This window comes from Triticum aestivum, chromosome 3A (genome assembly GCF_018294505.1).
Source record: "Triticum aestivum cultivar Chinese Spring chromosome 3A, IWGSC CS RefSeq v2.1, whole genome shotgun sequence".
Classification (NCBI taxonomy): Eukaryota; Viridiplantae; Streptophyta; class Magnoliopsida; order Poales; family Poaceae; genus Triticum; species Triticum aestivum.
In genome coordinates this window covers 444,567,337-444,639,425 of record NC_057800.1, presented here as the reverse complement: position 1 = coordinate 444,639,425, position 72,089 = coordinate 444,567,337, and positions in this window count along the sequence as shown.

Below are 72,089 nucleotides of genomic sequence, written 5' to 3'. Positions count from 1 at the left end.
TCATAGAATATGTGGGAACCAATATGAGCATCCAGGTTCTACTGTTGGTTATTGACCGGAGAGGTGTCTCGGTCATGTCTACATAGTTCTCGAACTCGTAGGGTCCGCACACTTAATGTTCCATGACGATTTTGTATTATATGAGTTATGTGATTTGGTGACTGAATGTTGTTTGGAGTCCCGAATGAGATTACGGACATGACGGAGAGTCTCAAAATGGTCGAGAGGTAGAGATTCATATATAGGACGATGATATTCGGACAACAGAAGTGTTCTTGGGGTACCGGGTACATATCGGGTCATCGAAAGGGGTTCCGGGCATCCCCCCAGCAACTACATGTTGGAAATATGCCCTAGAGGCAATAATAAAAGTATTATTATTATATTTCCTTGTTCATGATAATTGTCTTTTATTCATGCTATAATTGTATTATCCAGAAATCGTAATACACGTGTGAATACATAGACCACAATATGTCCCTAGTGAGCCTCTAGTTGACTAGCTCGTTGTGATCAACAGATAGTCATGGTTTCCTGGCTATGGACATTGGATGTCGTTGATAACGGGATCACATCATTAGGAGAATGATGTGATGGACAAGACCCAATCCTAAGCATAGCACAAAGATCGTGTAGTTCGTTTGCTAGAGCTTTGCCAATGTCAAGTATCTCTTCCTTTGACCATGAGATCGTGTAACTCCTGGATACCGTAGGAGTGCTTTGGGTGTACCAAACGTCACAACGTAACTGGGTGACTATAAAGGTGCACTACGGGTATCTCCGAAAGTATCTATTGTTTTATGCGGATCGAGACTGGGATTTGTCACTCCGTGTAAACGGAGAGGTATCTCTGGGCCCACTCGGTAGGACATCATCATATGCGCAATGTGACCAAGGAGTTGATCACGGGATGATGTGTTACGGAACGAGTAAAGTGACTTGCCGGTAACGAGATTGAACAAGGTATTGGATACCGACAATCGAATCTCGGGCAAGTAAAATACCGCTAGACAAAGGGAATTGAATACGGGATTGATTAAGTCCTTGACATCGTGGTTCATCCGATGAGATCATCGTGGAACATGTGGGAGCCAACATGGGTATCCAGATCCCGCTGTTGGTTATTGACCGGAGAACGTCTCGGTCATGTCTGCATGTCTCCCGAACCCGTAGGGTCTACACACTTAAGGTTCGATGACGCTAGGGTTATAAAGGAAGCTTGTATGTGGTTACCGAATGTTGTTCGGAGTCCCGGATGAGATCCCGGACGTCACGAGGAGTTCCGGAATGGTCCGGAGGTAAAGATTTATATATGGGAAGTCCTGTTTTGGTCACCGGAAAAGTTTCGGGCGATATCGGTATTGTACCGGGACCACCGGGAGGGTCCCGGGGGTCCACCAAGTGGGGCCACCTGCCCCAGAAGGCTGTGTGGGCCATGTGTGGGAGGGGACCAGCCCCTAGGTGGGCTGGTGCGCCCCCCACAAGAGGCCAAGGTGCAAGGGAGAGTGGGAGGGGGCAAACCCTAGTCCAGATGGGCCTTAAGGCCCACCTAGTGGGCGCCTCCCCTCTCTCCCCCTCCTGGCCGCCGCCCCCTTTGCCATCTAGGGCTGGCCGCACCCCTTGGGGGTGGGAAACCCTAGAGGGGGGCGCAGCCCCCTCTCCCCCTATAAATAGTGAGGCATAGGGCTGCCCATAATACGCGATTTGATCTCTCGTTGGTGCAGCCCTGCCCCTCTCCCTCCTCCTCTTCTCCCATGGTGCTTGGCGAAGCCCTGCGGGATTGCCACGCTCCTCCACCACCACCACGCCGTTGTGCTGCTGTTGGATGGAGTCTTCCTCAACCTCTCCCTCTCTCCTTGCTGGATCAAGGCATGGGAGACGTCACCGGGCTGTACGTGTGTTGAACGCGGAGGTGCCGTCCGTTCGGCACTTGATCATCGGTGATCTGAATCACGACGAGTACGACTCCATCAACCCCGTTCACTTGAACGCTTCCGCTTAGCAATCTACAAGGGTATGTAGATGCACTCCCCTTTCTACTCGTTGCTGGTCTCTCCATAGATAGATCTTGGTGATACGCGTAAGAAAATTTTGAATTTCTGCTACGTTCCCCAACAGTGGCATCATGAGCTAGGTCTATTGCGTAGATTCTTTGCACGAGTAGAACACAAAGTAGTTGTGGGCGTTGATGTTGTTCAATATGCTTACCGTTACTAGTCCAATCTTGTTTCGACGGTATTGTGGGATGAAGCGGCCCGGACCGACCTTACACGTACTCTTACGTGAGACAGGTTCCACCGATTGACATGCACTTGGTGCATAAGGTGGCTAGCGGGTGCCAGTCTCTCCCACTTTAGTCGGAACGGATTCGATGAAAAGGGTCCTTATGAAGGGTAAATAGCAATTGGCATATCACGTTGTGGTCTTGCGTAGGTAAGAAACGTTCTTGCTAGAAACCCATAGCAGCCACGTAAAACATGCAACAACAATTAGAGGACGTCTAACTTGTTTTTGCAGGGTATGCTATGTGATGTGATATGGCCAAGAAGAATGTGATGAATGATATGTGATGTATGAGATTGATCGTGTTCTTGTAATAGGATTCACGACTTGCATGTCGATGAGTATGACAACCGGCAGGAGCCATAGGAGTTGTCTTTATTTATTGTATGACCTGCGTGTCATTGAAGAACGCCATGTAAACTACTTTACTTTATTGCTAAACGCGTTAGTCATAGAAGTAGAAGTAGTCGTTGGCGTGACAACTTCATGAAGACACGATGATGGAGATCATGATGATGGAGATCATGGTGTCGTGCCGGTGACGATGATGATCATGGAGCCCCGAAGATGAAGATCAAAAGGAGCAAAATGATATTGGCCATATCATGTCACTATTTGATTGCATGTGATGTTTATCATGTTTATGCATCTTGTTTGCTTAGGACGACGGTAGTAAATAAGATGATCCCTTACAAAATTTCAAGAAGTGTTCTCCCCTAACTGTGCACCGTTGCTACAGTTCGTCGCTTCTAAGCACCACGTGATGATCGGGTGTGATGGATTCTTACGTTCACATACAACGGGTGTAAGACAGTTTTACACAACGAAAACACTTAGGGTTAACTTGACGAGCCTAGCATGTGCAGACATGGCCTCGGAACACGGAGACCGAAAGGTCGAGCATGAGTCGTATGGTAGATACGATCAACATGAAGATGTTCACCGATGATGACTAGTCCGTCTCACGTGATGATCGGACACGGCCTAGTTGACTCGGATCATGTAATCACTTAGATGACCAGAGGGATGTCTATCTGAGTGGGAGTTCATAAGATGAACTTAATTATCCTGAACATAGTCAAAAGACCTTTTGCAAATTATGTCGTAAGCTCGCGCTTTAGTTCCACTGTTTAGATATGTTCCTAGAGAAAATATAGTTGAAAGTTGATAGTAGCGATTATGCGATCAGTAGAAAGCTTATGTCCTTAATGCACCGCTCAGTGTGCTGAACCCCAACGTCGTTTGTCGATGTTGCGAACATCGGACATACACGTTTTGATAACTACGTGATAGTTCAATTAAATGGTTTAAGTAGAGGCACCAAAGATGTTTTCGAAACGTCGCGGAACATATGAGATGTTTCGAGGGCTGAAATTGGGATTTCAGGCTCGTGCCCACGTCAAGAGGTATGAGACCTCCGACAATTTTCTTAGCCTGCAAACTAAGGGAGAAAAGCTCAATCGTTGAGCTTGTGCTCAGATTGTCTGAGTGCAACAATCACTTGAATCGAGTGGGAGTTGATCTTCCAGATGAGATAGTGATGTTTCCCCAAAGTCATTGCCACCAAGCTGCTAGAGCTTCGTGATGAACTATAACATATCAAGGATAGAGATGATGATCCTTGAGGTATTCGCGTTGTTTGACATCGCGAAAGTAGAAATCAAGAAGGAGCATCAATTGTTGATGGTTGATGAAACCACTAGTTTCAAGAAGGGCAAGGGAAAGAAGGGATACTTCATGAAACGGCAAATCAGCTGCTGCACCAATGAAGAAACCCAAGGTTGAACCCAAACCCGAGACTAAGTGCTTCTGTAATAAGGGGAACAACCACTGGAGCAGGATTACCCTAGATACTTGGTAGATGAGAAGGCTGGCAAGGTCGATAGAAGTATATTGGATATACATTATGTTAATGTGTACTTTACTAGTACTCCTAGTAGCACCAGGGTATTAGATACCGGTTCGGTTGCTAAGTGTTAGTAACTCGAAATAAAAGCTACGGAATAAAACGGAGACTAGCTAAAGGTGAGCTGACAATATGTGTTGGAAGTGTTTCCAAGTTTGATGTGATCTAACATCGCACGCTCCCTCTACCATCAAGATTAGTACTAAACCTGAATAAGTGCTCTTGCACCTAAAGGAATGGTTTATTGAATCTTGACCGTAGGGATACACATTTTCATGCCAAAAGATATAAGATAGTAATGATAGTACCACTTACTTGTGGCACTGCCATGTAAGTCATATTGGTATAAAACGCATGAAGAAGCTCCATGTTGATGGATCTTTGGACTCACTCATTTTTGAAAAGTTTGAGACATGCGAACCATGTCTATTGGTGTATATGCATGAAGAAACTCCATGCAAATGGATCGTTCGGACTCACTTGATTTTTGAATCACTTGAGATATGCAAATCATACCACATAGGCAAGATGACTGAAAAGCCTCGGTTTCAATAAGATGGAACAAGATAGCAACTTGTAGGAAGTAACACATTTTGATGTGTGCAGTCCAATGAGTGCTGAGGCATGCAGTGAATATCGTTATGTTCTTACTTCACAGATGATTCGAGTAGATGTTGAGAATATTTACTTGATGAAACACAAGTCTGAATTATTGAATGGTTCAAGTAATTTCAGAGTGAAGTAGAAGATCATTGTGACAAGAGGATAAAATGTCTATGATATGATCATAGAGATGAATATCTGAGTTACGAGTTTTGGCACACAATCAAGACATTGTGGAAATTGTTTCATAATTAATACCGCCTGGAACACCATAGTGTGATGGTGTGTCCGAACATCATAGTTGCACCCTATTGGATATGGTGCGTACCATGATGTCTCTTATCGAATTACCACTATCGTTCATGGGTTAGGCATTAGAGACAACCACATTCACTTTAAATAGGGCACCACGTAATTCCGATGAGATGACACCGTATGAATTATGGTTTAGAGAAACCTAAGTTGTCGTTTCTTAAAAGTTTGGGGCTGCGACGCTTATATGAAAAAGTTTTAGGTTGATAAGCTCGAACCCAAAGCGGATAAAATGCATCTTCATAGGAAACTCAAAACAGTTGGGTATACCTCCTAATTCAGATCCGAAAGCAATATGGATTGTTTCTAGAATCGGGTCCTTTCTCGAGGAAAAGATTCTCTCGAAAGAATTGAGTGGGAGGATGGTGGAGACTTGATGAGGTTATTGAACCGTCTCTTCAACTAGTGTGTGACAGGGCACAGGGAGTTGTTCCTGTGGCACCTACACCAATTGAAGTGGAAGCTTATGATATTGATCATGAAACTTCGGATCAAGTCACTACCGAACCTCGTAGGACGACAAGGACACGTACTACTTCGGAGTGGTAAGGTGATCCTGTCTTGAAGGTCATGTTGCTAGACAATAATGAACCTACGAGCTATGGAGAAGCGATGGTGGGCCCGAATTCTGACAAATGGTTAGAAGCCATGAAATCCGAGATAGTATCCATATATCAGAACAAAGCATGGACTTTGATGGACTTGCCCGATGATCGGCAATCCATTGAGATAAATGGATCTTTTAAGAAGAATACAGACGTGGATGGTAATGTCACCATCTATGAAGCTCGACTTGTGGCGAAGTGTTTTCCGACAAGTTCAAGGAGTTGACTACGATGAGATTTTCTCACTCGTAGCGATGCTTAAAGTCCGTCGGAATCATGTTAGCATTAGCTGCATTTATGAAATCTAGCAGATGGATGTCAAGACAAGTTTCCTTACTAGTTTTCGTAAGGAAAGGTTGTATGCAATACAATCAGAAAAGTTTTGTCGATCCTAAGGATGCTAAAAGGTATGCTAGCTCCAGCGATCCTTCTAAGGACTGGAGTGAGCATCTCGGAGTTGGAATGTATGCTTTGATGATGATCAAAGATTTAGGGTTTGTACAAAGTATATGAGAAACTTGTATTTCCAAAGAAGTGAGTGGGAGCACTATAGAATTTCTGATGAGTATATGTTGTTGACATATTGATGATCAGAGATGATGTAGAATTTCTAGAAAGCATATAGGGTTATTTTGAAAGTGTTTTTCAATGGAAAGCCTGGATTAAGCTACTTGAACATTGAGCATCAAGATCTATAAGGATAGATCAAAATGCTTAATAATACTTTCAAATGAGCACATACCTTGACATGATCTTGAAGGTGTTCAAGATGGACCAGTCAAAGAAGGAGTTCTTGCCTGAGTTGTAAGGTACGAAGTTAAGACTTAAAGCTCGACCACGGCAGAATAGAGAGAAAGGACGAAGGTCGTCCCCTATGCTTTAGACGTAGGCTCTACAGTATGCTATGCTGTGTACCGCACCGAAAGTGTGCCTTGCCATGAGTCAGTCAAGGGGTACAAGAGTGATCCAAGAATGGCTCACAGGACAGCAGTCAAAGTTATCCTTAGTAACTAGTGGACTAAGGAATTTTCTCGGTTATGGAGGTGGTAAAAGAGTTCGTCGTAAAGGGTTACGTCGATGCAAGCTTAACACCTATCCGGATAGCTCTAAGTAGAGATACCGGATACGTATTATGGGGCAACAATTTAGAATAGCTCCAAGTGGAACAGTTATTTGGAATAGCTCCAAATAGAGCGTGGTAGCTGCATCTAGGAGATGACATAGAGATTTGTAAAGCACACACGGATCTGAAAGGTTCAGACCCGTTGACTAAAACCTCTCTCACAAGCAACATGATCAAACATAAAACTCATTGAGTGTTAATCACATAGTGATGTGAACTAGACTACTGACTCTAGTAAACTCTTGGGTATTAGTCACATGGCGATGTGACATGTGAGTGTTAATCACATGGCGATGTGAACTAGATTATTGACTCTAGTGCAAGTGGGAGACTGTTGGAAATATGCCCTAGAGGCAATAATAAAAGTATTATTATTATATTTCCTTGTTCATGATAATTGTCTTTTATTCATGCTATAACTGTATTATCCGGAAATCGTAATACACGTGTGAATACATAGACCACAATATGTCCCTAGTGAGCCTCTAGTTGACTAGCTCATTGTGATCAACAGATAGTCATGGTTTCCTGGCTATGGACATTGGATGTCGTTGATAACGGGATCACATCATTAGGAGAATGATGTGATGGACAAGACCCAATCCTAAGCATAGCACAAAGATCGTGTAGTTCGTTTGCTAGAGCTTTGCCAATGTCAAGTACTCTTCCTTTGACCATGAGATCGTGTAACTCCTGGATACCGTAGGAGTGCTTTGGGTGTACCAAACGTCACAACGTAACTGGGTGACTATAAAGGTGCACTACGGGTATCTCCGAAAGTATCTATTGTTTTATGTGGATCGAGACTGGGATTTGTCACTCCGTGTAAACAGAGAGGTATCTCTGGGCCCACTCGGTAGGACATCATCATATGCGCAATGTGACCAAGGAGTTGATCACGGGATGATGTGTTACGGAACGAGTAAAGTGACTTGCCGGTAACGAGATTGAACAAGGTATTGGATACCGACGATCGAATCTCGGGCAAGTAAAATACCGCTAGACAAAGGGAATTGAATACGGGATTGATTAAGTCCTTGACATCGTGGTTCATCCGATGAGATCATCGTGGAACATGTGGGAGCCAACATGGGTATCCAGATCCCGCTGTTGGTTATTGACCGGAGAACGTCTCGGCCATGTCTGCATGTCTCCCGAACCCGTAGGGTCTACACACTTAAGGTTCGATGACGCTAGGGTTATAAAGGAAGCTTGTATGTGGTTACCGAATGTTGTTCGGAGTCCCGGATGAGATCCCGGACGTCACGAGGAGTTCCGGAATGGTCCGGAGGTAAAGATTTATATATGGGAAGTCCTGTTTTGGTCACCGGAAAAGTTTCGGGCGATATCGGTATTGTACCGGGACCACCGGGAGGGTCCCGGGGGTCCACCAAGTGGGGCCACCTGCCCCAGAAGGCTGCGTGGGCCATGTGTGGGAGGGGACCAGCCCCTAGGTGGGCTGGTGCGCCCCCCACAAGGGGCCAAGGCGCAAGGGAGAGTGGGAGGGGGCAAACCCTAGTCCAGATGGGCCTTAAGGCCCACCTAGTGGGCGCCTCCCCTCTCTCCCCCTCCTGGCCGCCGCCCCCTTTGCGATCTAGGGCTGGCCGCACCCCTTGGGGGTGGGAAACCCTAGAGGGGGGCGCAGCCCCCTCTCCCCCTATAAATAGTGAGGCATAGGGCTGCCCATAATACGCGATTTGATCTCTCGTTGGTGCAGCCCTGCCCCTCTCCCTCCTCCTCTTCTCCCATGGTGCTTGGCGAAGCCCTGCGGGATTGCCACGCTCCTCCACCACCACCACGCCGTTGTGCTGCTGTTGGATGGAGTCTTCCTCAACCTCTCCCTCTCTCCTTGCTGGATCAAGGCATGGGAGACGTCACCGGGCTGTACGTGTGTTGAACGCGGAGGTGCCGTCCGTTCGGCACTTGATCATCGGTGATCTGAATCACGACGAGTACGACTCCATCAACCCCGTTCACTTGAACGCTTCCGCTTAGCGATCTACAAGGGTATGTAGATGCACTCCCCTTTCTACTCGTTGCTGGTCTCTCCATAGATAGATCTTGGTGATACGCGTAAGAAAATTTTGAATTTCTGCTACGTTCCCCAACACTACATGGGCCTAATGGGCCAAGAAGGGGACAGACCAGCCCCTAGGGGGCTGGTGCGCCCCATGTAGGATGAATTAGGAGGGGAATCAAAGAGGAGAAGATGGAAAGGAAGGGGAGGGATTCGGCCTCCCCCTTCCTTCCCTCCTCCCTCCTCCTTCCTTCCCCCTCCGGAAGATATGGTAAGGGGGGAGGCCAAATTGGGAGGCGCCGAAGTAGGATTCCTCCTACTTGGCGTGCCCCCTTGGCTGCCTCTCCTCCCCTCCAACCTATATATATATATGGGGAGGCACTGCTAGAACACACATCAATAGTTGTTAGCCGTGTGCGTCACCCCTCTCCACAGTTTACGCCTCCCGTCATATTCATGTAGTGCTTAGGCAAAGCCCTGCGCAGATCACTTCGCTATCACCGTCACCACGCCATCGTGCTGACGGAACTCTCCACAAATACTTTGCTGGAGCAAGAGTTCGAGGGACGTCACCGATCGAGCTGAACGCATGCAGAACTCGGAGGTGTCGTGCGTTCGTTGCTTGATCGGTCGGAACGAGAAAAAGTTCGACTACATCAACAACGTTGTCAAACGCTTCCGCTTTCGGTCTACGAGGGTACGTGGACACACTCTCCCCCTCTCGTTGCTATGCATCTCCTAGATATATCTTGTGTGAGTGTAGGAATTTTTTTGAAATTGCGTGCTAAGTTTCCCATCAAAATGGAGGAGATGGAGGAGTATATATGGCCCTAGGGGATGGGGGTAAGCAGGGGTGTAATAGGAATTACATGGGCAAGCCCAACAACTGCACATAGGCAGCCCCGTGTGCACGGGGTATCCAGTGACCTGAAAAACTTAGCCCGTGCGTACGGGCTTGTACCGTGGGCATGGGGGTCTTGTGTGCACAGGGGTGCACGTCTTCACTCCCAGAAGGCTTCTGGGTGGCCCGTGGGCACGAGGTCGGGGAGGCCCGTGCGCACGGGGTTTCCTGGGAGTTGTTGCCTTCGTCTTGGTGGCTACCTCATTCTTCCTTGTGGCCTTGGGGTCCTTGTTGTTGGAATCCTTCCTCCATGCGTCCTCCTCACTGATGGTGTACATGTACTCTTGACCTTGGAGTCCTCCTCGATGAATGTGTAGCTTCACTCACACCTATGTATGCACGCGAGCGAGGGGTCGAGTAGTATACCATCCTCGAAGGATATAAATGGACACGTGTAAAGGAGATGATTCACCTTTATATATATGAAGTAGATGTGGCATGTGTCACTTGCCAAACTGACTCTTGACATGGTGATGTCCGTAGAATGCTCCGCATGAGCAAGCTTCTTCATCAAGTTCAAAACCAAGTGAGGAAGTGCCTGCACTCAAAGAGAAAAACGTGGACTCCAAGTTAAAGCATCACTCGTTTATGGAAGCATTTATGGAAGCATTAAAAGGGGGGGGGGGTAACTACTCGTAGACGTTTGGCAAACTTTTGTGAACATCACTCGTTTGTCTCTTGCGTTGAGCTCCTTAAGGTTGAAGATGCACTTGATGACTCGGATTGGGTTGATGCCATGCATGAAGAACTCAACAACCTCACCCGCAACAAAGTATAGACACTTGTGTAGAGACCCAAGGAGCACCATAATGTCACTGGAACAAAGTGGATCTTCAAGAACAAAAAAGATGAACATGGACAAGTGATAACACACAAGTATAGGGGATCGCAATAGTTTTCGAGGGTAGAGTATTCAACCCAAATGTATTGATTCGACACAAGGGGAGCCAAAGAATATTCTCAAGTATTAGCAGCTGAGTTGTCAATTCAACCACACCTGGAAACTTAATATCTGCAGCAAAGTGTTTAGTAGCAAGGTAATATGATAGTAGTGGTAACGGTAGCAATAGGTAATGATAGCAAAAGTAATATTTTTGGTATTTTGTTGTGATGATAGCAATAGCAATGGAAAAGTAAATAAGCGAAGAACAATATATGGAAAGCACGTAGGCAATGGATCGGTGATGGAGAATTATGCCGGATGCGGTTCATCATGTAACAGTCATAACCAAGGGTGACACAGAACTAGCTCCAGTTCATTGATATAATGTAGGCATGTATTCCGAACATAGTCATACGTGCTTATGGAAAAGAACTTGCATGACATCTTTTGTCCTACCCTCCCGTGGCAGCGGGGTCCTTACGGAAACTAAGGGATATTAAGGACTCCTTTTAATAGAGAATCGGAACAAAGCATTAACACATAATGAATACATGAACTCCTCAAACTACGGTCATCACCGGTAAGTATACCGATTGTTGTCACTTCGGGGTTAACGGATCATAACACATAATAGGTGACTATAGACTTGCAAGATAGGATCAAGAACACTCATATATTGATGAAAACATAATAGGTTCAGATCTGAAATCATGGCACTCGGGCCCTAGTGAGAAGCATTAAGAATAGCAACATCAATCTCAGAACATAGTGGACACTAGGGATCAAACCCTAACAAAACTAACTCGATTACATGATAGATCTCGTCCAACCCATCACCGTCCAGCAAGCCTATGATGAAATTACTCACGCACGGCGGTGAGCATCATGAAATTGGTGATGGAGGATGGTTGATGATGATGATGGCGACGGATTCCCCTCTCCGGAGCCCCGAACAGACTCCAGATCAGCCCTCCCGAGAGGTTTTAGGGCTTGGCGGCGGCTCTGTATCATAAAACGCGATGATTTCTTCTCTTCGATTTTTTTCTCCCCGAAACTCAATATATGGAGGTGGAGTTGGAGTCGGAGAGGCAACAGGGGGCCCACGAGGTAGGGGCGCGCCCCCCACCCTCGTGGAGAGACGGTGGGGCCCGTGTCCTTCATCTTTGGCAGGTATTTTTCTTATTTTCTGAAAAGTTTCTTCACGAAGTTTCAGGTTATTCCGAGAACGTTTGCTCCTGCACATAAATAACACCATGGTAATTCTGCTGAAAATAGCGTCAGTCCAGGTTAGTTCCATTCAAATCATACAAGTTAGAGTCCAAAACAAGGGCAAAAGTGTTTGGAAAAGTATATACGTTGGAGACGTAACAACTCCCCCAAGCTTAAACTTTTGCTTGTCCTCAAGCAATTCAGTTGACAAACTGAAAGTGATAAAGATAAACTTTTACAAACTCTGTTCGCTCTTGTTGTTGTAAATATGTAAAGTTAGCATTCAAGTTTTTAGCAAAGATTATAACTAACCACATCCGCAATAACGCATAGGTCTCAAGTTTACTCATATCAATAGCATAATCAAGTAGCGAGCCATAATAATAAATCTCGGATGACAACACTTTCTCAAAACAATCATAATATGATATAACAAGATGGTATCTTGCTAGCCCTTTCTAAGACCGCAAAACATAAATGCAGAGCACCTTTAAAGACCAAGGACTGACTAGACATTGTAATTCATGTAAAAGAGATCCAGTCAAGTCATACTCAATGTAAACTAATAGTAATGAATGCAAATGACAGTGGTGCTCTCCAACTAGTGCTTTTTAATAAGAGGATGATGACTCAGCATAAAAGTAAATAGATAGGCCCTTCACAGAGGGAAGCAGGAATTTGTAGAGGTGCCAGACCTTGGTTTTAAAATAGAGGTGAATAATATTTTGAGCGGTATACTTTCATTGTCAACATAAAAACCAAGAGATGGCGATATCTTCCATGCTACACACATTATAGGCGGTTCCCAAAAAGAATGGTAAAGTTTATACTCCCCCTTCCACCACAAGCATCAATCCATGGCTTTCTCGAAACAACGAGTGCCTCCAACTAACAAGAGTCCCAGGGGAAGTTTTGTTTGCAATTATTTTGATTTAGTTTGCATAAAGCATGGACTGGGCATCCCGGTGACCAGCCATTTATCTCGTGAGTGAGGAGTGGAGTCCACTCCTCTTGAGAATAACCCGCCTAACATGGAACATACAGACAACCCTAGTTGATACATGAGCTATTCGAGCATACAAAACAGGATATTTATTTGAAGGTTTAGAGTTTGGCACATACAAATTTACTTGGAACGGCAGGTAGATACCGTATATAGGTAGGTATAGTGGACTCATGTGGAATAACTTTGGGGTTTATGGATTTGGATGCACAAGTAGTATTCCCGCTTAGTACAGGTGAAGGCTAGCAAAAGACTGGGAAGCGACCAGCTAGAGAGCGACAACAATCATGAACATGCATTAAAATTAATCAACACTGAATGCAAGCATGAGTAGGATATAATCCACCATGAACATAAATATCGTGAAGGCTATGTTGATTTTGTTTCAACTACATACGTGAACATGCACCAAGTCAAGTCGCTTAAATCATTCAGAGGAGGATACCACCCTATCATACCACATCATAACCATTTTAATAGCATGTTGGCACGCAAGGTAAACCATTATAACTCATAGCTAATCAAGCATGGCACAAGAAACTATGATCTCTAGTTGTCATTGCAAACATGTTTATTCATAATAGGCTGAATCAGGAACGATGAACTAATCATATTTACAAAAACAAAAGAGGTCCAGTTCATACCAGCTTTTCTCATCTCAGCCAGTCCATCATATATCATCATAAATGTCTTTCACTTGTGTCGGATTTCGGGTTCCGGCAGACCCTTGAGGTTCGAACACTGGGGTGCGCGCGGAGATTTCGCCTCCTACCTACCTGCACCCCTCTGCCTCGCTAAGATCTAAACTATGGAAAGAACAACACAAGGGACATAGGGTTTATACTGGTTCGGGCCACCGTTGTGGTGTAATACCCTACTCCAGTGTGTGGTGTGGTGGATTGCCTCTTGGGCTGTTGATGACGAACAATACAAGGAAGAACAGCCTCGCGTGGGTCTGTTCTTGGCTGGGGTGATGAATTGCTGGGAGGAGCTCAATCACCCTTCTCTCTCTCTCTACCCGATCTTCTTTATCCTTCGATCCCTCTCTTTTCTTTCAACCCCCGAACCCCCTTTGCTCTGTGGGTGGCTGGTCCTATTTATAGAGGCCCTGGTCCTCTTCCCAAATATTGAGCGGGAAGGGAGCCAACAATGGCGGGCTAATTTGAAGGGCGACAGCTAGTATTAGCTATCCTGACAAAAGTAGTCTTCGCCTGCGCAAAGCTCTGGTGATGACGCCGTCTTGGGCTCCACGGTGACCTTCATATCGCAGTCCTCCTGGTCTTGGTCTCGTTGCATCGAAATGGCAACCTTTGCCTGATGCCTCGGTACTCCGCGGCTGCGCTTTCCCCTTTGCACCAAAGAGGAAAGGAGGACACTGCGCGGGCTGGCACCCCCCTGGCGCCCTTGGTCGTCATGGCTTGCGTCACGGGCACCTTGTGAGGTATCCTGCCTTGGTCTCTCCGCCTCCTCGTGAGCTAGCATGACGAGGCCGTGCCTGAGGAAGCTCCCCGTCGTCCGCCCGCGAGGCTTGGCCCCTCGCGAGGGTCTTGGGTTTGTGTTGGTGAAGATGGGCCGCGCTGGGCCCCCCTTTGAGCCACGCCGCAGGCCGCAGGCAGGCAAGTCTGGGGACCCCCGTTCCCAGAACGCCTACAGTAGCCCCAGGCCCAAGGCGCGCCTGGACTTGGCCGTGCAGGAAGGCGAAGGGCAAGAGCAAAGCGTCGCGGGCCCTAACAGCCTGCGTCCTTAGGCGCCACGTGGCGGTTGATTGGATGTGGGCGGCACTATTCCCCCACGCCCTCCTTATTTTGCGCCATGCTAGGTGGACCCATAGTCGTACACAGCCGTTCCCCTTTTTGGTTGCTCGAGCACCCTCTGTCCATCCTCCGCTCGAACTCTGGTTTCTGTTCTCAACTCAATCTTGAACCTCCCCCCCTTCCCATCGCCATGGCTCCGACGAAGAAGGGAAGAGGGAAGAAACCCGTGTCTCCGCCTTGCCCGCCGCCGTTGGCGGTCTCCGCCGAGGGCTTGGGCAAGGTCAGCTTGGCCTTGGCCACCATCTTCAATGAATGCGGGAGGACGACGGCCTGGCCCGCGTCCCACTTCTCCATCGACAGGATAGCCACCGAGGTCCCGTATTTTGCCGACGCCCTATGGGCGGGTCTGGTTCCTCCCTTTTCTAATTTCTTCAATGTCGTGCTTTCCCACTATCAGATCCACATGATGCATCTGGGTCCTGAATCCATCACTCTCCTTTTGGTCTTCGCCTTTGTTTGCAAGGCCATGATGGGCATCCTTCCTTCGGTCGCTGTGCTGCGTCACTTCTTCTCGCTGCGCCTTGTTGACCCTACCCAATGCTGGGCGTGTGTGAGCTTCGTCACCACGTCTGAGACGACGGCCTTTGGGATTGACTTCAAGCTCCCTCCGCTCGCAGCTGGGTTCCCCGAGCGGTGGCTGTATGTGGATGCTGGGGTGCCCAGCCCCCTGCTGTCGGAGCCAACTTCGCCTGCTGTCCCCAATTCGGGCTGGGGCCAGGAGATGCTTGAGAGCCCCCGGCTCGTCTTCGTCTGGCACTGCTTCGCGTTCTTGAGGTCGCTTGGCGCGACAGCGCCCAAGGTGGTGAAGGACTTCCTGCTACGCCATGTTGCTCCTCTCCAGCGCCACTCCCGCCGAATGTGGGCCTTCAGCGGGCGCGATGATCGTATGAGGCTCCAGGAAGAGGACCTGACGCCTGAAGTGCTGAGGACGGCGCTCTTGACCTTGACGGGGGACCCCAACCCTGGCAGTATCCAGCAGGGAGGGGCCTTGCTGTACCTCTACAGGAGCGGGGGCGATTTTGTGAGGCAGATGCCTATCTTCGATGAGTGGGGGCCGCGCCCCGCCGGCCTCCAGGGGCCTCACGAGAACCCAGTGGTGGTGACCGCCCTTCCAATCGGCCAAGGCGACTCTTCCTCAAGTGCGGAGCAGGGAGGCACGAGGCGCCAGAGGCCGAGGGGGCTCCCGGCGGGGTGACAGCGTCGGGCGAGGCTCATGAGGAAGCAGTTATCGGGGCTCGTGCCACCGAGGCTGAGGGTGTCAAGCAGCTGCCCTCTGCGCCTACGACCGAGGCCACTGAGGCTCCGACGGCTTCTCTTGGCGAGGCGATTGGCGGCGCATGTCAGGCAGGCGCCCCTTACGTAGATCACCTTGACGCTCCATCTTCGTCGCAGGTTGATCCCTGCGCCCAACTCTTAGGCCGCTTCCGCGTGGACTTTGAGGCCCTCCGGAAGAGAAGGGAGGCCCTGGGCGACGATTACCCTTGTCGCCTGCTGAAGCGCAGGAAGTACTTAGCCACTAACGAGTAAGCCTTCTCCTTTCCCAGCTCCCGATCCTTCTGTTGCTCTTACTGACCCTTGCTCTGCAGGCCCCTTCCAGCCGAGCTTGCGGAGAAGGCTGAGGAGCCGTCCCCCTTGGCTTCGCCCCCTCCATTGTCTTCAAGCGCTCCAAGCAGTGGAGTCCTTGTGGTGAGGGCGATCGGCGAGGCGAACCGTCCCGAGGCGTATCGTGGCCCCACGCACCTCGCGATCCCTTGCGGGCCTTCTCGTGGCATAGCCGGCCTACCATGGGCTTCTCGCCTGGTCGTGGACTGCGATTGGCTAAGGCGCTTCCTGCGCTCTTCACCTGGGGACGGGCTAGCCCCGGCCAGGCTTCTAACGCGGCGTGCCCGGCCGTCGCGCGGGTGCCAGCCCCCAGCCCCCAGCCCGGAGGGGGAGTGCTGACTCGCGGCCCCCGGCGCTTTCTTGGGGCAGATGATGGTGTGGAAGATGTGCTCGAGCGCGCTCGGGAGCGTCGCACTCTCCGCCAAGGATTCCTTCGAAGGGCGGCTGACGCGGTAAGCCTGCTTGGAGAGGAGCTTGCCGATGAATACAAGCGCCTTGAAGCAGAGGGCCTGTGCCTGGCTGCAGAGAGGCGCGAGCTGGAGGGCGCCATCGCCCTTGCGCACCGTCAGCGTGATCTTGATGACGCAGAGGCCAAGGTGTCGTTGGTGGCCTCTCGAGAGGCCCGATCTTTGGCCGTTGAGGAGGCTCGGGAAGCTGACCGGCGGCGAACAGCGGCGGAGGAGTGGGCTCGGGAGCTCCTGGCCTGGTGCCACTCGCTGGAGGAGCGGGTGGAGCTGCACGAGGCAGCCCTCGCGTCGATGAAGGTGGCCTCCGGCGACTCAATAGAGCTCCAGAAGCGTGAGGAGGCGCTGACGCTGGAAGCCGCCGAACGTACCCGTGAGTACGAGCGTCTGGAGACGAGGGAGCGCTTGGTGACACAGGCAGAGGATGATGTTGCTGCACTTGAAGCCCGCGTCGAGTGGCGATGGCGCATCTGAACCTCGAGCACGAGTTCGAAGAGAAGCTGGGGTTGATCTGGGCCGAAGCCGAAGGCAGGACTGCTGCCTTGAGGGCCAAGCTGGAGGAGGCGACGCGGCGGGCCGACGCTTTCCGGGCCGCTCTTGAGGTGGCGCAAGGTGAGTTAACCGCCTCCCAGGCCGAGGTGCTCCTTCTCCGCCAGCGGGTGGAGGAGGCTGAGGTCGTCGCGGGCCAGAATGTGGACAAGATCCGTCAGCGGCGGATCCTGGAGCATGAGCACGGCCCCATGCTTGCCATGCTCTGGGAGAGAGCCAACACAGCCTTGGGCAACATCTGCGAGGCGGCTGTTGGCGAGCCGCATGCACTCAACTATGCTGGCAATCTTCAGTTCTTCACTGACGTGTTGACGCAGCTGGAGGCGCGGTCGGTCAGGGCTGACAGGTTGGTGGAGGAGAGGATCCGCGCCCTCCTTGGGAGCGCCTTTTCTCGTGTCTTCAGCCACCTCCGGAACATGGATCCCCACTTTGATTTTGATGCCGCCATCGCCCCAGTCCCCCAGGCCGTCCGAGGCGACCTGGCGCACTGGGTGGAAGACAATGTGGATGTTCTTATCAAGGCCTTCGCTTCGGACAACGACGACGTGATCATGGCGGCCGACGAGGGCGGCGTGGTGAACGGCCCTGACGCCGCTGGCAGCGATGCTGACAGCGATGGTGAGTTCAGCGACGCCAGCAACGGCTCGGGTGGTGCTCCTGAGAATGCATTGGGGGATTCATCCGACTGATTGTGCATTGCTCCTACTTCCTTACCCTGCATGAATAGAAATCAGGTTTTGGCCTGATTGCAGTGAGAGCATTTTGGAGGGGGAGCCCCTTATGTAAAACTTGTGTTCATCGTATTAGTAGACACTACATTTCCCATGCGCCCGCGCCAAGTGGTTGGCCCAAGCGACGCGCTGGTCGGCTAGTTTACCTTTGTCCCGTGCCGGCCCTGAGGCAGCCCGCGGGGGGTTGTGGTGTCTCGAGTGTTCCCTGATTGGGTTCGTAGGATCTGCAGTAAAACACCCTCCTGAGAGGTCACGTCGGCGGCAGTCTGGGCTGCACGCAAGCTAGGCCTGACCCGGCTCGCGAGGGGCTCGCGAGGGGAGGCAGCTGAGGCGAAGCGGTAACCAAAATGCGAGAAATTGCTCGAACGAGACTAAGCACCCCTTCCCCGAACACACGCAAATCTCAAATTCGAATCCAACTTGAATCCAGCGGGGGAAAGCGACAACCAAAGGGAAGAGCAACGAAAGCAAACAAAAGGCCGCATCCGGCACCTAGTCTAGTCTTGGACGTCTTCTCACCAGCGCGGAGCTAAGTGCTGCCACTGGGCGTGGGAGGGATACCCAGGGCCTGAGGCCGGCACCCCTGAGACTCCGGGGCGTGTACAACCCCACTCATTATTACGTGAGAGTGTCACGGGGCGGCGAGCTTCACAGGCACTGGGCCTTCTTCACAGGTACTGGCCTTGCTTCGTATCGCCAGATGAGGGCCCCGCCTTGCGCCACACTCTAGTGCCATCAATGACGACCGGAAACCAGGACGCCGCCGATGGGGTAGAGCGGTCGCCAGCGGTTCCCCCGACGACCACGGGTCCTCCACCGGGGGCAGGCCCTGAGGCACCTCCCCAGCGGAGGGCCTACCTCCTGAGAACACCTTGCTCCGAACGCCGTGGTGGTGATGTCGGATCCCGGCCCCTCTCCTGCAGCCCCCTGCGCCCAACTCCCGAGGGGCAGGAGACTGTGGGAGCGGGGCAGCTGCTCGCTGTGGCGACCTGCACCTCCCGCGATCCATGGTTAGCGTATACCTGCTCCTAAAGAATTAGCGGTACCCGATAATCGTTGCCCCCAGCATGGCCAGTGGGACCGTCCCGAGGCTCCCGGAAAGGCTCAGCTTCTGGCGCCTCGTCCCCCCAGCTTGGCCTGAGGAGCATGCCACGCGGTCCTGCCTGACGCGACCACCGTGGGGTGGCAGCGCGGCTGTCCACTGGGGCCGCGGGTCGCGTCGAGTCCTTCTTCTTCGCGGACCGGGAGCGAGGGCAGCGCCGCCGCCGGTCCGGTGCTGACAGCTTCGCTGGCGTTGGAGTAGCCTTGGAGCGCATGGGCGCGCGCGGAGCCCCCGTGCGGGCCGCCATGGGCTTGAGATGGGAGCTGGGTGGAGAAGGGGTGAGCCCCCGAGGCGTCGAAGCCCAGGAGCTCTGCCACTCGCTCCAGCAGCACGTCATGGCCGCCCTCCAGCAGCCTGCACTGCAGCAGCTCTCGGGCCACTGTGAGCGCGGCCCTCGAGCTCTCCTGCTCCTTGCGGGTGTACGGCGTCGTGGTCGCGACGTGATTGGAGGCCCTTGCTCACGACCACGCCTGCCGCGGTGTGAGAGCTGTCGAAGCCTGTCTGCATCGCCCGCGGCCCGCAGTGCCCTGCGAACCGCGAGCTGCCTGGGGCCCGGGGTCGCCCGAGGCAAGCGGCTCTGCGCAGGCGGGCCACGCCGCCCACGGATATGGGTTGCCCGCCTGGTCGCCGGACATGGTGATGATGATGCGACGGGGCGCGAAGCGGTAGAAGGTGGATTCCGGCGCACGCCTACCTGGCGCGCCAAATGTCGGATTTCGGGTTCCGGCAGACCCTTGTGGTTCGAACACTGGGGTGCACGCGGAGATTTTGCCTCCTACCTACCTGCACCCCTCCGCCTCGCTAAGATCTAAACTATGGAAAGAACAACACAAGGGACACAGGGTTTATACTAGTTCAGGCCACCGTTGTGGTGTAATACCCTACTCCAGTGTGTGGTGTGGTGGATTGCCTCTTGGGCTGTTGATGACGAACAATACAAGGAAGAACAGCCTCCCGAGGGTCTATTCTTGGCTGGGGCGATGAACTGCTGGGAGGAGCTCAGTCACCCTTCTCTCTCTCTCTCTACCTGATCTTCTTTATCCTTCGATCCCTCTATTCTCTTTCAACCCCCGAACCCCCTTTGCTCTGTGGGTGGCTGGTCCTATTTATAGAGGCCTTGGTCCTCTTCCCAAATATCGAGCGGGAAGGGAGCCAATAATGGCAGGCTAATTTGAAGGGGGACAGCTAGTATCAGCTATCCTGACAAAAGTAGTCTTCGCCTGCGCAAAGCTCTGGTGATGACGCCGTCTTGGGCTCCACAGTGACCTCCATCTCATAGTCCTCCTGGTCTTGGTCTCGTTGCACCGAAATGGCAACCTTTGCCTGATGCCTCGGTACTCCGCGGCTGCGCTTGCCCCCTTTGCACCAAAGAGGAAAGGAGGACACTGCGCGGGCTGGCACCCGCCTGGCGCCCTTGGTCGTCATGGCTTGCGTCACGGGCACCTCGTGAGGTATCCTTCCTTGGTCTCTCTGCCTCCTCGTGAGCCAGCCTGATGAGGTCGTGCCTGAGGAAGCTCCGTGTCGTTCGCCCCGCGAGGCTTGGCCCCTCGCGAGGGTCTTGGGTTTGTGTTGGTGAAGATGGGCCGCGCTGGGCCCCCCTTTGAGCCATGCCGCAGGCCGCAGGCAGGCAAGTCTGGGGACCCCCGTTCCCAGAACGCCGACAACTTGCACAACTGAACAATGTGAATAATAATAATAGTGCACGTGCATTGGACTATGTTGGAATCTGCAGGCATTCAATAAACAGGAGAAGACAAGGCAATATGGGCTCTTTTGTCAGATCAACAATAATGCATATAAGAGCCACTTCAACAATTTAATTATGGTCTTCTCCTATCGACCCCCAAAGGAAAGAAAAGAAATAAAACTATTTACACGGGAAAGCTCCCAACAAGCAAAAGAATAATAGGAAATCATTTTGGGTTTTCTTTTTAATTACTACTACAAGCATGGAAAGTAAATTAATTAAAAGCTACAACTAATTTTTTTTGGTTTTTCTTAAGGTTAATTAAACACACAAGAAGAAAGCATAAAAAGGAAAATAAACTAGCATGGATGATACAATGAAAAAGTATGAACATCGACATCTAGCAATGAGTGTGTGAGCATAAATGTAATGTCGGTGGGAAATACGTACTCCCCCAAGTTTAGGCTTTTGGCCTAAGTTGGTCTATGGCCACGGTTGGCCTGGCTAATATCCATAATAATAGTTGTTGGGGTCATACTCGGAAGAAGAAGAGGACGACTCCGATTGCCACTGGCTAACAATCATCTCCAGATCCCACTAATAATCAGACTGTCGTGAAGGATCAAATTGTGGTTCCGGCTCTGGCTCCTCGGCTGGTGCAGGGTTCCGGTAGGCGTGAATAGCCGTCAACGGAACAAGGTACATGCCTACAGTCAAATCAAACAAAGAAGGAGCAGGCAGGGTAATAGTCTCAGGATGATATTTATTAAAGAACAATTGATATTTAAGCTCTTCTTCTCTATTCTTAACAATAAAATCATGTGTCACCATACTTTTATAATCTAAATAAACACGAGGCAACACCTTTTCTTCCTTCTCATAATGCCTAATAGGTATGTTAAAATGTGCGCTAGGCGTGTAGTGTAGATGCCTCCAAAGATGGGGCCCTTGGTACGGTTCAGACTTAACCGTTTGGCAACAATGCCGCCCATACCAACAGAGTTATCACCATATAAACCGTGGATCAAAATAATAATATCAAGGATACTAAGGTTTCCACAGTTTCCGCGACCAATTAAGCAACGACTAGCAAATAATGCAAAATAACGTAAAACAGGAAAATGTATGCTAGTGATTCGTGCATCGGAAACCTTCCTTGTTTCCCCTACAGTGATAGTATCAATAAATCCCTCCACATCATCACAATGTGGTTCTTCTGTCTTGCCTTCAAAAGGGACTAAGCAAACCCGACAAAAATCATAAAGTGACATCTCCTTATGCTCATCATATAAATAGAACTCCACCGTAGGTGGTGAGCTCCTAGAATAGAAATGAAAGTTTTGCACAAAGATATTTGTGAGCAAGAGATACTGATCGCATTGGTCGTGGAGGAAAGCGGTAAGGCCTGCATTCTTAGCTAATTCATGAAAAACTTCATAAATCCCGGTGCTCTCAAGAAATCCTCGGAAGGCCATTCACACGCTCGAACCTCCGTGGTGCGAGGCAAATTATACTTAGGCTTTGGTGCCTTTTCCTTCGAGCTTTGGCTCGATGAGCCCCTCAATAGTCTCCTCATCATTTTCTGAAAAATTCTGAAATTTTTAGTAACTTCAAAATAAAAGTAAACCAAACTCAATAATATTGATAGCAACTACTCTTACAAGTGCCTAGGGCCTATATCATGCATCAAAACTACTTTTGACCATATAAATTTGACATGCAAGCTCAAGAAAAAGGTCACTTAAGCAACAAAAAATTGCAATGAATAAAGCACTAGAACAAAAACTAATTGGACCAATGGAGGAGTCACATACCAAGGAACAATCTCCCCAAGCAGTTTTGTGAGAGGTGCTTTGAGCAAGGAGATCGAAAATTACAGCAAAGAGGGCAGGAACTCGTGCCTGAGTTGGTTTTTCGTGTTTTTGGGAGGAAGAAGAAGAGGATGGGTGTAGGAATAAGTGGAGGAGGGCCACCGTGGGCCCACGAGGCAGGGGGCGCGCCCTCCACCCTTGTGGCCAGGTGGCAGCTCCCCCCGTGGTTGTGCCTTCTAGTTTCATCCATCTCATGATCATCAAAAGGAATCCACTAACAAGGTTGATCAAGTCTTGTTAACGAACTCATTCCGAATAACATGGAACCGGAGAAATTTCGAATAACACTATGTTACCTCAATGGGGATATGCATATCCCCAATAATAAGAATATCATATTTCTTCTTGAAAGCAGGAAGAGGAAATTCAAAACCTCCAAATATAATCGATGGAATTTTTCCAATAGAGTTGATACTATGAACTTGAGGTTGTTTCCTCAGAAAGTGTACCATGTGGTCATTACCATTAACATGAAAAGTGACATTGCCTTTAGTGCAATCAATAACAGCCCCTGCAGTATTCAAAAAGGGTCTTCCAAGAATAATAGACATACTATCGTCCTTGGGAATATCAAGAATAACAAAGTCCGTTAAAATAGTAACATTTGCAACTACAATAGGAACATCCTCACAAATACCGATAGGTATAGCAGTTGATTTATCAGCCATTTGCAAAGATATTTCAGTAGGTGTCAACTTATTCAAATCAAGTCTATGATATAAAGAGAGAGGCATAACACTAACACCGGCTCCAAGATCACATAAAGCAGTTTTAACATAGTTTCTTTTAATAGAGCATGGTATAGTGGGTACTCCTGGATCTCCAAGTTTCCTTGGTACTCCACCCTTAAAAGTATAATTAGCAAGCATGGTGGAAATTTCAGCTTCCGGTATCTTTCTTTTATTTGTAATTATATCTTTCATATACTTAGCATAAGGATTGGTTTTGAGCATATCAGTTAATCACATACGCAAAAAGATAGGTCTAATCATTTGAGCAAAGCGCTCAAAATCCTGATCATCCTTTTTCTTGGATGGTTTGGGAGGAAAATGCATGGGTTTCTGAACCCAAGGCTCTCTTTCTTTACCATGTTTCCTAGCAACAAAATCTTTCTTATCATAACGTTGATTCTTTGATTGTGGGTTATCAAGATCAACAACAGGTTCAATTTCTACATCATTATCATTACTAGGTTGAGCATCATCATTAGCATTATTACTAGTTTCAGGTTCTTTACCAGATTGTGTTTTAGCATCAGAAATAGAAATATCATTTGGATTCTCAGGTGTTTCAACAATAGGATCACTAGAAGCATGCAAAGTCCTATCATTTTTCTTTTTCTTATTTTTAGAAGAACTAGGTGCATCTGTATCATTTCTCTGAGAATCTTACTCAATTCTCTTAGGGTGGCCTTCAGGATACAAAGGTTCCTGAGTCATTCTACCACCTCTAGTCATAACTCTAACAACATGATCATTATCTTTAGTATTCAATTCATTGAGCAAATCATTTTGAGCCTTAAGTACTTGTTCTACTTGAGTGGTAACCATAGAAGAATGTTTACTAATAAGTTTAAGTTCACCTCTGACATTAGCCATATAATCACCCAAGTGTTTAAGCATATTTGAATTGTATTTCAATTGTCTACCAAAATAAGCATTAAATTCTTCTTGCTTAGCCATAAATTTATCAAACTCATCTAAGCATGGGCTAGCAAATTTAGTAAATGGGATTACAACTTTATCATATCTATAGAGAGAATTTACCTTTACTACCTATGCCGGGTTATCAAGACCATGAGTTTCTTCAATAGGTAAAGGATTAAGATTATATGTTTCTTCAACAGGAGGTAAATTAAGACCATGTATTTCTTCAATAGGAGGTAAATTCTTAACATCTTCAGCTTTAATACCCTTTTCTTTCATAGATTTCTTCGCCTCTTGCATATCTTCAGGACTGAGAAATAAAATACCCCTCTTCTTCAGAGTTGGTTTAGGAATAAGCTCGGGAATTGGCTCCGGAGGTGTCCAATTATTTTCATTTGTCAACATATTATTCAATAGAATTTCAGCTTCATCCGGTGTTCTTTCCCTGAAAACAGAACCAGCACAACTATCTAGGTAATCTTTGGAGGCATCGATTAGTCCATTATAAAAGATATCAAGTATTTCATTTTTCTTAAGAGGATGATCATGCAAAGCATTAAGTAATTGGAGAAGCCTCCCCCAAGCTTGTGGGAGACTCTCTTCTTCAATTTGCACAAAATTATATATATCCCTTAAAGCAGCTTGTTTCTTATGAGCAGGGAAATATTTAGCAGAGAAGTAATAAATCATATCCTGGGGACTATGCACACAACCAGGATTAAGAGGATTGAACCATATCTTAGGATCACCCTTTAATGAGAACGGAAATATTTTAAGAATGTAAAAGTAACGAGTTCTCTCATCTTTAGTGAACAGGTTAGCTATATCATTCAATTTAGTAAGATGTGCCACAACAGTTTTAGATTCATAACCATGAAAAGGATCAGATTCAACCAAAGTAATTATATCATGATCAACAGAGAATTCGTAATCCTTATAAGTAACAAAGATAGGTGAAGTAGCAAAAGCAGGGTCAGGTTTCATCCTAGCATTTAGAGATTGTTTACTCCATTTAGCTAATAACCTTTTAAGTTTAGTTCTATTTCTGCAAGCTAAAATAGCTAAAGAAGCTTCTTGATCAAATAAATAACCCTTAGGAATAACAAGTGGTTCTTCATCATCACTTTTATCAGTATAATCAGATTCAATATTTTCAATCTCTCTAGCCCTAGCAAGTTGTTCATCAAGAAAATCACTAAGTGGCACAGTAGTATCAGGCATAGAGGTAGTTTCATCATAAGTATCATGCATAGCAGAAGTGTCATCATCAATAACATGCGACATATTAGAACAAATAGCAGAAGCAGGTGTAGGTGTCGCAAATTTACTCATAACAAAAGGTGAATCAAGTGCAGAGCTGGATGGCAGTTCCTTACCTCCCCTCGTAGTTGAGGGATAGATCTTGGTTTTTGGATCTCTCAAGTTCTTCATAATGATAAGCAGATATATATCCCAAGTGACTCAAAGAATAGAGCTATGCTCCCCGGCAACGGCACCAGAAAATAGTCTTGATAACCCACAGGTATAGGGGATCGCAACAGTTTTCGAGGGTAGAGTATTCAACCCAAATTCATTGATTCACACAAGGGGAGCCAAAGAATATTCTCAAGTATTAGCAGCTGAGTTGTCAATTCAACCACACCTGGAAACTTAATATCTGCAGCAGAGTGTTTAGTAGCAAGGTAATATGATAGTTGTGGTAACGGTAGCAATAGGTAATGATAGCAAAAGTAATGTTTTTGGTATTTTGTAGTGATGATAGCAATAGCAACGGAAAAGTAAATAAGCGAAGAACAATATATGGAAAGCACGTAGGCAATGGATCGGTGATGGAGAATTATGCCGGGTGTGGTTCATCATGTAACAGTCATAACCTAGGGTGACACAGAACTAGCTCCAGTTCATTGATATAATGTAGGCATGTATTCCGAACATAGTCATACGTGCTTATGGAAAAGAACTTGCATGACATCTTTTGTCCTACCCTCCGGTGGCAACGGGGTCCTTACGGAAACTAAGGGATATTAAGGCCTCCTTTTAATAGAGAACTGGAACAAAGCATTAACACATAATGAATACATGAACTCCTCAAACTACGGTCATCACCGGTAAGTATCCCGATTATTGTCACTTCGGGGTTAACGGATCATAACACGTAATAGGTGACTATAGACTTGCAAGATAGGATCAAGAACACCCATATATTGATGAAAACATAATAGGTTCAGATCTGAAATCATGGCACTCGGGCCCTAGTGACAAGCATTAAGAATAGCAAAGTCATAGAAACATCAATCTCAGAACATAGTGGACACTAGGGATCAAACCCTAACATAACTAACTCGATTACATGATAGATCTCATCCAACCCATCTTCGTCTAGCAAGCCTACGATGAAATTACTCACGCACGGCGGTGAGCATCATGAAATTGGTGATGGAGGATGGTTGATGATGACGATGGCGATGGATTCCCCTCTCCGGAGCCTCGAACGGACTCCGGATCAGCCCTCCCGAGAGGTTTTAGGGCTTGGCGGCGGCTCTGTATCGTAAAACGCGATGATTTCTTCTCTCCGATTTTTTTCCTGAAACTCAACATATGGAGGTGGAGTTGGAGTCGGAGAGGCAACAGGGGGCCCATGAGGTAGGGGCGTGCCCCCCACCCTCGTGGAGAGACGGTGGGCCCCCTGGCCTTCATCTTTGGCAGGTATTTTTCTTATTTTCTGAAAAGTGTCTCTGTGAAGTTTCAGGTCATTCCGAGAATGTTTGCTCCTGCACATAAATAACACCATGGTAATTCTGCTGAAAATAGCTTTAGTCTGGGTTAGTTCCATTCAAATCATGCAAGTTAGAGTCCAAAACAAGGACAAAAGTGTTTGGAAAAGTAGATACGTTGGAGACGTATCAACAAGTAACTAGAAACACTGGGGTTAGTGGCACAAGGATTCGCCCATGTTGAAGGTTTGAACTTTGATGAAACCTTTGCCCCTGTTGCCCATCTTGAATCCATTCACATTTTGCTTGCATATGCCTCTCATCATGATTTTAAATTGTATCAAATGGATGTGAAGAGTGCATTTATTAATGGTCCTCTTAAAGAGTTGTTGTATGTCAAGCAACTGATAATCCCCAAGTGCAGGGAATCATCGTAGCAATTCCCAATGGTGGAAGTGATAAGTATTGTTGGATTTCGGGTTCCGGCAAAACCCTTGAGGTTCGAACACTGGAGTGCGCACGAAGATCTCTCCCCGTCTCTAGCTCACGCACTCTATGATCTCACGGCCTAGCTCAACGAACCCAAAGAGCATGAAACACAAGATTTATACTGGTTCAGGCCACCGTTGTGGTGTAATACCCTACTCCAGTGTGGTGTGCTGGATTGCCTCTTGGGCTGAGGATGAACAGTACAAGGGAAGTACAGCCTCGCAAGGAGAGGTGTTGTTGTGTTTGGTGTGCTTGTGTGGTCGAGGGTCGGGATCAGATTCGATCCTCCTTCCTATGGTGGTGGCTAGTCCTATTTATAGAGGCCCTGATCCTCTTCCCAAATATTGAGAGGGAAGGGATCCCACAACGGCCAAATTCGAAGGGAGACAACTAGTACAAGCTATCCTGACAAAAGTGGTCTTGGCCTGCCAAAGGCTGTGGCGGTGACACCGTCTTGGGCTCCACGATGACCTCCGTCTTGCCCTCCTGCTGGTCTTGGTCTTGTTGCACCGATATGGAATCCTTTGCTTGATGCGTCAGGACTCCTTGCCTACACTTGCCGCTTTAACTCAAAAGAGGAAACGAGGACACTATGCACTGGTGCCCGCCTAGTTCCAGTCGTCATGGCTTGCGTCACAGGAACCTCACAAGGTGTGCCTCGCCTTGATCTTTCCGCCCCTCGCGAGCCAGCCTGGTGAGGACGCCCCTGAGGAGGTCTTGCATCGTTTGCCTCGCGAGGCTTGGCCACTCGCGAGGGTCTTGAATGTTTGCTGGTGAAGACGGGCCATACGGGGCCGCCGGTGGAGCCACGCTGCAGGCCACAGGCAGGCAAATCTAGGGACCCCCGTTCCCAGAATGCCGATAGTAGCCCCCGGGCCAATGGCGCACTCGGGCTTGGCTTCGAGGCGAAGCCAAAGGGCAAGCGTGGAGCGCCACGGGCCCCATCAGCCTACGGCCACGGTTGGCGCGTGGCAACTGATTGGATGTGGGCGTCTCCGCTTCCCCACGCAACCTCGGCAATTGCCCGACTTGACGGGTCCTTGCTGCATGCAGAAAAAGATCATTATTACCTTGGATCATGGAGGCCGGCGGTTGGCCTCCCTTTGGCTATAAATGGGAAGTGGGGGCACAGCCCCCATCACCCATCTCTTACCTTGCTTCTCCTGCTCCTTCTTCTTCCTCGCTTCACTGCCAGCAGCGACACCCATGGCGCCTACGAAGAGGCTCTCAGCGGCAGAGAAGGGGAAGGCTTGCCAGGAGGGGCCCGGCTCTCCACCGCCCAAGAGGGGGCGCAGCCGTCCTTGTAAACACCATGCGACCCCTGCCGCGGCCCCTCACGGCCGCGGTAGCGCCTCTTTGCGCGGTGGCGGCCGCCCAAGTCGCTGTAGCCCTGTCGATGAAGGGAGGTGTGTCATGGCCGCGCGGCCGCCCAGGCCACGCTTCCACTCGGCGGAAGTGCTGCCGGAGTTCATCGTGTGGTCGGAGAACCCGGCCGGCACGTGGCTTCAGCTCCCATGCTTCTTTGTCGGCGAGCTACCAGCCACTGGTGTAGGTGGTCTTTGGCTGCAAGCGGACCACTACTGCACCAAGGCTTCTTGGGTCGCAGTCGAGGTCTCCGCCATAGGCAACGCGGTCCTGGCTCACGGTTGGCAGACGTTCGCCCGCGCGCGCAGACTGGGCAGGCGGTGTGCCCTCCACTTCAAGTACGACAGTGATGCGACCCTCTTCGTGAGGGTATTTGGGGAAGATGGTCGCCACGTTGGATGCTGCCCCGAGGACAACGACGGTGACGAGGTGCTCGGCCTTGGCGACGGCCGCGACGAGAGTGATGGCGGGCCCGCCTTCGGCGCCGGCCATGTCTCGTCCACCAAGGCGATTCTTCTTCTGGCAACAGCTCCAGCAGCTGTGAATACGACCATCCACCACGCCACCCTGCCCGCTTCGAAGGCGGCAGCAGGTCGTCTCGTCGCCGTGCTCCGGTGAAGCACGAAGAGGGGTCTGGCTGAGCTCAGGAGAGCGCCCTGGGCCCGTCCTCGCGACCAGCCGTAGGAGCACATTCTGCTTTTGTTTCATTCCTCCTTTCCTTCCTGCATTTAATAGGGAGAGACAAGTATGGAGCCTGTCGGGGCATGCAACAATTATGATCTCTAAGTGGCTGTGCTATGTTTATTGTTCATGTGTTGTGTTGCACAGTCATGTTTTATGTATGTGCATAGGAACAACTTAGCTTGATGCGCCTGAAGTAGATTCTGCCTCACAAGACGCGCACTCCCCAATGCTTGACGAGGTCTCCTATGCTCGGGAGGCCCCTGAGAACTGCGAAAATTTGCTAGGAAATCCTTATTCTTCTGGGTCCTGATCGCAGGCACTACCAGCGGTAACCATGTGCCTGTCGTCGCGGTACCGGGGGGGCATGGACTGAGAAGGGCACACTAGCTTGCGAGTTCGAGCGAGGGTGCCTTGCGAAAGACTAGAAAATGAAAACGCTCACGAGGCGCCCGTCCAGCCCCCTCGCGAGGCACGCGAGGGAGAGAACGGGTCAAAAACGAGGAACCGAGGGCAAAAAGGGAGGCAACAAGGACAAAAAACCAGGCCAGCAAGGAACACCAGAAAGCAAATTCTCACTTTAAAAGAGGGGGCAAACCAATTGCAGAAAGCAAATGAAAAGCCGCGTTCGGCACCTAGTCTAGTCTTCTTGTCTTCTCACCAGCGCGGAGCTAAGTGTTTCCACTAGGCGTGGGAGGGAGCCCCCGAGGCCCGAGGGCGGCACTCCTGAGACTCCGGGGCGTGTACAGCCCCACTCATTATTACGTGAGAGTGTCACGAGCGGAGATTCTTCACAGGCATGTGGCCTTTCTTCATGGGTAGAACCTCAAGAGGTGCTGGATGTTCCAGGCGTTCTGGATAGAGATCTCGTCCTGCGTCTCCAGGCACACGGCGCCAGGCCTGGAGACGTGGATGGCCTAAAACGGGCCCTCCCACATGGGCGAGAGCTTGTCCAGCCCTTCCTTGGAGAACACCCGCCTCAGGACAAGATCACCCACCTCGAGCATCCTGGAGCGGACGCTGCGGCAGTGGTACCGCCGTAGCGCCTGCTGGTACCTCGTAGCTCGGAGCAAGGCTTCTCGGCGGCATTTCTCCCCCAGCATGAGATCCATACCCTGCATGATGTCCTGCTGTGTTTCATCAAATGCCAGGACCCGCACGGAGCGATGCATGACCTCGTGTGGGTGAACCGCTTCTGCTCCATAGACGAGGAAGAACGGGGTCCCGCCTGTCGGCCTGGTGGCGGTGGTGCGGATGGACCATAGCACGGACTGGAGCTTGTCATGCCAGCCCCTACCGTAGGCCTCAAGCTTCTTCTTGAAGGTCCTTGTCTTGAGACCCCTCAGGACCTCCGCGTTGGCGCGTTGGGCCTGGCTGTGGCTTTTGGGGTGCGCCATAGAGGCATAGCAGATCTGCGTTCCAAGGTTAGCACAATACGTTTTGAAGAGATTGCTAGTGAACTGAGAGCCGTTGTCGTTGATGATGCGGTTAGGGACCCCAAATCGGCTTACGAGGCCCTTGATGAACTTGACTATTGACCCGACCGGGATGGTGCGGACAGCTTCCACTTCTGCCCACTTGGTGAATTTGTCAATGGCGACGTAGAGGTAGTGGTAGCCTCCTGGCGCTCGAGGGAATGGACCCAGGATATCCAGCCCCCAGACCGCGAACGACCATGAGAGCGGGATAGTCTGGAGGTCCTGAGCAGGCTGGTGGATCTACTTGGCATGGAAGTGGCAGGCCTCACAAGATTTCACCAGCTCGGCCGGGTCGTTGAGTGCCGTGGGCCAGTAGAACCCGCCGCGAAAAGCCTTGCGGACCAGGGTGCGCGAGGACGAGTGGTGCCCGCATTCTCCGCCATGTACATCAGCCAGTGATACGTCTCCAACGTATCTATAATTTTTGATTGCTCCATGCTATATTATCTACTGTTTTGGACATTATTGGGCTTTATTATCCACTTTTATATTATTTTTGGGATTAACCTATTAACCGGAGGCCCAGCCCAGAGTTACTGTTTTTTGCCTGTTTTAGGGTTTCGAAGAAAAGGAATATCAAACGGAATGAAACCTTCGGGAATGTGATTTTCTCAATGAATAAGACTTAGGAGACTTCGACCCTATGTCAAGGCACAAGAGAGGAGGCCACGAGGTAGGGGGCACGCCTGCCTACCCCAGGCGCGCCCTCCACCCTCGCGGGCCCCCTGTTGCTCCACCGACGTACTCCTTCCTCCTATATATACCTACGTACCCCCAAACGATCAGATACGGAGCCAAAACCCTAATTCCACCGCCGCAACTTTTTGTATCCATGAGATCCCATCTTGGGGCCTGTTCCGAAGCTCTACCGGAGGGGGCATCGATCACGGAGGGCTTCTACATCAACACCATAGCCTCTCCGATGAAGTGTGAGTAGTTTACTTCAGACCTACGGGTCCGTAGTTAGTAGCTAGATGGCTTCTTCTCTCTTTTTGGATCCCAATACAATGTTCTCCCCCTATCTTCTGGAGATCTATTCGATGTAATCTTCTTATTGCGGTGTGTTTGTTGAGATCAATTAATTGTGGGTTTATGATCAAGTCTATCTATGAATAATATTTGAATCTTCTCTGAATTCTTTTATGTATGATTGCTTATCTTCACAAGTCTCTTCGAATTATCAGTTTGGTTTGGCCTACTAGATTGATCTTTCTTGCAATGGGAGAAGTGCTTAGCTTTGGGTTCAATCTTGCAGTGTCCTTTCCCGGTGACAGTACGGGAAGTAAGGCACGTATTGTATTGTTGCCATCGAGGATAACAAGATGGGGTTTTCTTCATATTGCATGAGTCTATCCCTCTACATCATGTCATCTTGCTTAAGGCATTACTCTGTTTTTAACTTAATACTCTAGATGCATGCTGGATAGCGGTCAATGAGTGGAGTAATAGTAGTAGATGCAGGCAGGAGTCGGTCTACTTGTCTCGGATGTGATGCATATATACATGATCATACCTAGATATTCTCATAACTATGCTCAATTCTGTCAATTGCTCAACAGTAATTTGTTCACCCACCGTAGAATACTTATGCTCTCGAGAGAAGCCACAAGTGAAACCTATGGCCCCCGGGTCTATCTTTATCATATTAATCTCCTACTACTTTTATTTCCTTTGCTATTTACTTTGCCTTTATTTTACTTTGCATCTTTAGCATAAAAATACCAAAAATATTATCTTGTCATATGTATCAGATCTCACTCTCATAAGTGGCCTTATAGGGATTGAAAACCCCTATTTAGGTTGGTTGCGAGGATTTATTTGTTTTTGCAGGTACGAGGGACTTGCGTGTAGCCTCCTACTGGATTGATACCTTGGTTCTCAAAAAACTGAGCGAAATACTTACGCTACTTTGCTGCATCATCCCTTCCTCTTCGGGGAAAACCAATGCAGTGCTTAAGAGGTAGCAGCCAGCAAATCCTTCCCCTGTTCCATGGAAACGCATCGCCGAGAAACATCATTTGGCCGCTTCCTGTATAGCTCATCATCCTGAATGCAGTATGTCGTAGCCTATCGGGCCACACGTTCCGCATCTTCCTCCTTCTCCGGCAACGTGCCTTGTGTCAGGTATGCCTTGAACTCTTCGATCCAGCACCCCTCCTAAGGCTTGAGCGCTAAGAGGAGGCGCGCTCCCGAGGTTGGTGAGGGAGTCCTGGACAAAGGGGTCCTCGGGCATCTGGCCTGTTAGCCATGGGCCGGACTGATGGGCTGTGAAGATACGAAGACCGAAGACTGCACCCGTGTCCGGATGCGACTCTCCTTGGCGTGGAAGGCAAGCTTGGCGACCAAATATGTAGATTCCTTTCTTTGTAACTGACCTTGCGTAACCCTAGATCCTCCCGGTGTCTATATAAACCGGAGGACTTAGTCCGGAGGTGAGACATTACCATAGCCATACAATCTAGACCTCTAGGGTTTAGCCATTACGATCTCGTGGTAGATCAACTCTTGTAATACTCATATTCATCAAGAACAATCAAGCAGGACGTAGGGTATTACCTCCATAGAGAGGGCCTGAACCTAGGTAAAACATTGTGTCCCCTGTCTCCTATTGCCATTGACCTTAGACACACAGTTCGGGACCCCCTACCCGAGATTCGCCGGTTTTGACACCGACATTGGTCCTTTCATTGAGAGTTCCATGGTGCTATTGCCAATAGGTTTGATGGCCCCTTCAATCGTCAATAATGATGATGTCCAAGGAAAAACTTTCCTCCCCGGACAAATCTTCGTGTTTGGCGGCTTCGCACTGCGGGCTAATTCGTTTGGCCATCTAGAGCAGATCGAAAGCTACGCCCCTGGCCATCAGGTTAGATTTGGGAGCTTGAACTACGTTGTGGACATCCGTGGAGACTTGATCTTTGCCGGATTCGAGACCTCGGCTACCACTCCTGGTCGCCACGAGAGACATGGCCTAAATCTGTCATCGGACTGCATCCAGGAGATAGCTCCTATAACCGCTCTGGCCTTATATCCGTAGCAGACTGCACCATCCAAGGACGGGAAGCTCAACCCCGCCACGGAGGCCACAAATTCCCCGTCGTCGGAGCCGCACATAGACTTGATCTCACACGATACCTGTGCCACCAGAACTCCGGACTCGTCTTTGGCCATAAGTTTCGAACCATGTGAACCCGTGGACGCCAAACTTGATCGTTTATAGATCTTCGAATTCAGTGCCGCAGACATATTCCAGCACTCGCCTTTGGGCGACATGCTAAACTCATTAAAAAAACCTGTCCTTGACAGAGGACTCACAACCGAACTCTATCTGGTCCGAACTAGGGGCTAGCGGTGGAGAATTTTGCTCCCCACCCGCCACCCACTTCATAGCCACGGTCGAGGATTTGACTGACACACTAGATTACGACTCCGAGGACATCAACGGGTCGACGATGCCGGAGAAGAAGAGTCCCAGAACCTGCCGTTCACCAGACGCTGGACGGCCACTTCCTCGTATGATGTATACATGGTGGATTCACTAAAGGAGAACAGCGGTGATGACAAGGAAGATCCAGCTGAGGATAAACCTTCCGAAATACAATCCAAGCGCCGGCGTCAGTGGCGCCGCTCTAAGTCATGCCGCAGTAAAGACAGCAACTCCGACACAGGAGAAGATAACACTCCAGAAGGTGTCGAAGACAATGAAGACCCCATTGAAACAGCTAATGAACAAGATGAACGGGAAGATGGGTAGGTTAGCCCTAGTAAACAGGCGACGCACGAAGACTCATAGGACAGAAGTTATCTTCTGCTCTCCGAGGATGAGGTGAGCCTTGGCACCGACGATTTCATCGTGCCTGAGGAACCTCTTGAGAAGGAGCGCTTCAAGAGCCAGCTAATAGCCACTACAAGGACCTGAAAAAGAACCAGTAGCAGCTTCAAGCTAACCAAGATCTGCTCAATGATAAATGGACCGATGTCCTAGCAGCCGAAGAATACTGCCTCAAACGTCCAACGAAAAGCTACCCAAAGCGCAAATTGCTACCTCAGTTTGACGAGGAGGCGCCGGAATACATACCACCATCGTACAATGCAGCTGACCAACCACCACGTGATCGGGACAAAACGACAACTCACACGGAACACCAGCCCGCCCCGCCTCATCGCACACGCAGAGGTAAATTAGCCCACCGCCATACATATGACCTCTGGCAAAACCTGAACAATAAAGCAGGACATACCAGATCAATCTACGGATCGCAAGGATGTGCCTCGACACGTGACGATGACCACCTATTCGGACATGACAAACTTAGTCATGCGCGGGCTGAAAACCACAGACGGACTCCATCAGAGCTACGTCGCGATACGACCCGATATAGAGGCGCCGCACACCCTCATTGCTTCTCTGATGAGGTCATGGATCATGAATTCCCAGAAGGGTTCAAACCCGTGGATATAGAATCATACGATGGAACCACGGACCCCGCGGTGTGGATCTAAGACTTCATTCTCCACATTCATATGGCCAGCAGCGATGGCCTCCATGCCATCAAATACCTCCCTTTAAAACTCAAGGGGCTAGCTCGGCATTGGCTCATCAGTCTGCCTGAAAATTCTATTGGAACTGGGAGGACTTGGAAGAGGCCTTCCTTGACAACTTCCAAGGTACATATGTTCGACCTCCGGACACTGACGACTTAAGCCATATAGTTCCACAGCCCGGAGAGTCCACCAGGAAATTCTGGACTAGGTTCTTAACTAAAAAGAACCAAATCGTCGATTCCCCGGATGCCGAAGCTCCTAGCAGCCTTCAAACACAGCATCCGCGACAAATGGCTCGCTCGCCAACTTGGCCAAGAAAAGCCAAAATCCATGGCGGCCCTCACGGCCCTCATGACTCGCTTTTGTGCAGGCGAGGATAGTTGGTTGGCCCGTAGAAAAAACAATGCAAGCGACGCAGGCACCCCTAAAGTTAAAAGTAACAAAGACAAGTCTCGATGCAGCATATACAAGCATCGAAACAACTGTGACAACACCGAGGATATGGCGGTCAATGCCGGATTCAGTGGCTCTATGTTCGGTCAGTGGAAGAAGCCACTCCAAAAGAACAATTCAGGCCCATCCAGCTTGGACCGCATACTTGATCGTCTGTGCCAGATTCATGGCACCCTGGACAAACCACGACATCATACAAATAGAGATTGCTGGTTTTTTAAACAGGCCGGCAAATTAAACACCGAGAACAGGGAAAAGGGATCACAAAGCAAGGACGATGACAAAGAGCCCCGGCAACCAAACACAGGGGGACAGAAGAAGTTTCCCCCTTAGGTCAAAATGGTGAACATGATATACGCTACCCACATCCCGAAGAGGGAGCGCAAGCGTGCGCTCAGGGGCTTCTACGCGATAGAGCCAGTCGCCCCAAAATTTAATCCATGGTCGTCATGCCCGATCACCTTTGATTGCCGAGATCATCCAACCAGTATCCGTCATGGTGGCTCAGCCGCACTAGTCCTAGACCCAATAATTGATGGGTTCCACCTGACTCGTGTCCTTATGGACGGAGGTAGCAGCCTCAATCTGCTCTATCAGGATACAACACGAAAAATGGGCACTAACCCATCACAGATCAAGCCCACCAGGACTACCTTCAAAGGAGTCATACCAGGTGTAGAGGCCCGCCGTATGGGCTCAATCACACTAGAGGTTGTCTTCGGATCTCCGGACAACTTCCGAAGTGAGGAGTTAATCTTCGATATCGCCCCCTTCCGCAACGGCTATCACGCACTGCTCGGACGAACTGCGTTTGCTCGATTCAACGCAGTACCACACTATGCTTATCTCAAGCTCAAGATGCCCGGTCCACGCGGCATCATAACGGTCAATGGAAATACGGAACGCTCTCTCCGTACAGAAGAGCACACAGCTGCCATAGCAGCAGAAGTACAGAGCGGCCTTCTAAAGCAAAACCTTAATTCGGTTGTCGAGCCCACGGACACTGTTAAGAGGGCCGAACTACTCTGCAGTAGGAGAGCTCGGCTCGTCAGGAGCTCAACTAGCAATATGGCCTCCGTCTCAGTCCCGATCAAGTGGCGGCATTCGTGTCCCGCATACATAACTACGCACTCAAAATCCCATGGGCATCGATGGAGGCATAGCTAGCTCGTGGTCCATAGTACGGCTCAACTGACACCGGATACGCACATACTTTCACTTTTACTTGTTTCCTTTTCAGGTCTCAATCCCACAGGCCCCATCTGGTGGTCTGGTCATCGGTCCTCTTAAAAGATAAACACACCAGAACGACGAGAAATGCATACATATGGGGGACTTTTTAGGTGATTCCGTTAACGATAACTCTACCTATTTTTCAGGACCCACATGCAGGTCTCCCTTGGTTTCGGCATGTAAAATAGTCTGTTGCTTATCGCACCACCTGTATCAAAACGCCTTGACGTACTAATTAAGTTACAATGAGAATAGTTTGCGGCTGGAGCTTTAGGACCCCAGCTTTTTACCTTTGCACCTTTTGTGTTTTCTTTCTCTTTTTTCTCTCAACTCCCCTGTGGATAACCCTATCAGGTAGCACCCGTACACTTTGGTACATTTGATGTTTGCCAGGGGCTTCATAGCACCCCACATTACGACAACAAAAGTCCGAGCACTTTCTATAAGTATAGTTCGGCACCCCGAATTTAGCATTATATGCATTGGCTCCGAATCATGTCTTTGGTCAATAGTTGGGTTGCCCGGCTCCTGTGCTTGCTACCTTACATTTCGCTATATCGGCTAAGGTAGTAAAGGGTGAACTACTAAGATTGTGCCTTGGTTTATCCAAAGGAGCACCTCAGTAGAGAAAGACGAAAACTGACTGTCATGATGCGGTGAGAGCCAATCAGTTGTTCAGAGGTTACAAATCGTTGGAGATTTCTTCCGCATTATGCGAAGGATTGATACTTCCCAATCAGACGCTTCTAGCACTCTAGTTCGGATACTAGGGGTTGCGCCCATGTTTTTATTGTCGAACTCCTATGGCTAAGTGAGGGTGTTACAGCCGTATAGTCTAGTTGCCTGGTTCGTTGCACTAAACAACTCCTTCAAAGACCATCTAATTGGATCAAGATTGTTTAGATTCCATCCCAAACACCCCCGTACTACCTACATGGTGGCAGAAGCCAATGACTGGTTAACCCTCAGATTTCATACAACACGACCGCATAGGAAGTAAAAATTTAAAAACATAACAAGCATTATATTGCACAATCACTTTGTTTTATCATACGAGGTAGAGGGAGCTCGAATACATTCATTCAAAGATAGTGTCTTTCGCACAATGATCCGCAAAAATGCGGGACCCCTCCAAGACATCACCGAAGTATCGCTCGGGTGTGTGGTGCTCCTTGCCCTTCGACGGCCCCTCGGTCGCTAATTTGACAGCCTCCAGCTTCGCCCACCAGACCTTGCAATATGAGAAGGCCAGACATGCACCCTCGATGCAGACGGACCGCTTGACGACGTCCATCCGAGGACAGGCACCCACTAGTCACTTCATAAGGCCGAAGTAACTGCCAGGTATAGCTTTGGCTAGCCACAACCGGATTATTAAATCCTTCATGGCCAGTTCAGCCACCCTATGCAGCTCGACCAGCTATTTTAGCTGATCACTGAAGGGCACCGGATGTTCTGATGGAAGATATTGCGACCAGAATAGCTTCTCCGTGGAGCTCCCTTCTTCGGCCCGGAAGAACTCTGCGGCGTCAGCCACGCTGCACGGCAGATCAATAAAAGCCCCTGGAGAACTCCGAATCCGGGTTAGTAAAGGATATTTCATCTTCACATTCTTGCTTTGCATATTGCATGCCTTACCCGCCGCGATCTTCCTGGCCTCCTGGATCTCCTGGAGGGCGCCCTGGGCCTCATTCTGGGCTGCCTCCGCACTCTGACGAGCCTTGGCGAGTTTGGTCTCTTGAACCGACGCATCGCGCTCCAAGGCCTCACATTTCTTCACCGCGTCCTCAAGCTCATGTTGGACCTCAATGACCCAGGCCTTGAGCTTATTTCGAGCGGCCCGCTCCTCGACGGCCTTCCCTTCGGCTTCGGCCAGGGCCATTTTCAGGGCCTCGACCTCAGTCACTGCATATCATGGCATTTCGGTCACTGCATATCATTTTACCTTTTTTCAAATACATAACAGGTTATTACTTACCTTGTTTTTCCTGGAGCTGCCTCTTCACCTGGCCTAGCTCCTCCTCGGCCTCCGCCAGTTTCTGCTTCAGTCCGAAGACTTCGGCAGTATGCGAAGCTGCAGCCAATAGCGACGCCTGTGTTTACATTCCAGAAAATTTTAGTTAGTTTCCTGCAATAGGAGATTCATCCTCTATCCGGCTTTTTCTTTCCGAACACCGGACAGTGTCTCAGGGGCTACTTTCTACATTGGGATTTTCTCTTTTTTGCGTCGCTTACCTCAAAACTTGTCAGCAGGCTGCTGCAGGCTTTGGTTAGTCCGCTCTTGGTGGACGGAACCCTTTCAATTACTGTTCCCATAAGGACACGGTGCTCATCCATAATGGAAGCGCCTCGCAGCGCTTCCAGGAGATTGTCTAGTGCCCCTGGTTGGACAGGGGTCATCGGCGGAATAGGCATCCCCCCTTCTTTCGAAGAAGGTTGCCTGCCAAATTCTAGAGCCGCATCTGTCTCTGGAATTGAGTCCGGCTGAGGGCTGAACTAAATACGGCCCTCCCCACCAGTCTCCATGGGGATTGATTCCCCTGGTGTCCGGCGACGGGGGTTTCGCCTTCTGGCGCCTCCTGAGCCTCTCCCCCGCCTGGAATAGTCCTTCAGGATAGCACCTCCCCATCGTCCTTGGCCTTGGGGGAGTGAGCGTTATGTGGTGAATCGCTGGCCATCACCTTTGAGTCCAGCGAACCTCGTGATGAGGATCGCTGGGAGCTGTCGGGGGCTGGACTTTAATAGCATAACTAATTATATCAATACAACAAAGATGAAAGACTTGGTTTATGGGCAGATATGAGTTTTAGCACTTACGATGCGGCTCGAGGCTTAGTGTGGGGGCATCTCTCCGGACTGTTGTGGACGTCCCATGCGGAGATATCCGCCAGGGAGTTCTTCCCTTTCTTGGACTTCTCCGCCTCCAGATTTGTGGAAGCCGCCCTCTTCTTCCTCCCCTCAACAGGGGGAGGATTGTTCTCCTCCTCATCATCATCGTCGTCTTCGGCGGCGGAGGAGCGGGTCTTGTCTTCGGACGTCGCGTCCGAAGCGCCCTTGTGGTGGGGGCCACTCTGGACCCCCTTGGCCTTCCCTGTGGCCTTCTTCTCCGGCGCCTTATAGGGCGCCGACACCAGCATCTTCGCTAAACGCGGGATGACCAGTTCTTCAGGCAGTAGAGCCAAACATTGGATCCGCTTCGCTTTCTCCACCCACTCCTGAAGAAGCCATGATAATAAAACCATAGATATCATCCTTGAAACAAGCAAGTAAAGGATTGAGTAAAGATTTACCTTGCTGGCGGAGCGATTAACGCTGTACCCGCTGTCCGAGGTTGTGGCCGGCGGTGTCTCATTGCCCTTGAAGTGCAACTTCCAGGCATCTTCATGGGTTGTTTCAAAGAGCCTCTCTAGGGTTTGGTTCTTCTCCGGATTAAACTCCCATAGAGAGTGACTTCGGCTTTGGCAGGGGAGAATTCGGCGAACTAGCATCACCTGGATTACATCGACAAGTTTGACATCCTTGTCCACCATGCTTTGAATGCGCGTTTGCAGCGCTATCATCTCGTCTAACGAACACCAGTTCGGGCTCTTGTCAACCTAGGAGGTGATTCGCATGGGAGCTCCGGAGTTGAATTCGGCAACCGCGACCCAGGTGGCATCGCGGGGTTTTGTAATGTAGAACCATTGTTTCTGCCATTCCTTGACAGACTCCACGAAAGTGCCTTTTGGCCAGGAGACGTTGGCCAGCTTGCTCACCATGGTGCCTCCGCACTCTGCATGCTGGCCATCCACCACCTTCGGCTTCACATTAAATATTTTGAGACACAACCCGAAGTGGGGTTGGATGCGGAGGAAGGCTTCACACACGATGATGAACGCCGAGATATTGAGAAAGGAATTCGGGGATAGGTCGTGGAAGTCTATCCTGTAGTAGAACATTAGCCCGTGGACGAAGGGGTGGAGTGGAAATCCTAACCCGCGGAGGAAATGAGGGATGAATACTACCCTCTCATTGGGCTTCGGCGCGGGAACGATTTGTCCCTGGGCTGGAAGGCGGTGGGCGATTCCCTTCGCCAGATACCCGGCCGCCCGAAGCTCGGCGACGTCCTCCTCCTTGACGGAGGAGGCCATCCACTTGCCTTGACCTCCGGATCTGGACATGGTTGGGTTCTTGCTTGAGTGGGAAACAAATGAGACCTTTGGCACTAGATCTCAAGAGTGGAAGGGTAGAGGAAGAGAGAAGGCGTGGGTGAAGAAAAGGGATTATTATCTCCTTATAAAGGCGGTGAATATTGAAATGCCTCCCCACTCGCCTTGGAATTCGCCTACTCCCAAGGGTTGTATAAACGGCACGGTTGGGTTACCCATGCCCGTATTGATGAGGATCCCGCAATAAGGGGACACGATCTCTGCTTTGATAAGACGTGCCAATGGAAATCGCATCTCAAAACACGGGATGGTAGACAAAACGACTCGATATAGTGACCGGGCAAACGTGATGTCATGTTGTAAACAAGTCGTTAGTGGATTGGACTTGTGGAATATTATATTCTCTCTATGGTTGTGAGTGGTGTGTGTTACAGGTCTGGACACATCGATATGTCCGAAGACTATCTTGGAGTTCGGTGGAAGGAACCCTCCTTGCAATGCTGAAGACAGATCTACACACCGGATACGTTGTCATTGAAGCCAGGTTCATGGGCTACTGAGGGAGTCCTGGACTAAGGGGTCCTCATGCGTCCGGCCTGTTAGCCAAGGGCCGGACTGATGGGCTGTGAACATATGAAGACCGAAGACTGCACCTGTGTCTGGATGGGGCTCTCCTTGGCATGGGAGGCAAGCTTGGCGACCAAATATGTAGATTCCTTTCTTTGTAACCGACCTTGGGTAACCCTAGATCCTCCCGGCGTCTATATAAACCGGAGGACTTAGTCCGGAGGGGAGACATTACCATAGCCATACAAGCTAGACCTCTAGGGTTTAGCCATTAAGATCTCATGGTAGATCAACTCTTGTAATACTCATATTCATCAAGAACAATCAAGCATGACATAGGGTATTAACTCCATAGAGAGGGCCCGAACCTGGGTAAAACATTGTGTCCCCTGTCTCCTATTACCATCGACCTTAGACGCACAGTTTGGGATCCCCTACCCAAGATCCGCCGGTTTTGACACCAACAGTCGGCCGCAGGCGGGGGCTCCCGAGGCTGGAGGCCGGGGGAGTTCCTCCTGAGATGGCACCGGCTCCGCAGTCGTAGGTGTTGTTGAAGGCTTGAAGAGCCGCTCCTCGAAGACGCCAGGCTCTTGGGGCTGCCGCTTGGATGCTCTTCTAGCGATGTCATCGACCTCTTTGTTGGTGCCACGAGGTACATGCTGTAGTTCTAGACCCAGGAATTGCTTCTCCATTTTGCGCACCTCCATGAGGTATGCCTCCATGTGCTCATCCTTTGGCTCATACACCTTGTTGGAGAAGTTGACGAGGAGCTGCGAGTCTCCTTTGACGGTGAGGCGCTTCACTCCCAGGGCTACTGTCGCTTTGAGGCAGGCGATGAGACCCTCGTACTCTGGATGTTGTTGGAGACCTTCTCGCCCCGCTGGAAGCAGAGTTGCACGGCATAGTAAAGCTTGTCCTGAGTGGGCGAGATAAGCACGACTCCAGCCCCCGCGCCCTGACGTGCAAACGCGCCGTCGAAGTACCTGACCCAACCAACTGGCGCCTCACTTCCTGGTGAGAGGGATCGGTTCTCGCCTGCTTCGAGCTCCGGGGTGTCAGTCTATTCCGCCACAAAGTCAGAGAGCGCAGCCCCCTTGATGACTCTGGTCGCGCTGAACTCCAGGTCGAACGCTTGTAGATCGATGTTCCATTCGGCAATCCTTCCCGCAGCATTGGGGCTTCTGAGGACTCTCTCCAATGGGTAGGCTGAAACGACCTTGATGGGGTGACCTTGGAAGTAGTGGTGCAGCTTGCGCGAGGCCAACATGAGCGCAAGCAAGAGCTTCTAAGGCATGGGGTATCGCGCCCTCGCATCTCGCAGGACTGTGCTGACGAAGTATACTGGATGCTCGACTAGGGTGGGAGAGCTGACGGGGTTTTTAGCTCCCGGGGACTGAGGTGTTTCCTGCGGGTTTCTAGCTCCTTGGGCTTGATGACCTGTCATGACAGCCGCTGTCTCATGAACATCGTCATGGTGTTGAGCAACCTCATTCGGCTCGGTGGCTCCACTTGGCGGGTTCTCGACCTCGGGCCCTTCCCTGAGGGCCACGAGCGTCGCGCTGGCGGAGTGGGGTGTGGCAGACAGGTAGAGTACCAAGGGCTCACGAGGATGAGGCGCCACCATCACCGGTGGGCTGGTTAAATATCTCTCGAGGTCTTGAAATGCCAGGTCGGCCTCGAGGGTCCATTCGAACGGACCCTTCTTCTTCATCAGCTTGAAGAACGGCAATGCATGCTCCCTAACTTGGAGATAAAGCATCCCAACGAAGTCACGCAACCTGCAAGCTTCTGCATGTCCTTGAGGTTTTGTGGTGGGCTCATGTCTTCCATTATCTTGACCTTCTCCGGGTTGGCCTCGATCCCCCTGTGAGACACGAGGAAGCCCAGCAGCTTGCCTGAAGGGACACCAAAAACGCACTTCTCTGGGTTGAGCCACAGGTCCACCTGGCGTAGGCTCGCGAAGATCTCCTCTAGGTCTTGAATCAGAGTTCTTGCCTCCCGAGACTTCACCACAATGTTGTCAATGTAGGCCTCAGCATTTCTTCTGAGCTGCTGCCCCAAGGCGATATGCATCAGTCGCTAGAAGGTCGCTCCTGCGTTGCGTAGTTTGAATGCCATGCAGGTGTAGCAGTACACCCCACACGGGGTCAGGAAAGCTGTCTTCTCCTCATCTTCTACCGCCATCTTGATCTGGTGGTAGCCTGAGAACACATCCAGGAAACATAGCAAATCGCACTCGGCGGTGGAGCCAACAATCTGGTCGATGCGCGGCAGCAGGAACGGGTCTTGACAACAAGCCTTGTTTACGTTGGTGAAGTCGACACACATGCACTCCTTCCCTCCTTTCTTTGGCACGACGACCGGATTCGCCAGCCACTCTGGGTACTGGACTTCGTGAATGACACCCATTGCCTCCAGCTTGCGGATTTCTTGAATAATGAAAGACTGCTTCTCCGTGGATTGTCGCCTTGCCCTTTGCTTCACAGGGTGCATGTTGGGGCATACCCCTCAGGTGATGCTCAATCACTTTCCTTGGGACCCCAGCCAGCTGCTTGGGTTCCCAGGCGAATACTTCCCTGTTCACCCGCAAGAAGTCCACCAACTCTTTTTATTGATCTTGGGTGAGGTCGGCACCTATGGTAAAGGTGGTGCCAGTGGCCCTGTCTTTGTCGACCGGTATCTGCTTCGTCCTGGCTTGACCTTGAGTGAACAACTGCTTCTTCTTGGTTGGCGCAGCCCCCTTGGTTCTGGACACTGCCTTGTCGGTCGGGAAAGCCGCCACCGTAGCCCTGAAGGCGAGCTTGAGGGCCGCCATAGCTTCCTTGGTGTCTCTGACCATGGTGAGGACGTCCTTGCTTCTTGGCATCTTCATGAGGTTGTAGGCTGGATGAGTGGCTGCCATGAACTGGGCCAGCACCGGGTACCCGAGCATGGCGTTGTACGGCAAGCCGATGCGGGCGATGTCGAAGTCGATCATCTCGGTGCGGTAGTTCTCGCGTGTGTCGAAAGTCACGGGGAGGCGGATCTACCCCAGGGGGTCGGAGGAGCCGCCACTGACCCCAGAAAAAGGCTTGCTGGGGCGGAGCCGTTTGAGTGGTACGTGAAGGAGGCTGAAAGCCTCCACGGAGAGCACGTTGAGGCCGACGCCACCATCAATGAGGGTCTTGGTAACGGCTACGCCACAGATGGTGGGCGTGCAAAGCATCGGAAGCACACCCAAGCCGACGGTGTTGACTGGGTGATCCCCCGAGTTGAAGATCAAGTCGGCCTTGGGTGTCACCCAACCCGGGGGGGAGCCCCCTGCCGCGTGGAGGCGGCGCTGATCTGGCAAAAGAACGATTTGGTGTGACAATCCGAGGGCGGCGCCTGCGAGCCACCGAGGAGGGCCGCAACGACAAAGGGTGCCGGTCCTCCGAAGCATGCGATGAAGAGGTCACGCAGCTCCTCCCAGGAGGCCATGAAAGATTCTGGCAGATGGAGGAGCCAGGCGCGCGGCACGCCAGCCAGGGCATTGAGAGCCTGTTGGCCATGACCTTACCATCACCCCCGGCCTCCAAGACGGCCTCCTCATGCGCCAGCAGGAGGGCTGCCGGATCTGCTGCACCATCGTAACGGGGCGGCATCTCTGGCTTGAACTTGTGCGGCCACTGCACCCGCCGCAAGGTGGGGGTGAAGGCCCGGAGACCTCCAACGCTGCGGAGGGCGCCCGTCGATCCAGTCGAAGAGGAGGCGACGTCCATGAGAGTCGGTCGGAGAGGCGATGTTGTTGGGGGGAAAAGGCTCCAGTGCCCCCCTACCTAGCGCGCCAAATGTCGGATTTCTACTTTTGGCAAAACCCTTGAGGTTCGAACACTAGGGTGCGCATGAAGATCTCTCTCCCTCTCTAGCTCACGCACTCTACGATCTCACGGCCTAGCTCAACGAACCCAAAGAGCACGAGACACAAGATTTATACTAGTTCGGGCCACCGTTGTGGTGTAATACCCTATTCCAATGTGGTGTGGTGGATTGCCTCTTAGGCCGAGGATGAACAGTACAAGGGAAGAACAGCCTCGCGAGGAGAGGTGTTCTTGTGTTTGGTGTGCTTGTGTGGTCGAGGGTCGGGATCAGATTCGATTCTCCTTCCTATGGTGGTGGCGAGTCCTATTTATAGAGGCCCTGGTCCTCCTCCAAATATTGAGCGGGAAGGTATCCCACAACGGCCACATTCGAAGGGAGACAACTAGTACAAGCTATCCTGAGAAAAGTGGTCTTCGCCTGCCAAAGGCTCTGGTGGTGACGCCGTCTTGGGCTCCACGATGACCTCCGTCTTGCCGTCCTATTGGTCTTGGTCTTGTTGCACCGATATAGAAACCTTTGCCTGATGCCTCGGGACTCCTCGCCTGCGCTTGCCCCTTTAACACAAAAGAGGAAACAAGGACACTGCATGCGCTGGCGCTCGCCAGGCGCCTGCCTGGTTCCAGTCGTCATGGCTTGCGTCACAGGAACCTCGCGAGGTGTGCCTCACCTTGATCTCTCCGCCCCTCGCGGGCCAGCCTAGTGAGGCCGCCCTAGAGGAGGGCTTGTGTCATCCGCCTCGCGAGGCTTGGCCCCTCGCGAGGGTCTTGAATGTTTGCTGGTGAAGAGGGGCCGTACGGGGCCGCCGGTGGAGCCACACTGCGGCTACAGGCAGGCAAGTCTGGGACCCCCGTTCCCAGAACGCTGACAAGTATGGAGTGTCGAACCCACAAGAAGCTAAAGGTAAGATCAATATTCTCTCAAGTCCTATCTACCACTTATACGACCCTACGTACACCAAACATTTGCTTCCAACTAGAAACGGGAAATAAAACTACGTTGTGGGTATGAAGAGGATAACTTTGCATGGTATCGGAGAAATAAAATATAAAAGTAGGCGTTGTTATCATAAAGTTTGAATATATTACTAAATATTATAAATAGCGAGTGTGGAATAATGGTGGATCAATGTGCGGAATTGTCCTAGGCAATTGTTAAGAAGACCGGTAGTCGTCATTGCAATTTCATATGAGGGAGAGGCATAAGCTAACATGCTTTCTCTTCTTGGATCATATGCACTTACGATTGGAACTCTAGCAAGCATCCGCAACTACTAAAGATCATTAAGGTAAAACCCAACCATAGCATTAAAGCATCAAGTCCCCTTTATCCCATACACGACAACCCCCTTACTCGGGTTTATGCTTCTGTCACTCAAGCAACCCACTATAAGCAAATCATGAACGTATTGCTACACCCTACAGCGAGAATCCCTCACGCTTGCGCGACACGGAGGGTACAATAGGAGAACACCAAAATAAAACATACAACTCATACCAATCTAGATCATCAATCAACCCAAAGACAAAGGATATCTACTCAAAACATCATATGATGGCAACGCATCATTGGATCATAATATGTGGCATAAAGCACCATGTTCAAGTAGGGATTATAGCGGGGTGCAGGATAATGGACCACGTAAAAGAGATGAGGATGGTGATGATGATGAAGACGATCACCACGGCGATGATTCCCCTCCCGATGGCACTCCGGTGCCACCGAGAGAGAGGAGGAGAGGTTCTCCCCCTTGTGCTTCCTCCTCCATGGCCTCCCCCTGGATGGGGAGAGGTTCTCCCTCTGGTCCTTGGCCTTCATGGTGATGATGGCCCCTCTGGGATCCTCCTCCATTGCCTCCGGTGATGATGGCCCCTCCGACAGGGTGCCAGAGAGGGCCTAGATTGATTTCTCGTGGATATAGAGTCTTGCGGCGGCGGAACTTCTGATCTAGGTTAATTTCTGGAGGTTTGGGTATTTATAGGAGAGGTTGGCATCGAGAATGAGTCAGGGCCCCCCATGGGTAGTCCACGAGGCACAGGGGCACGCCTAAGGGGGTGGGCATGCCCCCCACCCTCGTGGGGCCCATGGGACTCCCCTCCGGTAGATTTTTGTTCCAGTATTTTTTATATTTTCTAGAAAAAATCTCCGTTGATTTTCATCGCATTCCGAGAACTTTTATTTCTGCACAAAAACAACACCACGGTAGTTCTGCTGAAAACGGCGTTAGTCTAGGTTAGTTCTAATCAAATCATACCAAAATAATATAAAACTATTGTAAACATGGCATGAATACTTCATAAATTATAGATACGTTGGAGACGTATCAGCATCCCCAAGCTTAATTCCTGCTCGTCCTCGAGTAGGTAAATGATAAAAGAAATAATTTATGAAGTGTGAATGCTAGCAAGTGCTTAAGTTTGATCAATGATAGTTTCAATCACATTTTATAGCATCATTATATATCATAATAGTAGCTCAACTCATAAAACTTCTCATGATCAAGTAACAATCTATTCACATGTTAAAGTATAGATCATAAACTTTCTTGAAAACTAACAAACCGTGCTCTTAGTCATCAAACAATTGCAATTCATCTTATTTTCGGGAAGGGTCTATGTAAGAGCTTTGATTCAGCAAACTCCACATACTCTACTATCATTTAATCTTTCACAATTGCTAACACTCATGTGATATTTATGGGTTCAAAGTTTTAATCAGACACATAGAAAGATAGGGGCTTATAGGTTCGCCTCCCAACCTTTTACCTCAAGGGTAATGTCAACAATAATAACTTATGAAAACCTACATCAAAGTGATATATATATATATCCGGATCGCTCCAACACAAAGTGCTTGCCAAAGGAAAAGGTGTAAAAAGGGAAAGGTGATGATCACCATGACTCTTGTATAAGGGTAGGAGATAAAAGTAAAAGATAGGCCCTTCGCAAAGGGAAGCAGAGGTTGTCATGCGCTTTTATGGTTGGATGAACAAAATCTTAATGCAAAAGAACGTCACTTTATATTGTCTCTTGTGATAAATACCTTTATTATTCAGTTTGTCGCTTTTATTTCTTCCCTATCACAAGTTTGTATAAAGCTTATTTTCTTTGCACTAATAGATCATACATATTTAGAGAGCAATTTTATTGCATGCACCGATGACAACTTACTTGAAGGATCTTACTCAATCCATAGGTAGGTATGTTGGACTCTCATGGCAAAACTAGTTTAAGGAATGTTTGGGAGCACAAGTAGTATCTCTACTTGGTGCAAATAATTTGTCTAGCATGAGAGGGAAACGCAAGCTCAACATGTTGGATGATCCAAGACAATATAACATTTCGGATATAGGAAAACATAACCCATTAAGTTGTCTTCCTTGTCCAAAATCAACCTTTTAGCATGTCATATTTTAATGAGTGCTCACAATTGCAAAAGATGTCCAAGATAGTATATTTATATGTGAAATCTCTCTTCCTTCAATATTCCTTCATGAATTGTTCAAGTGACCAATTCTATGTTTGCTAACTTCCAATAAATTTACTACCTATACTTATTATGTGTGAAGTCATTACTCCCCATATTGTAAGCATATGAAATGTATATAAATTCAGATTTATGATATTCAATTCATTCAACCACTTACTCATAGGATATATGTGAAGCACGTGAGTAAATGACAAACTACTCCAAAAAGATATAAGTGAAGAACACTGAGTAGTCAAATAATTAACTAGCCATGGGAGGATTATTTTTCATTCAAGATTTCAGATCCAATGATTTTATTCAAACAGCAAGTAAAATTGAAAATACGCTCCAAGCAAAACAGATATCATATGACGAATAAAAATATAGCTCTGAGTAAGGTATACCGATAGTTTTGAAGACGAAAGAGGGGATGCCTTCCGGGGCATCCCCAAGCTTAGGCGCTTAAGTCTTCCTTGAATATTACCTTGGGGTGCCTTGGGCATCTCCAAGCTTAGGGTCTTTCCACTCCTTATTCTCCTCATATCGATATCTCACGCAAAGCTTGAAAACTTGAATCACACAATGCCTACTGTCAAAGGAAAGGTTCATAATTTTCCTCACACAATGCCTACCGTACAAATCATTTCTACAATTTATATTGAGAAATATAAGCCATAGAAACTAGAAAACAAGCAGACTATGCAATGAAAACAGAATCTGTCAGAAACAGAATAGTCTATAATGATCTGAATACCAACCATACTTCGGCTACTCCAAAAATTCTGAAATAAATTGATGGAAGTGAGGAATTTGTCTATTAATCTTCATAAAAATAATCAACTCAATCTCACTCTTTTGTAAAAAATGACAGCTAATCTCATGAGCGCAAAGTTTCTGTTTTTTACAGCAAGATCACATTAACTTTCACCCAAGTCTTCCCAAAGGTCTTACTTGGCACTTTATTGAAACAAAAGCTATAAAACATGATTACTACAGTAGATTAGTCATGTAAACACACAAAAATAGTAAGGGTAAATATTGGGTTGTCTCCCAACAAGCGCTTTTCTTTAATGCCTTTTAGCTAGGCATGATGATTTCAATGATGCTCACATAAAAGATAAGAATTGAAACATAAAGAGAGCATCATGAAGAGTATGACTAGCACATTTAAATCTAACCCACTTCCTATGCCTAGGGATTTTGTGAGCACATAACTTATAGGAACAAGAGTCAACTAGCATAGGAAGGAAAAACAAGTGTAACTTCAAAACTTTAAGCATATAGAGAGGAAACTTGATACTATTGCAACTCCTACAAACATGTATTCCTCCCTCATAATAATTTTCAGTAGCATCATGAATGAGTTAAACAATATAACCATCACATAAAGCATTCTTTTCATGATCTACGAGCATAGAAATTTTACTACTCTCCACATAAGCAAAATTCTCTTCATTCGGAATAGTGGGAGTAAACCTCTTCTAAATCCACTTTAGATGATAGTATTATTCATACTCCAAAAGATAAGTGAAGTTCATGGAGCATTCTAAAATTAATATATACTAACCAATATCCAAGCTCAAAAGATATAAGTGAAGCACATGAAGCATTCTATAAAACCATACTCAAAAGATTTAAGTGAAGCACAAAGAGCAATTCTACAAGATCATACTTAAAAGATATAAGTGAAGCACATGAAGAATCTTATAAATCAATAAAGGGCTATCTCATACTAGCATGGTTATTAAAGGAAAAATAAAAACACAAAGGACACAAATTATGTCAACAAAACAAAAACCAAGGAATACCGATAATTGTTGAAGAAGAAAGATGGGATGCCAATCGGGGCATCCCGAAGCTTAGATGCTTGAGTATCCTTGAAGTATTTACTTGGGGTGCCCTGGGCATCCCCAAGGTTGAGCTCTTGCCTCTCTTTATTCTTCTCATCACTACAAAAAAAATACACTTCCGTGATGATACGTGTTTGTCACAATAGGTCACGTTTTCTGTCATGCATGTACATCCATAACAATTTTATGACAGAATCAAGATAGTCTTACCTGTGCTGTCGTAGAAGTGTTCCATGACATTACCAAAATTATCATCACGGAAGTTTCCACTTCCATGATGAAAAATCGCGCGTCACAGAAGTGCTTTCGTCAAGGGTGACCGACACATGGCATCCACCGTAACGGAACACCGTTAAGCTTTTGGGTCCGGTTTTGGATCCGATAACCCGTTAACAGCCCAGACCAATGGTGATTTTCCGCATCTAAAATCATCATTGGCTGGAGGAAACACGTGTCCGCTCCCGTTGGCATAGGTGTCACTCATCCAATGGGCGAGATGCGCTTATGAAATGTTGACACGTGGACCGGCCTAGCTAAAGGCCCACAAGATTTTGCGGGCCATAATGGGTTGGCCCAGCTAAAGGCCCGCGAGATTTTGTGGACCATAATGGGTTGGCCCAGCTAAAGGCCCACAAGACTTTGCGGACCATAATAGGCCGGCCCAGCTAAAGGCCCACGAGATTTCACCGACCATAATGTGTCGGCCCAGCTGAAGGCCCAAAAGATTTTGATGACACTAGTAGGCCAGCCCATTAACAGGCTGCCATGTTTTGGGCCAAATGTCGACCCATATTTGATCCGGTCCATTAATAGTCTGCCATGTTCCAGGCCCAATAAAGGCCCATATGAGATCTGGCCCATTAAAAGCCTACCACGTTCTGGGCCAAATTACGGCCCAGATCAGTTCCGGCCCTTTGAGAGGCTTTGGGCTAAATTATGTCCCATATCAGATTCGGCCCATCAACTGGACGCTATGCTTTTGGGCCAACTTTATAAAGGCCCGTTTAGTAATTCGGCCTGATATTAGTTTCGGCTTGTTAAAGGCTCGTTTAACATTTTGTCCCTATATATATTTTGGCCTGTTAAAAGCCCGACATATAGTTGGGCCTAACTACGGCCCCATTTTCATCCAGCCTTCTCACAGACGATAATCTGATTGGGCCAAACAAGGACCGAGATAATTTTGGCCTGTTATAAGCCCATGATTTGATTGGCACAATCATCGGCCGGGGTCTATTTTGGCATGCTGCCGGCCCATGAGCTATTCGACACTTTCCAAGCCCAACCTACTTTTCAGCCTCCTAAAAGCCCATTGAGTTTTCTTGGTAAAATAGGGTCAACGGTTTACTCGGCCTATTAAAGGCTTGAATCTACTAGTGGGCCAGTTTACATTTAGGCCTGTTAACGGACCAAGATGACGGGGCCCATGATGCGGATCATACATAGTGATTTGCATGATGGCCCGATTATGTACCGTAATTTTACGGTTTGGCCGATTTACTGCGAAGACAGGATATATATACAGTAAAATAACTGCAGCATCGTCAATAAGAAAAAAAACTAGACTATACAATAAATAAATTACGGCATATTACATCCATTGGGCATCAAAGTTCGCCACTATGATAATAAACACAAGCAGACAGCAGATTACATACACTGCGCATCAAAGATCGCCACCAGTGCAATTAAACACACTGACAAAATAATATACAAAACTGACAACACTTCAATAGAGATCAAGAAAGGTTAGCCCTACTCGGGAGCTGCAGCGCAAGTAGCTGAGCAAGCTGATGAGACTGCACTTGTTTGACACTTATATCCTCCTCACTCTGAAAGATAAACAAGCAGACAGATGACAGGTTTTGCACATATAAGTATCAGTGCTGACAATTCATCACATTTCTTACTAACAAATAAAGTGACACAGTTTAAAATAGCATTAACACAATATGGTATTGTTCAGGTCAAGACATGGCAGGAAATGACATTGTGAAGGAGTTGGCAGCTTCACGACACCACTGGATTATAGATCAAGAACTCATAAGTATCAATGGTTAGTGTGCTATCAATTTATCCCATTTCAGATTGGAAAAATAAGAACACTTGCTCTGTATAGTTTAATTTACATGGTATGAAGAAGGAACTTGGTTGTACAACTGAAAACTTAAATTGAGAAGGACAAACTTTTGTTTATGAAGTACATAATAAACTTTAAACATGCAATTTGATGCAAACACCAAAAATAAATAGCTGTTGCAGTCATGCCTAACCAAATATACACAACAAAGTTTGAAGGCTTGAGAAGGACAAACTTACATTATTGGTGAAGGCGGGCTATATAAAGCCCTTGTCCATGCTGATGGGGGGGGGGCAATTCAAGAAGTTGACCACAGAATCTTCTTCATAACCATTGCCTTTATTCTACATTTTGTTAAGAGAAAATATAGATGTGACAATATAAGAAAAATGGAGAATATTTAAGATAAGATGAAGAGTGATACTACATAACCAAGTAGTTATAAATGTAAGTACAGCGATACAGGCAAAAGGTACAGCCAAGAGCAATGCAGAGCTAAACTTCTTCAATACCATCGGTGTTATCCAACCTTATGGTAAGAGTAAATATAGATCTTATGTGTGGAAAATGGAGGGCAAAGGAAAATAAGCTGCAGAGTGATGGTACATGAACAACTACCTGTCAATATAAGTACACTAATAAAGGACAACATGTACTTACAAGAACAATGCAGAGCTAAAAAAATTCATTGGCATTGGATATATTCTACACTAATGTAACCATTCATACAGATCAGATAATTTGGAGCGACCAATTGATAAGCAAGCTATCATGCATACTGCTGTCACATAATGAACTAGGTATGTATGCAAGTACAGTGATACAGGATAACACGTACTAACAAGAGCAAAGTAGCGGGCAGCATATTTGTGATATCATGTCGTTCTTTTCAAACCGGAATTCCTTTTCGAGCAGATTTCCTGCAAAAAAGATCCATAAGGCACATGCGGAAAAGTAGAAGTTCAAATTGTCATGCGATATCATAGACAATACCTCATCCTCGGAACGAGACTAGTGGATAAAAAGGTTTTTCCATTCAATGTCTTCTAAATTTAGCACAGGAGACTTCACCAGAAATTCGTTTATAGACTTGCCATCAAAGTGTGATTTCCTTAGGTAACACCGATACTGCTGCAATGCTTCCTTGAAAAGCGCAAGCAAGCTTTGCTCGTCATGACTATCTAGATTGACCCTCGCCTACTTACAACAATGTAATGTAAATCATTGATGTGTTCAATCAGCAGAAAACAAGAAAATAATCACCATGAATAATAGCACTTACACGTAAGTGGGACAGGAAGATGTTAAAATGGTGTTTGTCTTCACTATAATCTTCCCATGATGGGAATATATGCACATAGTCCCTAACAACATTGAAAGCATTGTCTTTTAAACTGGGAATAACTGGAATGGGGTTCCAATCTGCGGGATTTGGCCATCTCTACAGTTGGGATAGGTCTTCGGCCAGTGGACTTGTTGTACTTTCTGCTAGAGTGGGATTTTTCTGTGGTACGGCTGGTGCTATGGAAACTGAAATCGGCATACCTTTTGCTGGAGTGCAGGTCCTGTGTGGTGGGGCTAGTGGTTTGGCCAGTGACGTATGGGTACAGTCTGCTGGAGTCGGTCCTACGTTTTGTGTCACTAGTTGTACAGCCAATATAAGTGGGGTGCTGTCTGATTTCTCCGGCACAACCACGTTTTTCAAGGACTTTGCTGGTGCTCCTTCAGGTTCGGCAATCACCCTCTTCCTTTTTGATGTCTGATGCACAAGAACAACATTTGAGTGAAAAAACATGGTATAATGACAGATGGAATATGTATTGATAATGGATGGGCATGGCATCTCGACATATATGACGAGTAAACTAAGCAGACGGGGGAGCAACAAAGTAGAAGAAATGCCAGACAACATATGCAAGATACGCGCAATCAACAAAAACTTGCCAAATTAGAATAGGCACCTTGATGGGTGAACAAGATAGGCCATCTGCCTTTGACTCCTCGAGGTTAGAATAGTCATTAGGATCATATTCTGAACAAGAATCAACAGGTGGGGAGCGTATGAGTTTCATTGCATCCAGAATGGCACTCAATACCTTGGTGCCAATTTTGTAAGTCATTGCAGTGTTTAGCTTCAAGAGTGGACTACTACTAGTGCGACACAAAGCAGCTACACAGATCATAGTGTAGATACAATGGGAAAACCATAAGCATCAGAGTAAAATCAGCAAAGTGGAACTTGCTAGAATATATGTGCTAGTATTGCCGGTACGGCTAGAAAGGCTTCGGATACCAACTCTCTTCAACTGAAGGTGCGGTACTGTTAATATTAGTATAACTCTCAAAGGCGACACAGCTCCCCACATTTCCTTGCTATTCTTATAGGATTCAAGTGGGCAGGCCACTACAAATCCTATTCCCATGTTTACAAAATCCTACAAATCAAAGAGGCCCGAAGAGTTCTAAGTGTCCATCACAACCGACCGTATAGACCTCTACACTGCAAATGTCCCTGCTCATCTTCACTACAAGGAACATACTGTACTACTATCATACTCCCTTCATTCCAAATTATAAGTCTTGGTAGAGATTTCCACTATGGATCACATACAGATGTATCCAGGTACATTTTAGAGTGTAGATTCACTCATTTTGCTCCATATGTAGTCCATGGTGGAATCTATACAAAGACTTGTATTTAGGAACGGAGAGAGTACTTATTAAAGAAGAACGGAAGAGGAACATGCTAAAGAAGAGCAAGAAGATTTTGGATAATAAAATGTTCGTTGCGCGGTGCCCACACATGATGAACCACAGCGCTTTAAGAAAGCAACTCCCTGCTGTCTCTCTATATGTGGTGCACGTGCTTTTTCGAAAGTAAAGTAGGCACATTAGCTAACCAATTAAATGTTATCTGTTTTAGTAATATCAACATCATATCAGATTCTTACTTGAGGAACAAGTTTGGAATTATGAGTGGCACATTGTTTAGCTTGATGGATTCAGGAGCAGTGATAAGCAGGTACGATGATGGTACAGAATATAAAGGCATGTCTGCATGCAAGTCGCGTGACTTTTGTCATTTGGGTCAGTTGACCATTTCAGGCAGTTGGATGAAGATCCTACGTCTCCTAACCCTTCTTCTTCCTCGTCTCTGATTCTTCCCATACAGAACACCGCACGGGCCGCCAGCCGGACCACCGGCCCCCACCACCCGTGTTCCTCCGCCACCCCCACCACCACCCCCGGCCCCACCCGCGTCGAATTTTCTTCGTTCGACGAGGCCCCACCACCGCCCCCCCCACAACCATCGTCCCCGCCCGAGCCCCTTCGTTCGCACTGGCGAACTCCAGCGAGCTCTGAAAAATTGACTGACCTAATTTTGAATTTTAGTCTACTGTGATTTAACTAGTGTCGAATATAAAGGGGGGAAACCATAAGCATTGGGAGTATAGTGTTGAGCGTGCCATGGCGGATCTGAAGGTGCAAACCGAACAAAGCCAACTTCGCAACCAATGTTTGCTTTCAACTAGCAAGTAAGTGATGGACAAGAAATCAGAGTAAAGCAGTGGCGATATATTTTCTTGCGGCGATAAATAAGTTGAGAAGATACGAAAGAGTACAGCCTCTGGTGCGGCGCCGTGTATGCATCTGCTGAGAATTTGACGGTGCTGCGGTAGCGATGGCTGTCGGCGGCATGGAAGCAGATCTAGGAGGTTAGACGGTGGCGGCGGGGCGCGGTGGACGAGACGGTCGTAGGAGCGGCGCCGGCAAGGTGGACGACGGCGGGGATGAAGCGAGAGGACGGGATGCAAGGATCCCTGTCCGAAGCCGTGGATGAGAGAAGTCGATCTCTTGTAATGGACGGCGGAGTCGGGGTATCAGCTCCGGCATGGTGGAGGAGGATGGCGGTGGATGGGGTGGCAGACGGAGGAGGCTGGGGTGCAGAGGGTGTTTCGGCACCCACGGAGTACGAATGGGGAAATGCAGGTGGAGAGGAATGGGGGAACCATGTCTTCAGGGCGCGCTTGTCTCAAATGCGAGGAAATTTACAAACTTAGCCACTGTTTCAGATTTCCTACATCATAGCAATATTAGTCGGTTGAGGATAGGACGATAATCTCGCATACACCAAATATTTGCCGACGAGAGTTTGTTTTTAGCGCCCACCATCTATGAATCGGGGAGGGAGTCGATTTCGGCCGAGGACAGACTGTGTTTTGGCTCCCACCATGTATGAATCTGGGTGAGAGGCGGTTATGTCACGTTTGAGTGAAATTACAAACCTACCCCTATCGAAACCTATAGAAATCGAGCAGATAGGCTTTGCGTGGCAGGGATAGGCAGTAGTAATTTCCATCTCGCAGATTTTGGTTTCAGGCGGTCACTGCAACTTTCCTCGCTTCGTTCAAATTTTGCAGAGTGCACGTTTACCGTGCCAACTCATTTCGAATCCTGTTTGTATTCTATTTTTTTGGGCGGGATCCATTTTTGATTGGAATAAAATTCTATATACGTCATTTTTTATATATACTTTCAACAGCACAACAAAGAATTCTGCTCCTTTATATGTATAATATGATTTAAAAATACAATGATCTCAAAATCATATGGTTGAATTCAAAATATTAAACCCAATTATGTTCTACTAAAATGTATGGATCAGTAATATCTACATATTAAATAACATAGATGCGCGTGAATTCATATGAGTATGCATGTTTGATAGATCAATTTTGGTTCGAGTATGGATTACATGTATCATCATCTCGAATTCAAATATTTGGATCGCTTTTATGTTCACTCCTTTCACGCCCATCTCTCTCGCATGCATGCTCCTTCATGTAGCTATCGCTCTCTTTTCTCCAGCTCACTCGCACGCTCACTTCATGTTTCTCCTATCCTCGCAAACATGGTCACTCGACGTCTCCCTTTAGAAGTGTCACATTCTCCCTATCATTATACATTACACGGTTTTCATTATCTCTCGCGTCTCTACCGTTCTCTCGTATCACTAGGTACCTAAGCTTTCTTTTTCACCGCCACACACACAGTCTCCACTCTTCTTTCACTTTGTCTTTCTCTCTATGGGATTCTCTCACACACCCTATATGTCTCTAGATATGAATCATACCACTAAAATTACTCTCTCTCATGTAGACACAACATTTATTGTGGTCTCCTTTTCGTCTCCATCCCAGACTGACATTATTCATTTGTTTACCGATCAGACAAACTCCCCCCCTCACTCTCTCTCTCACACAACTCCTGCTTCCACTCCCCTTCCCGACTACCGTCTCTCTCTCTCACACACAAAACTCTCGCTTTCGAACCCCTGACTCCTATTTCTCTCACAAACATTTATCGACTAGCCTCTAGATAGGTTTATACACCCGCACACTCGTGCTTCCACTATCGCATACATGTCCCTCTCCTGCTCCTTGTATCTATGTAGATTTTTCTTCCCTTCTTGAGACACGCCGTCTCGATCATGCACACACACTATCGCCTCATTTTAAGATGATACCTCTCGCACACACACTCTTTGTGTCTTTGTCACACATGCACTCCGTCCTCCTCCTCTCTCCCTCTCTCTCTCACACACACATTGGCTTTTTGCAACAACTAGCAAGATGCCCATGCGTTGCACGGAACATCAAGATGCATTTGTATGAGTAGTTTATTTTCTGGGAGAAAATGATGAACAAGGGAAGGCCTTATTTGCAAGTGTGGAGAGGGCTATGGGTATCTTTTTGCAAAATTGCCATAGTTTCCTTCCTATCCGTCAGATATAGATCGGACAGCCTATATTGTAGGATGGCAGGCACACGATCATCACCGACTATGCTTTTTGTAAGAGTAGGGATAAAAACAGAGTTGGTGATGATGGTGGGCCTGCCATCCTTCAAGATAGGTCATCCGATTTATATCTTACAAATAGGAAGGAAACTATGGCAATTTACCTACACTCCTCTCCACATTTGCAGATAAGGCCTTTCCTCGTTCATACTTTTCTCCCACAAGATCTTGATGTTCCATGCAACGCACGGGCATCTTGCTAGTAAGAGTAGAAATTAGACATATACCACTTCTCCAATCTTGAAACCAACAACATTCCTCCGTTATCTCATCAAAACCGCCAAAGGAATATATTTTGAGTGAAACATAACATATTTTTAGTGATATACGTATTTCAAAACTAGACTTTTTTCTATCAAATTGGTGACTATGTATTAATCTACTCTGATCGTGTGGCAACGCATTGGCACATTTCTAGTAGTTATTATAATTTTTTGGACACCAGACAAATGGTGGAGTACATATATGAAGAGAAAAGGCGCACGCACGTAGTCGGTCTCTCGCTGTCTCGCACACATGAGTGTTACGTAAAGGCAATGTTAACAAATAAACCCTAAAACCCTAGGTGCATGATTGCTGCATTCGCGGGTACCGGGTACGTGGTGGGGCGCACCTTTGTAGGAATAGTCAGATCGCGTGATAATTTGATCCGTAGGAGTTGATGGTCGGGACCACAGGTGAACGACTTGGAGGCGGTGGCTCGCCAGTTGCCACAGATCGAGTAGCCATGTTTAAAATATCATTTTTTAGCGGGGTTAAGAGTTCTGATTTTCAATGGCGTGTTATAAGTACTAAGTAGTTTTTAGAACGATTGGTATGGAGCGAAAATGGAATTCATAGTACTACGTACCTCCTTGGCGTATGGTTGTATGCGTTTATGTTGCGAGATGTTGAACCCGGTAGTTCTAGGGCAAATACTATGGTTTAGATTTAGATGTTGGTTTTCAGTAATGAAAATCGGAAGGGGGAAACCCTTCTTTGATTAAAAAACTACTACCTCCGTTCTTGTTTACTAGTCCCCATCGTATTTTGGGTCAAAGTTTGTCCACAAATTTTACTTGTAAAATGTGAATGGAAAACGAGATTTTGTTATACCCAAACAAAAAAGAACTGGAGGGAGTGATTGCTCTGACATGGACGCGACCTCTCATAGCGCAGGCATTGAACCGGCGCGCCGGCCAAGAGGCCCCACTCGCTGCAGGCCCGGTTGAACATGCCTCCTCGCCGCATGCAACCGGCTTCAGACTGCCCCGCCATCCTTCATTGAATCCACGCGTGTGCTGGCAACACGTCCTTACGCGAGCCGGGCGGCATTTTAGAACACAAAAAATGACCAAAATATAATTAATTGTGCATTTGTGCATGGTCTTGACTTGTTGTGCTCGCACTGGTAGCAGGAACTAGAGGTTTTTGTTTATTCATAACTCTCCTCAATTTTTTTGGCTTTGAAGTGAATCATGGTTGTGGACATTATATATGAATGTGCAGATATCTGTGAACATGAGTTTGATGTGGAAGTTGAACTTGGAATGTCGGGCTTGCGCGTGAACTATACCATGTCCAATGCTTCATCTGTTATGGTTTGGAAAGTAATTGATGTTATTACATGACCTAGAAAAAAATATTGTGTGCCACATTAGTAGATGCACGAACATCACAACAGGCATGCTGACTGGATAAACATTTGAACCTAGCTACTATGAAGGAAATTTTGTATTGACAACAGTTTTAGATAGCAGGAGACGCCTAGCCTACTATGCCTCTGCTAGCTTATTTCTGGCTTCTTCCATCTCTTCTTTGGCATGGGTGAAGAGAGCATCTGATTGCTCTTTTCGCTTCTTCAGGAACTCAGCTACATTCTCAAGGGATGTTGCACGCTTTCTTTCAGCCTTTACTAGAGTCACGAGGACAAGAACAGCTGAGGACTCCACCTGGCTTGTGTGTAATCCAGCATCATCTCGGAATTTCACCTTGTGTCTAATCCAGCAGCATTAGGGAACTAGCACCTTGTGTGTAATCCAGCCTCACATGATCTCGAGGTTGATCATACTTCCCTCCTCGCAGGAACTGCATCCTGACATGAAGTTACTTCTTTTTTAGATCAATACTAGCAACCTAGATCCATTTAGTAGAAGCCAGATAAACAGAACTGGGAGAAGTAAATTCAAAAGGAAAAAATATAAAAACAGACTACAAGGTGAGAACACCCACTTCCTACATCAAGCTAAAAACAAAAGCATTAGGATGATTAAGACTCTTCTTATTACACATCGAAGAACACGAGGCTTAAGACAAACAGAAACTACAACATATACACACGAAGAACACGAGGCTAAAAGAAAGTAATTGAAAGGGTGTTACTTACCAAAGCTCGTTTTTCAGGTTCGATGCAGCTCCTCTTTAACTTGCCACGCTCCTTGAAGATGTCCCCAATATCCCGTGTTTGGTCTTCATTGCTCCTCTGCATGTTCGCACTAGTGGTTTTAAAATCTCAACATGGCAAGAAAAATATACTACTAGTAATACTCGTGCATCTTGTGGGCAACATTAAAGCACTCGTGTGCCATGTTAGAGCATCTCCAACAGAATCGCAACGCGCGGCGCTTTAAAAAGTGTTTACAGTGCTGAGATCGAGAAGTAGAGATAGAGAGTAGAGACTAGAGAGTAGAGGATAGTTCTCAGCATAGATAGATAAAAAATAGATTATTCAACTACTTCTCATCGTCCGACTCCTCCTCGGTGATGTCCTCCTCCGATGTCTGACTGTAGGCGTGAAGATACCGATCGTCGTCAGATTCCCAGGGCGGCGCTGCTCCTAGCCTCATGTTGAATTGAGTGCCCGCTTTTCGCCTACGCTTGTCCTCGCGATAGGCGGCTCGCTCCGCCCTCCTCTTATCCCTCTCTGCCCTCCTTTGCGCGTAGAACTCACGCTCGTTGATGATGTCCTACGAGAAGCGTTGGCGCCACAACGCCATGGCTTCCTCGTCCATCTCGGCGATGCCGAGACGGTGCTCCCGCCTCCGGTTGTCGCGACGATCCTCATCGGTGATAAGCCGCGGCAAAGGCGCGAGCTCCTGTGCCCGCTCCCGTGTTGGCACGTTGGGGAAGTTCAATGTTCTATGAGGCCACCAGAGGCGCCACAAAGCCACGTCGTACGCGCGGGCGGCCTCGTTGGCAGTGTTGAAATTGCCGAGGCCGAGGCGCATCCCGTGGAACCGGATCTCGGCGGAGAAGCTGCTGGAGGGGCGCACGCGGACGCCGCGGTATCCCCAAGTTTCCTGGAGACGTGGTGGCATGGTGACGCGGCGGCGACGAGGCGAGAAAGAGCGGGGAGAGAGAGGTGGCGAGGCACAGAGCAGGGAGAGAGCGGTGGGAGGGAGTTGGATTTTATAAAGCACGTCGGACGCCGCGCGCCAAAACTAGCGCACGCCCGACCGCTTTTTCCCGCGCGCGCAATCCTTTCCTGACGTCTCTGCTATCTCTACTCTCTTCTTTACTGTTATATTTATTTTATATTTAATATTTTATCTCTACCTCTCTACTCTCTACTTTTTTCTTTCTTATAAAAAAACAGAGTTGGTGATGATGGGGTGCCTGCCATCCTGCAATATAGGCCGTCCGATTTATATCTGACAGATAGGAAGGAAACAATGGCAATTTTGCAAAAAGATACCCACACCCCTCTCTAGATTTACAAATAAGACCTTCCCTCGTTCATCCTTTTCTCCCACAAGATAAACTACTCATACAAATGCATCTTGATGCGTGCAACACATGGGCATCTTGCTAGTTCTAAAAAACTTTCCATCATTTGCCACACTAATGGTTGCAGATGAAAAACCTACCCAAGCACAGCGCGATACAGGAGCGACGCACAATTACAAGCTGATATTCTGTTGGACAATGGAGGCTATAACCAATTACTTTTACAGAAACAATAGCACCCAGGAAATTTGAAGGGTAGGTATGAACAAAATTGGAACTGCACATGTACTGCAAAGTGATTCAATACACACATTATCAATCGATGAGGAGAACGATGGTTGCGGCGGCATCTGTGAGTCACGGTCGACAACGGGAGTCAGTTCATTGTCCACGACGGTGGTGCTTCTGCGCTTGACGTCGGCTTCCGGGAAGCAGATCCGAGACCGTGGGAGACGATGCCGGGGAAGAGGCTCCGTGTACGAGACGATGGTGGACCGGCTCCAGTGCGACGTACGAGGTCGTCGATGAGGCAGATGCACTACGGTGGATGAGTGTGTGGATGTAGAAGGGGAGGAGCACGAAGGCTGCGGTGCCGTGGAGAAGTCTATTTTGCGGTGGGGATAGAAAATTGGGAGTATTCAGGTGTACTACTCTGCGTGCCGGGGTGGGGTTGGCTGGGTAGGGTGAACCTGAAGTTATGAAAACAGCCCCCTACCAACCGTCATCCGTAGGCCTGTTCCGAAGGCTATGATGGTAACTTCCCACTACTTGAACCAGGGTTGCGGGAGATTTTCCTGCCGACCTCAAAATTTTGTGACACTGAACTCCCCGTGTGGCGTGTTGGGTGATCCGGCTAAGAAACTAGCGAGTAGTACTAGTAAACTCTGCATATTAGGTTTGACAGAAGTCAAACTTCCTAAAGTTTGACCAAGTTTATAGAAAAATATAAACATTTACCTTAACAGATATGTATGATATGAAAGTACATTCAATAATGAATCTACTGGTATTTATTTGTTATTGTATATGTTAATATTTTTTATTATAAACTTTCTGAGAGTTTACAAAACTTGACTTTGACCAATGCTAATATGCGGACTTAAATTAAAACGGAGGGTGTACACATTTGTTTTCTTAGCATGTAGTGAATTAATCCTTTGTTGAAATTGTGAAATAAATATATTAGGCTACTGACTTCGAATGTAATGGTCTATACAATTCAATAGTTACAATCATTGTCGAATTCCAAGATGTATACGAGGTCTATAGTACTTCACAACATTCTCAAACTCACATAATCCCAGTCAAATGACAATCAAAATGCATTTCATAGCTATTACTTTGTAGGTTGCAACAAAACCAACAATAACTCTAGATCAGCCATTATAAAAGAAAAATTTTGAACATATCCCAATGTGTGAATGAAACATGCAGAGAGAGCTTGCGAAGATGGAGCAGATAGGGCGGGAAATATGGTATGGATGTGGACGAGAGAGTAGGAGACAAACCTAATGAAACAGAGAGAGAGAGATAGAGAGAGAAAGAAAGATGAAGAAGTTAGGTCTGTGAGAAAGATGGAGACATGTAATATACGTGAGATGCGTGTGCATCCAGATTCTGTACACGTGGAAGGAGAAGAGACAACAAGTTTGATGAGAGAGCTGGAAAAACATGGACGAGAGGGGAAGGATCTCGTGGGTTGAGGGATTGATAATTTTTTGCGGGGGAGAGAGGGATTGGTAATTTTGTGCGAGAGAGAGAGGGTGGGGGGAGGAGTCAGTCAGCCATCGTCACATCATCCTGCTTCCAAATGGCCCCGCATTCTCTAGCACAGTGTGGTCGCCGTCTTCGATCTCCTCGATGCCCTCTTTGAAGATTGAGGTGTTGTGCATGATGGGGTGCGGAGAAGCACAAGTGAGAGTGGTCGCCATATAACCTTGGATGGGGATGAATTGTGTTCTCAAGGGAGGGGTGTGTGTGTTGTGTGTGTTGTGTGTGTGTGTGTGTCAGATATTGAGAGAAAACAAACCTAAGGAGAGAAATGTGTGTGTGTGATGGAAAGCCAGGGTATTCACGAAGAGATTGTGCGTGCGAGATAGAGAGCGATGTGCGGGCCTTGAGGTGGGCAGTGGCCGGGTGAGGGTGTCAAAATGTGCATGTTGATGCATGTGTTACATGCGATCGTGCGAGGGACGGACGAATCAAGAGAGATGGTTGTTGTGTTACGGATGCTCCTCTCTCTCTCTCTCTCACACACACACACACACAAGTAAAATAGAAGACCGTTCTCTCATGTATACACAATCTGTCGGCATCTATCTATGTCTCACTCATGCATGATCATTTGCACATTCACACCTCTCTATGTCTCTATCACATGCACACCGTCTCCACATTGCCCTTCCGCCACAACACATATATGGACACATACACACGTTCTCTCTCAGTCACCCACGAAAAATCAGTATTAAAAAAAACTAGGGCGCACCTAAAACGTCCAAATCCAAATAAACACGAACTAGAGCTAAATTCAAATATATGGAAATATCGTAGCGTCAAGAACTTTTCCAAGAAAAAAACGTTGAGTAATATTCAGGGATTGTTTCACACACACACAAAAAGGTTCGGTGGGTGTCCTTCGAGCACGACACGGTGACACACCGTTCGATCGACCGCGCGGCCGCGGTTCATGCTCTTGCACAGGATTCCATATCGTGGATGTGGTAACTAATAAAAGCGCTGCCTAAGTCTAATGTTTACATGTACTAGTACGGTTTTCTTTTAAGTTTGACCAACCCTATATAAAACTAAACTAAGCTCCCATACGCGCACTCATCAATATGTCGCCGCCGTCGTTGCGCATGTCGGTGCCCGCCTGCTCCGGCCAACAATTTCTCGCCCATCACCGCCGTGTCGCAGCTATCCCTGTGCCATGAAGCCGAAGGCTCGCCCGCTCACGTCATCTTCAGTCCCTCCTCACGATGCCACCGCGCCGCCAAGCATGCGAGTAGCTGGTGGAGCCGCGTCTATGCACGCAGCGTATGAAGAGGAGGATGAGCGTGTGCTCCAGCACGCTGGCGAGGAGGAACTAGCGTGTCATTGTCGTCTCCGCCCGCACGAAGGAGGCGCGCATGATGGTTGTCGCGGCTGAAGCCGGTCGCGCGCGCATCGAGCCCGCAAACCAGGTGCAGACGCGAAATCTACCTTCGAGACCTTGAATGCCACGTGGATCCTGCAATCTGAAGGAGCAATTTGGGTCAGTCGGCTCTTGTGAGTCGTTTGATGCAACATGGATGGCTAGGAGGGCTTCTTCAACCTCCGAAATTGATGCACAGTTCATCTTCTCAGCCCGCCACACGCCTAATCGCCTGCCGCCGCCGCGCCCTCCCCTGAACCGCCTGCCACCGCCATGCTCCCCCCCACCCCCGCCATCCGTTTAACCCCGGAGACGATCCATTTTTTTCCGGCGAACTGCATTCCACACCCAACACTCATAAGATAGATCATGGGCACCATGCCACCCTAATATAGATACTGGGGTAGCTTCTCTGCCGTCTTCTTCCTTCGCTCCGTCGAACTTCTTTTGCAAATCAACTGACCCAAATTATACTACTAGTATGAACGTATTAAGTACAGTAGGAACACGAAGATACAAGCAGTAGTACCAACTGCAAGAAGAACAGTAGTAAGACATAGTACTAGTAATACTGTACATACTAAAGAGTTCAAATAACGGGAAAGAAATAAACATAGTTCTGCTGGGGCCTCAGCACAACACACCCTTGAAAATAAACTAAGCAACTAGTCCGCTTGACACTGCAGTAGAACTAGCATGAGCGACAACACTGCCACCTACTCGGAGTCCGAGTCCACGTCCTCGACTTCGTCCTCGTCCCTCTTCCTCTTCCTCTTCGCCGACACTTCTTTGCTTGAACCGGACACTGGGCTCTGCTTCTTCATCCAACCCTTGTAGATATTTAAACAAAGGTAGGCATCCATTGCTGCGTACAGGATGTGATCTTCATCTAATGTCTTCGACTCCCATGCATAATGAAACTCGTGGTGAGGTTTCTTCAATTTAGCGTATTAAGGATCAATCATGGCTGCTGCCGGGGTCAGCTTTGAAGGCTGAGAGGAGGACACCAGGCTTGCCTTCTAGAGATCGAAGGGCTGGCCTACAACGAGGCCTATCCGACCCAGGACATCCCTGTCGTTCCTAAAGTCTACAGTAACGAATTTCACTATTTCGTCCTTGAGGAAGTTCTTAAAATCCTGGCACTCAACGTTGGCATGGCATATGTGGTAGACCAAGCACACGTTATGTACGCAAACCTGGACCATGGCAGGCTTCTTCTTCTCTGCCTCCTTTAGAATCTTCTCTCTTTGCAGGACTGTGGTGTACTCAACATCTAGCCCAGCGACCCACTCATCCACTGAACTGTTGAACATGCGTAGGAAGTGAGCAAGGCATGCTTTCACCGTCGCGGATCCACGTGTGTAGATGAAGATGAACTGGTGTAATGTGAAAGGACGGGACGACTAGGAGTGGTAATGGATTTTGGAGGAGGGTTAGGAGAAGTTGAACTGGTGTAATGTGAAAGGACGGGACGACTAGGAGTGAACTGTTGTAAGGTAATGTACTAGTATAAGATGGGGACGAGTAGGGCATGCGAACGGCGTGGGGTTGCTGGCTTGCCCGGTGGATAAACGGCTGCAAGCCCCCAAAGAGTTCTCCAGAACTATGCGGGACCCACTAGATGGCATGTCTACTAGACCCATATCGTAGGCCTGACGGTATAGCTTCTGCCCATTCGCATGCCATGCCGGCGCGTGGGTAACTTCACTGAATTCCGTCAACCGTCGCGCCTCCCACAACCTTCGCCTCCCTAGCACGGTCGTGCCCTTTGAGACTATGACCAGCTATAAATGAGCAATTTTTTGGCCTACTCCACATGCATGATACTCCCTCTGGTCCTTTTTACTTCCATCAACCGTTTGCAAAGTGTTTGACCAAATTTATACTAAAAATATCAATATCTACAATACTGATTATAATGAGTATAAGAACTACGTTTTATAATGAGTATAAAAATATTAATTTGACATTGTGAATGTTGATACATTTTTCTATAAGTTTGGTCAAAGTAGAGGTACATTGACTTCAAACAAAACTTAAATGCACAATGCAGACTAGTTCCTCCATCCAGGTGCATGCCATGTCCTATTTTGTCATCACAACAAGTGCTATTAGAGTACTACTACCTCCCTTCTAGTTTAAAGGGCTCGATTCCAAAAATTCACCTACTCTTAGCAAGATAGAGGCGATGGAATAGTTTTTGTAGTCTGCAAAAGTGCTCAACTAATGCTGTCGTTCTTCACAAAAAATGTGTTTACCAATGCATGCATGAACACTAGTTACTCTAACCCCCCTATCTTCTTTAATTCTTTGCCACATCAGCATGTTTGCTATTCCCGTGTGCATGATACCAACTAAGATACCACTATTATGGCCAGCCTTAATCATCGCATGCAATAATTTAGTGCACCTTGAAATATGAACATGTGTGGGGGGTTTATGTTTTTAATGACTTGAGACTATACCTAGCCCGGCATGCAAGATGAGACTTATTATGCACCGTTCCCCATACCTGCAAGAAGCCCATTTGTCTCCAAATCTTTTCCTCTCCATGTGTGGAAACAATATGCCTGCTAGACTCTCCTTCTCCCTCTGGCGGTCCCACCACCCCACCCCATGTGGAAAAAATCTGCATGCATGACTCTCCTCCCCCCGCGCTCGTCCAATCCGTTCTGACCAGCAATATTTCCACCCCTTCCCTCCACCATAATTTACTCCAACATATATGCCCACGTACTACCTCCTTTCTGGTTTATAGGGCTCAATTCAAAAATCTCACCAACCAAGGTAGATGATGAGTGGTGGAATAATTTTCATGGTTTGTAAAAGCACTCAATTAATGCGCTCGTTTTTCACAAAGAATTGTGTTTACCAATGCATTAATTGAAATGCATGCATGCATGAAGTACATGCATTGGTCAAGTTTCTCATAATCCTCGCATGCAATGAATTAATCACCTTGAAATCTGAGCAAGTGATGGGAGTAGCTATTACATTAATCACGCAACATATCTTCCGGGACGTTGCTTCAGTTACTTAACTGCAGGTGCATTGGGTCACTGACATATGGGCCCAACAGAGATCTGGCCCACATGTCAGTGATGCAACTGGACCTGCAGTTAAGTCAATGCAGCTCAGTCCATATCTGACGTAGGTGTGCCATTGCTCGCTATAAATACTGCGCCTCCCACGGCATTCAGAAGAACGCTCATGTTCATCGCTATCTCCTCCCCCTCCCTCTCACGTCGACCACCATGGCATCGCCCCTCCCAAGCCCTAGGCGCCCCTCGCTGCACCACCTGGACGGTCACGCGTCGTTGTTCCGTTCCTCACCGCCACTAGTCGAGGAGGACGCGTCGGCGTTCCACTCCTCGCCGCCTCGACGCGTCGGCGTTCCCAATCTCGCCAGCACGCGCGTCAGAGTTCGCGTCGGCTCCCCGCTACGAGGAGAACGCCGCGCCGCCCACCGAGCCCCCAGCCTTTAGGAGCTTTGGAAAGAAATGGATGTCGCCATGTGGGAGGCTTTGTCACCGGCAGAGAAAGCCAAAATAGAGGTGGAGAAGAAGGCCGAGGAAGAGAAGCGCACCGCGGGGCAAGCTGCCTGGCAGGTCTATGTCACGTCCGAGAGAGTCAGGCAATTGGCTCTTTGGCAGAAGGCTTGTGCAATGGCCGTGAGGGTGGTAGAGGACGCCCGTGCCAAAGCCCTGAGTGCATTCGGGCCCAAGCGCCTCATCTACGCTTGGCGGTACATGGACCGGGTGCACGCTTCTAGCGACGAGGAATACCGGTTAGCGCCGGATCACCACACCGGTGAGATCGCGCACGCCCGCTGGCAAGCCGCCAATCAGCACCTCGCGAGTTGTGAGGCTTAGGAAGAGGCGTTGTGTCGGCGCGCTGGGAAAGGGCCGCGCACCAGGGCACTCGTGGCGCGCCGCAAGCGCTCCTGCGAGCGTCGTGGCTTTTAGTAGGAGTATAATTCAATTTCATAAGGTGATCTCATTAGTTTTGGGACACAAATGATAAATCCCGAACGTTCCAGAATTATTAGCGTCCTTAATTAAGTATGTAAGAGGGAAAGTTTGGAAACCTTGTGTATCCGTACGCATTTTGTAAGTAGGTGCATATAGCACAAACTTTACTATATACTATCGCACTACACGTCTCTCTGTATATATGCTTGCAGACTGTGCTACTCCCTCCGTCCAGGTGAATAAGTCATCTTTGGTTATGCACCATGACCAAGAAGGAGGGAAGACTTTATACACCTAGACGGAGGGAGTAGTACTATTACTTATGTACGTTCATATGCATGTTTTAACATTTCGATGCGGTTTTTGTAAAAGTAGAAAAACAGCACTAGTCAAGCTTGTGAAATGATTCAATGCAAAAATGCTCGTTTGATTGTTTACCTTTAGCTTCCTTCTCTGTGGTTATTTCTCTGTCGTACTTTGTATGGAGTATCTCACTGGTCGGAAAGACATGCAAATTCCCAAACCGCTTCCTACACCCTGTATCGATTTTTTTGCCTAACAAGTTGTGAAGCCCAAAAAAATGACTGAGGTGCCTTAATGTTGCTCTCCACTTTGACTAGTCTTATGGGAAAAGTTGGGGAAGAGACGGCTTATTTTTTAAGCCGCCAAAAGATCTGGCCCTAGGAGTAGTAGCTAGGGATCGAGTGTGCGAGATGAACCGTAGAAAGTAAATGCAGAGAGATGAAGTGCAAAACAGACGGACGGATGTGATGGTTGCTTGTCCGTTTATTTTACTAGGCCACTTATTACTGGCAGTGGTTGGGTTTTGTGATATGACAGCTTTACTGTCGCGCCACGAGCGGGGTGAGAGTGAGACTCCCGTGCAGCGCCGCCCTCTACAATTGTACAACGTTGGTCGTGGTTTATTAGTCCCCCATTGAATTTGACTGAAGATTTAACTGACAAAATGTTAGTGCATGTCAACAAAAACTATATCGTTGGATTCGTATTTGAACATAGTTTTCAATGATATAATCGTAGGTGACATGCATCAGCATTTATCATACTATATATAATATTAGTTCAATTTTTGGTCGTACTAATCTATAGTAGTACGGTGCTCGTGTGTTGCACGGAAGAGTGAAATGCATTAATCGGGGAGTTGTTTATTTTGATAAAGGATGTGGGGGTCATCTCTAGAGCTCACAAACATCCGGGTGAAATAGATAAAAAGGTATCTTTTGCAAACAAAAGTGTTCAACTGTTCAGCCTGCATCCAAAACTTGTGAAGAAATAACACTTATTGTGCTTTGCAAGAAATGATCTTTAAGAATTAGTTTTTGAGTATCAATTGTTATACATGTTGGCTACAGATGACATGGCACTTTCTTATAGTCAACAGTTGGCTATACTATTAAGTATTAACCAAGCCTTTATACACCTAGAGTAAGGGATTAAATCAGGATGACTTGGAAGCGGCAGAGGAGATGTAAGAAATGGTTCATAGTAAGTCTTTCACCAATACTATAGTAAAAATTCATACAAGGAAGATTCTAGACTAAACTATAAATGGATACACTTTTATTCATGTGCGATACTCCAAAAGAGCAAGATCATGCATGGAAGTCTCCACATGCTTAGACAGCGGATTACACTGAGACTAATGATCAACATTTAACTTGATAATGTGTATGTCCAGGTGAACCTCCTTGGAGTCCCCGTGCACCGCGTTGCGGGGTAAATCATAGCATGCATCTTCCATGTCCACATCAGCGGGAAGGTCCCAACTCTGCACAGTCCTAGTCAGCATGATGGAGCCGGTGTTGCCGCCCACATACCTCCGAGGGGTAGTAATAGTGAGCACACACCCGCACATCGGCCTCGTGTCAGTGTCAGCGTCAGCGGTGTCGCCCCTGACGCACACTACAGAGACGGGGCGGTGGCCTACGCGGGCCTCGCCGGTGCCCACGATAAAGAGAGGAAGACACTACCGTCCTCCTTCGAGACTAGCAGGCGACGATGATCCTCCAGCGAATCCGGCATGGTGAACGGGTAGCAGATCTCATACTTGACGTTCTCCGCCAAGGGCCAGTAGTGACCGTTGCACGCATCCGTGAGGTGATGCACGATGTCCGTCGGCGAGCCCCAAAACGGCATCAGGCATTCATAGCAGTAGACGAAGGGCTCCTTGGAGGCATC